We start from the raw sequence: 72,089 nt of genomic DNA, 5'->3' as shown, positions 1-72,089 counted from the left end.
CTTCTCCGTGACACAGGGGTTGAGGGAGAAAAACAGCCATCATTGGAAAAGTCTCCTTCTACTGAAAAAAAATCAATACCTTTAGAGGAGGTTTTCAGTAGAGTAAAAATAACAGGTTCATTAAGAGATACTTGTTTGCTTATAGCTCTTACGATATCTTTGCTGAAGTTGAAGAATTGCACAATAGGAATTGTCAAATATATGCATATTGACATTTTCAACAGAAGTAAAGAAAGCTTTGCCTAGACCTACATTAAAAACAATTGTTTTTCTGGACATGGGAAAATTCCAGGAACATATGATTCAAGTTAATGATTGGTTATTTCTGGGAAGTGGAACTCTGGTAACTTTCATTTTTGACTTGGCACATTTTTGTACTGATATTTTGTTACGATATGTATATTTTTGTTCAAATAAAGAAAAATTCAAAGGCCTATTCTTTCCTTGAGGACTTTTAATTTGATATAACTTCTCTCCTGAAGAAAGCATGGGGTTTTCAAAAGAACTGTTAAATGAATGAGATTGTTCTGTGTGTGCCTGTGCGTGCGTGCGTGCGTTTGTGTGTGTGTGTGTGTGTGTGTTAAATACTTAGGTCATAAATACAAGGGACAACCAAAATGACCAAGCAGTCAATAATGAAGGAAACCAGAATATGTCACCCCAAAATATGTTTCTTTGATGTAAAAATTATTTCGAGTTGAAGGCAATTAAGAGCAGTAAATGAAGAAAAAGCTTCCCCTTTTCTTCCTAAAGGCAGGAAATGAATTCTCCTTTTACTGGCCCATTCTCTTATCAGCCCAGAGAAAGCAGCAGAGAAATCTGTAAATAACTCTTGTTAATCAACTATCTATCTTCCTGGTTACTTCTTCACCATTTACTACTCCTAACCCAAACCTCTTTGTCTTGTCAATTCTTCATAAATATGTTGTTTCTTTGTCTAAAATGTATAATAGCTTCCTACTGTGGTCACTTTGGGTCTTCATTTTCTTGTGAAGTCTCCCATGTGCATGTGCAAATTCAATAAAATTTGTATAATATTCTTCTGTTAATCTGTCTTTGTCAGTTTAATTTTCAGACCCAGTCAGGGACCCAAAGAGGGTCGAGGAAAATTTCTTCCTCCCCTACCGTAACAATTCTGAGTGTTGAATGTCCACAAAGTGAGCACCAGCCTTCACCAGGACAGGCATGTTTCTCAGACGAGACACTAAGGCAGGTGGCTAAAAGGAAGCTGGGATCTATTGGTATTAAGCGTATTTGCAGAGCTGCTGAGAAATTGCTTCTGATGTTTGAAATGGATTTAGCCATCAATGAGAGAGCAGTGGTTCTTTCCCTTCTGTAAAATGCAATCTGCCCTTGGTTGGTGGCAGCAGGTATGGATGGCAGGGCCTATGGTTCTTTCTTTTTTTTTTTTTTTCCTTTTTCTCCCCAAAGCCCCCAGTACATAGTTGTATATTCTTTGTTGTGGGTCCTTCTAGTTGTGGCATGTGGGACGCTGCCTCAGCGTAGCTTGATGAGCAGTGCCATGTCCGCACCCAGGATTCGAACCAACGAAGCACTGGGCCGCCTGCAGCGGAGCGTGCGAACTCAACCACTCGGCCACGGGACCAGCCCCGCTATGGTTCTTTTATGACGGCCTTTTTAGCCTGAGGTGACCGAAAGATTTTACTTAAAATAAGCCACAACTCCCTCAAATCAGAATGATAATTTGACTTTAAAAAAAAGTCTAGAGTTGCCATTATTTTTCTCTTTGTTTTTATAGAATTTCTTTCTCTAATATTTTTTGGTTGTGCTATTTGCCGTTATTACAGCTTAACAGGTTGGTTATACTTCGTCAACCAGTTTGAACAAATATCAGGATAATAAACTGATTTAGGAGACAAAGTTACTTTATTATTGCAAGGCAGCATATCAGCATAGAAAGCATAGTATCTGCCATGGACCGAGTCCCCCCCAGATTCTTAGGTTGAAATCCTATCCCACAAGGTGATGGTATTAGGAGTTGGGATTTGGGAAGTGATCAGGTCATGAGCACAGAGCTCTCATGAATGGGATTAGTCTCTGTTATGAAGGCCCAACAAAGCTCCCAGCCCTTCTACCATGTGAGAATCCGCTAGGAAGCAGGCTCTCAAAAGACATGGAATCTGCCAGCGCCATGATCTTGAACTTCCCAGCCTCCAGAACTCTGAGAAATAAATTTTATTGTTTAGAACCCACCCAATTTGTGACATTTTTGTTATAGCAGCCTGAATGGACTAGGACAGTATTTGAAATCAGACTTGGGATTGGAATCCTGACTCTACCATTTACTGATGGTGTAACGATGTGAGGTCATTCAAATTCTCCAAGGTACCGTTTCTCCTTCTGTTTAATCAGTACAATGGCATCTCATAAAGTTCCTGCAAGAATTAAAATACATATGCCTGCTACAGGGTAAGTTCAACACATCTTGCCAATTGTTGTTATAGATTAGCCCCTCTTGTCAGTTAGGAATGATTTGAACAATTTTTTTGGTTAAAAGATTGATAATAATTGTAATTACAAGCATGTGTTTCTAATTTTTAGAAAGACAGATATCATAACTATTTCAATCATTAAAGTCACATGCAGTCTATAGTCATTTATCTTTTAGTATTATTCAATGAAATCTTTTATGTAATCAAATCAACCATGTAGTATCATAAAGTCAAATTCACAAAACTTTACAGAGTCTACCATGAGTAAGACAAGATATTGTGTCTCTGGAGGATATAAAGGTTGCACTCTAGGTGAACAGACAAAGCTGAGATTTGTCAGATGAGATTTATAAATAATAAACCCTCTGAAATCATAGGGATTTGATTTCACTGTGGGCTGATGGTACTAGAAGAAGATGTCAGGATAAGGAAGGATTTTAACCAAATCTTGAAGAATTAGGGAAAGCGTTGGGAGATTATCCAAGTAATTTTGCCCCACATGAAAACATCGTATTAAGTTGTGTTTTATTACTTGCTGCAGTAAAAGAGACTGCACACAATGAGTTTAAATTCCATTTTTTGCTAACATCAGAGACTCCTACTTCTCTGCTTTTTCCTCCTGCCTCCTGCATAGAAATTACAATACCCAAACACCAGTCAATAATTGTTGTATTATCACAGTGATTTTCTTTGTATTTCATTTATTTCACCATGTGTGACACAAGAAAACATAAATTCACCAGAAGAGAGGTCGTTTCTGATGAGAGGGAAGCAGTATTTAGGATTTTCAGTATAGGAGTTCCAAAATTTTGTTCTACATAATAGTAGTTCTTTGTTAAATTTCTGTGGATTTTTAAACTTGAGTCAACTAAATTGGTGATTTACCATGCACTTCGGCAATTTTAAAGGTTTTAAGAAGCCTTGCAGAATCTAAGCCTGCCTATGTAAAGCTATCTTTGATTACAGAAACCTTTATTTCTATTACTTCTATGAAATCAATGAAGGAAATCCTATTCCAGACCACTCCCTAAAGTGATGAGTTAAACCTACAGTGTGTTATTAGATCTTCTTAAGTTATTCAGTACATCATAATCATCAATAAAATAATTATTGATTGAAATTAGTGCCTTACTCATCCATCCATCTATCACCATCCATCCACCGATGCATCCATCCATCCATCCACCCATGCATCCATGCATCCATCCATCCATCCATCCATCATCATCATCCATATTCTAGGTAATCTTGCTATATTAGAACAAAGGAAATTTCTCTTTATCTTGTTACCAGGACTTTTTGTAGATTTCCTGAATAATTGATTTATCTTTATGTTAATGGTACTATAAATCACATACTTATCTAATTTCCTTCTTTGTATTGGCTGCTAGAAAACTTAGAGCCAAATTTTGGCCCACCTCTAAAAACTGTCTAGATTGTTGCAGTTTACATTGCCATAATCTCATTCCTGGCTTAATCATACTTTCCTATATTCATTTTCCTTTTGCCCTGTCTCTTTATTTGCCTAGTTTTAGCTGCATTTTCTTTCATGCTTATTGAGTATATATTGTAAATTGCCTTAAAAGTTGTGTGTTTTTTTTTTTTTTTTTTGTAGAACAGGAGGGGTATAAACAAATAATAAATAACTATATTTTACCAAACTATCTGCAGGCATTTTGGCTAATCAACTCAGTCTCCTTTTAGGGAAGGAGTATCACATAGGAAAATCATCCTTACATTCTTGGAACCAGAAGATTTTTAAATGGCTTTGTCCCAATTCTATCTCTAACTAGCTGTTGTATTTAGGCAATAATGTGAAATTCTCTGAGCTTTCATTTCCTCATCTGTGAAGTCAGGTGATTAGAAATAAATAGCCTAGGTTCAAGATTGCAGGCCAGGTAGTTTTGGCTGGGAGGCATAATTGAACTTGTACTGCCAGCTGGAGAAAAAAGTAGAATGAGATAGTGTTAGCTTCTGCCAGATGTAGAAACAGGGCTGGTCTAAAGATACGTGGGCAACTAGAATTAGATAATTTGGTGGCAATTTCAATGGGTGTCTTTTTCAGATCTGTTTTGGTTTTTGGTTTTTCCTCATTTGCTTGTTAGATGGGAGCAGGGAAGAACAAATTTTTATTAAACCAGAATTGTTGTTAAAAACAGATTCACACAATAACTTACTTCCAGTATCTGAAGTGGAATGGGTAGTTTGAAAAAAATTCAAAAAATGGATCTTTCTTCTTCTTCTTTTTTCAAAATTATTCTGAAAATAGCATGTCAGAGGGTTGAGAAATTGTATATTTAAAATAAGTTGTTTATTCCCATTAAATGGCAATATTTTTGCACTAGTTTTAGAATTTTAGCTGACTGCAGTGCACGTACTCATGGCAAGAATGTTCAATGGGTCAGGGCTAATGAAGAGTCTTCCTGCCACCCTCCCACTCTTGGGGATGCTTTCTATGTAGGCAGAGGAAATCTCTGATTATATTTCACCAGTGATATAAGGAGCTATGCATTTGCATTTATATTCATGTCATCACCTATCACCGAATACTTCAGTATCTGTCCTAGGCAAGTGAGAATATATAACTATATGACTGTTCACACCAAGCAAAGCCAGGGTGTTATCACTGTGTTTCGTTGGAACGATTGTCTATGTAGACAGAAGTGCTGGCAGAATCAAGGCATCACATGACCCTGTCGCTTTAGGTGGGCAAAATTCAGAAAGACCTGTGTTAAAACTAGTGTAGACAGTCACACTGTGGGTGATCACACAAGTTCAACAAAATATTGTTAGATTTGTGAATTTAAATTTATTGGATATGTAATTTTTCATATGTTTTTATAAATTTGCTTTGGAGTTAAAATTCTATACAAGAGATAAACATCCTTATATTTGATTTTATATTTACCTAGGTTGGACCTGGCTGACTCCTTCTTAGCATTTGGATTCAGTTAGCGTCACCCTCTTAAAGGAGCCTTTCCTTATCAATCAAGCCTTCCCATTCCCTGCTATTTCCTGTCTCATTACCCTGTTTTATTTTACTCATCCATCGCCCTTAGCGTGATCTAAAATCATCATCTTATTTTTTAATGTCTTAATTTTTATTGTCATTTTCCTCTCATTATGAGTATTAGCTACATAGAAGAATGCGTATTTTGAACCTATTTATCATTTTAACCCTAGGGCTTAGAACACTGCTCTTAACATAGTCATCATGCTCAATATTCTGAGTGAGAATGTTTTCAGTACAAATATTTAAAAACTTATAATAAGTAAAATTTAAATCAACACTTAAGATCATTTATATTTTGGTGCATTATTTTACAAGATTATTCATTATTGGATAGATATAAGGGTCAGATTCTGGATATTGCAATTTTGTTACACAATAAAATAAAAGCTAAAATCAAAGTCAAATCGACAAATCATTATTGTAAAAACCGATTTTTTTATTGCATAAGATAATTAAGGGTATTCCTACACTTACAGCAGTACAAAACATGAGACTTAATCCTTGATAAAGAGAAGAATCAGTAAAGGTAAAAAGTTAAGAACAAAAAACTAAGTTTTCCACCAGTTGGGTATCTTTTACTTTTACATGGAACACTTCACTTCTGGCCATCAAATGTGTGGTGATTTTTCCCCCACACCGAACTATTCTCTGTTTTGTTTTTTTTTTTCAGGAATTACTAACAGTTATTACAACCAATGCGGACTTTAAAATCCTACCTGGACATCGAGTCAGAACCGGAAAAAGGGTAGACAGCAAATTAACCATGGATTAAGCAGACAGGAGGCCAATAAATCCATGGTCACTTGTGTTTCCACCAGACAATGCCTACTGGGAGGGTAAGAAGTGGTCCTCACAGGCAGGGTCTCTTCCTCAGAGCAACAGGATACAGAGGCTGCCAAGAGCTCCCAACCAAAAACATGAAAGGAGGAAAGAACAAAAAGCATCCAAAAGGAAAGAAAAGGAAATCTGAACACAAGCTGGCTGTCCTACAATTTAACTCAACTCTAACACTATCTATCTGGAACTAGTGTCAAATCCAACAGGTTAAAGACTCAGTCCCACAAGACTGCTTCTCCCTCACTTCAGCCAAGCTGTGGTTACCCACAACTTCTGTCCAATTTGGCTGCAAATTGGAGCTTCCCACGACTCCTTCCTCAGATTCAATTAATTTGCTAGAGTGGCTCATGGAATTCAGGAAAACACTGACATATGTTTACCAGTTTATTAAAGGTTGTGATAAAGGATATAGATGAACAGCCAGATGAAGAGGTACATAGGGCAAGGTATGTGGGTAGGGGTGCAGAGCTTCCATGCCCCCTCTGAGGGTGCCACTCTCCCCGCACCTCCACTGGTTTGTCAACCTGGTACCTCTCTGAACCTCACACTATTGGACTTTTTATGGAGGCTTCATCATGCAGGTATGGCCAATCATTAACTCCATGTTCATTCTTTCCCGCTTCTCAAGAGAATGGGGAGGAGTGCTGAAAATTCCAAGCTACCAATCATGGTTTGTTCTTTCTGGTGACCATCGTCATCCAGGAGCACACCCAGAGTCACTTCATTAGGACAAAAGACACTCCTGTCAACCAGGAAATTACAAGGGTTTCAGGAGCTTTGTCAGGAACTGGGATCAAAGAGCAAATGTAAGAACAAAAGACATTCCTAGTGTTCTTATCACTTAGGAAATTAGGGTTTCAGGAGCTCTGTACCAGGAAGCAAGGCCAGAGACCAATATGTATTTTCTATTATCTCACAGTAGGTTATTGAAGTCTAACAGTTGGGAATTACAAGACAGCCTATGTAGGAGAAAGGGCAAGGACTAGTGAGAGAGTCCTCTCTTTATATTCTGGATCTGTCAATCACCATCATATGTAGCGTCAGTTCTCAGAGGACTAATTGTATGAACCTATGGAACAACTCCAGCATAATGTCTGGTATTTTGTAGGCATTACAAAATTATAGTTCTTTTCTCCTTCTTTTTATTGAATTTTCTCCATCTATTTGTGCAAATAATTTCACAAATATTGGCCAATTATTTGGGAGTGATCGATTTAATCTTGGACTCATGAGAATTCAAAATTCTCAGAAAATAGGTAGCTACACCTGAACAACTTTTACTGAGAAGGTGCTCAGGAAGGTGTTGACTTACTGACCTGACTGTATGCAAAGATTAGGTGTAAAAATACAATCCATAGTACCAGAAGTTTCATAATTTTAAAACAAAGCTTATTGACTTTCTTCATAGGTTATCCATGTTTATTCCTTCTCATGGTTATAAATACTATCAATAGGCTACTTCTCTGCTAAATACCTAGACTTTTAAATTCATCTTTGACTCTGTTTAACAAAGAGTGATCAAACAATGAGATTCACCTCTGTTGAGAAATGTTTGTTGTGTTCTTATTTACCTGGTTCCATGCTAGGTACAGAAGATTCCAGGGGAAGAACTCAGGTACTTCCCCAGAGGACATACAGCCTAGTGAGCAAGTCGGGTACAAAACCAAATGGTAATTAAATGGTAAATACTAAGAATTTAAATACAAAAAAGTTTTGTTGAACCACTGAGGAGGAAGAAATTACTCCACCTGGGGACATCATAGAAAGCATGCCAGAGGAATCATTATTTGAAATGTGTGCTTTTTTAATTATTATTTTTTAATTGAGGTAACACCAGTTTATAATATTATATAAATTTTAGGTGTACATGATTATATTTCAATTTCTGTGAAGACTACGTGATGTTCACCACCCAAAGACTAATTACCATCCATCACTGTCCACATTGAAGTGTGTTTTAGAGAATGAGTAAGAGTTCAGTAGGTACAAGGGCAAGGAGACAACTTTCAGCGTGGAGAATTAAGAGATTCCAGAACTTGGTCCTTATACTCTGCATTTATTACAAGATGTTTGCATGGGAAGTGATGGGAAGTGAAATCTTAAAATTACACAGTCTATTGTAAAGGTGTGAACTCGAGTTCTCTGCTAATAAGTTTAGCATTGCCAGGCTTTGCTGAATATGTAAAGATATAAGTTCATCTTGGTAGCATCAGAATTTGCTGTCCTCTTCCTTTTCAAAGAACAGATTTGTCTATTTGAGCATTTTTACAAATTTTCCCTGACTTGAAAGCTCCCTTTAATAGTATTTTTTCTTCCTTTTTTGAAGGAACTTAGCCCTGAGCTAACATCCACCACCCATTCTCCCCTATTTGCTGAGGCCATGAGCTAACATCCATGCCCATCTTCCTCTGCTTTATATGTGGGATGCCGGCCCCATCATGGCTTGACAGCAGTGTGCAGGTCTGCACCTGGGATCTGAACCGGTGAATCCTGGGCTGCTAAAGTGAAACCTGTGAACTTCACCACTGTGCCAGCAGGCTGGCCTCCCCTTTAATAGTATTTTCATGTTTAGTTTTAAGTAATAAGATGAACCACATGAAATTGTTGATTTCAACCATTCTGACCTGCAAAACTAACAATTTCATATGGTTCAAACTGTATATTATGGTTACAGTACCTAAGCTTTTTCATCATTTTATTGATCTTATGTGATTGAATGTAAAATGTGTTCTTAGTACTTTTTAAAATTATGTAATGCATGGAGATTGTATCATAAACTTTGTTTTTATACAAGTCGCACTATATAAATTTTCAACCACTTCACATTTACAAATAGTACATTAATTTGAAAAACTGTGTGAAAGTGCATAAAGAAAAGCATGATTTTTTGACAAATTCTAAATGGCATTGTATCATGTTTGACCTGCAGGAAGAACAAATATTAAAATGTTATTTGTGTTTCACTACAAATTATACCATCAATAGTGGACCAAAACAGTTTTTATAACCTTGGGTTTAAAATCGCTACAACTTACACTTAAAGTCTCAGCAGAATTATTTTCTATAACGTTCACGGTTTTAATAAATTAGGAAATAATAAACGAGTTGATCTGTAAGCATTTCTCTACAAATACCACATGTCACAGCCCAGGGTAAGAAAAGATCTCCTGGTTCCTTGCTCCTTTGGGATGCTTTGGGTGCAAGGCACAGCAGTTTCTTTACCTCCAAGGTGGCTCAGAGTTTTGGTGAGATAAACAAGGAGATAAACACACCTCCTAAGAATTGTTTGTCTTTTCCCCTTGGAAACTAGTCATCCTGAAGCCACACAGAGGAAAGACATAATCCCTTAATTGATCCATGATTAGCAACATGAGTAGTCCCTCCCTTGAAATTGGCGTCCTTATATTTTCTTTTCTGCTTTTTCTTGGGTCGGTCACAATAATTACAACTGTTCAATGACTGTTCCTGAGTTTTATCAAAGAGGCTTTGAAAAGCTCCTACTTATATAACTAAGTTTAAATCTTAGCTAAGGGGTTTTAATTCTCTTTAGACTCCCATCTATGGGAATGAAACAAAACATCAAGAACAACAACAACAAAACGACAATAATTGCTACTTCATACAACAAATGGTAATTCACCATATCAACTATGAATGACTTATTGAATGGGTGCTATGTTTCCAGAAACTTCTTTGCTTAGAAAGGAAAGATACTTTGAAAAACAGAATAACTATTCAGTTTACTAAATGTATTAGATCTCATGATGAATAAGAGATCTTTAAGAGATGTATATATGAGTCTGGCTTTCTACAAAACAGAGCCTGAGACAAGGAATTGAGTGGAGAGAACTTATTTAGGAGGTGTTCCTGGGAAGAAGTAGTGAAGGAATAGGGAACGGGAGACAAGAAGAGAAGGAGGAAAAGCCAAAAGAAAGATTCATCATTGGGGTCAACACTGTGGACAACTGGGGATTCCTCTAGGCTATTTGGAGAAAGATTCATTGCCTTCAGAATTATCTCCGGAAAAATAGGATGCTGGAGCATTTATCCGTGAGAACTCCTCTCTTGGTTTAGTGTTTTTGTGTCTGATACAATCTTTAACTCTTGAGTAAGAAAAATGTGAACAATTGGGTTGCTAAGTAGAAGTGGGGGAGCTGCAACAGTTCTAAGCTTTGAGGGTTATGGGAAAGAGGAGGATATAACATTCCAGATTAGATGAGACTTGGCCTTTTGTTAGAAACTAATGCTGTGATGGTTGAAAGAATAAAGTAAATTCCTACTCACTTTCTAAATTTAGCCCAATACCAGTTCTTCTAGTTATTCTGTTTGTTCTATCTCACAGGCTCACTTCTTCTCTATATCCTAACCTTAGAAATCACAAAGAAAGAATTAGAGACATGAGTTTTGGTTTTAAAAGTCTTAATTTATTCTTAATATTCTTTTATGACATACCTGAGGAAAAAAGGTTATTTTTATCACTCAGATTTTCAGTATTTTTACTTCTAAAACAGATTAGATGGTTTCTAGGGGCTTTTTTTAGACCCGGAATTTGTCATGATTTGTGTCTTGTAAGCAAGCTCATTAGTCAGTCTTGCCTCTACCATATTCCTTCCTTCTGTAACTCATATGTACACAGAGTTGTGTACATATGGACATACAATGAATTTAAAATGTTACCATAAATCATTGCTCATATCCATATATTCTCCTCTTTTTACCTGATACACTGACTGAGGTTCTCACCTTTAGATTTGATTCTTTGAGTTAAAGTATATTTCTAGAAGGTTTATGCAAAATATCAAGTACATAAAATATATCGGGAGCAGTAAATACAATATTGGTTATAGAAGTTTTAAATCTGACCATGAAGAAAAATAGTTTCCAAGTGGCAAAAATTAAGTATTGGCAAGATGCCAAGCAGAATATAACCCGCCATGAATTTCATACTTTCTATTGCAAAAAATAATGGGGATATGTGTGTTTGGGGGGGTTGTCATTATACTGTCCTGGCTGAGAGAACAAGCTTTCCTTAGATTAGCTTATAATCTGTCTGATGCACTGAATTCAAATCTTTGAATAATCAGTTCCCGTGTTGCTAAGGCAAACCACTGAATTAACATTACTTAAAAGGCCCAAGCGGAATGCTATTTAAAAAAGAAAGAAAATGATTTTTGCTCTAGAATATCTAATTTTTCTAATTTATAGTGAAAAAACTTTTCCTTATTTCTTTCATTAGTGTGTTGACCAATAAGTGAAGAGCGCTTCTCAACCCAAAAGGCTTAAAGAGAGTAGAATACATTATTTAGCTATATTCTTTGTAAATACATACCTGGTTGAACAATCAAATGGAGAAATGGGGGCTATTAAACATTCTCTGCTTCTAAACACTCTGGGCCAGGGCACTAGAAACAGTGATTCCTCTCTCTTGCAGGGAAATCGTCATCCAGTGTGTAGACAAGTGCCAGAGTCATCTGTCAAAACCCAAAGAGGAGCCAGCCCTGATGGCCTAGTGGTTAAAGTTCAGCACTTTCATTGCTTCAGTGGCCTAGGTTCGGTTCCCTGTTGTGGAACCGCACCACTCATCTGTCAGTAGCCATGCTGTGGTGGCAGCTCACATAGAAGAACCAGAAGGACTTACAACTACAATATACAACCATGCACTGGGGCTTTGGAGAAAAAAAGAAGAAAAAAGAGGAAGATTGACAACAGATGTTAGCTCAGGGTGAATCTTCCCCTGCAGGAAAAACTAAACAAAATAAGGAGAATATGAGGGGTTTAGGATGTGGTTTTGATGATTTCCCAGTTCTTTTATAACATAGCATTTTCATGTTGCTTATCCTTCTGTAAAACTGCTTTAAACATTATAATTTATTACAGAGTCATAAAATAAGGATTTTAGGGTGGATCAGCATGTTTGAAATTGCAATCAATGGTATGCACCTTCATTTCTTTTGGTGAGGAAGTTGAAATGAACAGAAGTTAAAGCAATTTTTCCCATGTCACACAATTAGTCAGTGGTAGAGCCAAGACTAGAAACGGTTTCTGATTTCTAGTTACTTTGGTAAATTAGACATAATTGACCATTTTAGAGGGTTGAATAAATGGGACATGTTGTCTACGTGTAGTTCTGAGTGAGTAGCAGTTGTGTCCTAAGGACAGGGTGATGGAGTTTCTGCCCTGGATCGACAGTCCTCATAGCAACTGTTTAGAACTTAGGCCAATGAATCATGTTTTCTAGGAAGAATAGTTTATCACTGACATTGTTTGGAATTGTGGGCACATTATCATTATTTTTAAATTCTCCACAGATGAAGTACCCCAATATAGATGACTCCCACTGCCCTGTAATTGGTATGCCACAGGTCAACAGTGAATTACTAATGTCCATTTAAGTTCCAATATGATACAGCAGCCTAACTGATGCAAATTATCAGATGAGATTTAAGCCAGAAGAACTGTGAGGATGGCATGGAAATGGGGTTTGAATATGTACCTTGCCTCTGTTATGTAATGAATTTCTTTCCCCAGAGACACTCAAGTTCTGTTTTTGGCTTAAGCATCATAAGAATACCCAAATTTAAGACTGAGAGATAAATGTTTGCTTTTACAATATCATCATCTTATATGCCCTAATACTATGCCAGATGTGTTTTTGGAATAGAATAGTTAAATATCTTTTTTTAAAACTTGTCCTCTATTGATTTAGTTAATGTTTGCTGCTTTGGATACAAAAGTGAAACTTGGCAAGTCACATAATTCAGTTTGGCTGAATACTCACTTTTCTGGCAAACAAACCGTCCCCAACATAAATCCACCCTAAAGTTTACAGAGGTTCAGCTTCCGTCCCAATTGAAATGGGAGCCTAGCTAAGAGTACACGGAGAGAGCTGATTGGCTGGTGCAGGGTGGGCAGGATGTATAAAAGGCAGCTGTAGCTCAAACCTTGGTGCTTCTCAACCAGTGCATTTTCACCATGAGTGGGTGCCCATTTTTAGGAAACCGCTTTGGGTGAGTATTTACCTCTATTCTAAGTACGGTTAGGCTCTTAGAAACGGCAAGTAGAAACGCTTTAATTTCTGAATTTTCAGAGCGTTGAAAACCGTCACCTTTAAAATCATCTACTTGAAAAAAATTAGCAATAAGAATTTCAATCACTCATATTATTAGTTACTGTGCTTTCTCAAGATCTATTTTTTTTCTCCTCACTTATTTAATCTGCAGGTATACTTTTAAAAACCTATCTGTAGACGGCAGTGAAGAGGACAAATCACAAACGGGTGTGAATAGAGCCAGCAAAGGAGGACTGATCTATGGGAGGTACCTCCACGTAAGTGGCAGAGTCGCCACACTGCTCCACTTCCATTAGTCGGCACTACATTTTCCCAAGCTACATTTTCATGTTTTCGTCTTTTTGGTTTTTTCTCAGTTACCAAATAGTTTTCTGGACCGAAAGCTATCGCTATTCATACAAATATGTGCTGTTTCAACTTGTGTTAGAACAATTCTAGAGTCTTCTACGTGAAAAGTCACCTGTCAGGCAGAGACACAGTAAAAGCAGAGAATGTGGAATCTGGCTGAAGACCCTAAACGATAAGATAACGCGCAGATAACTGACAGGCATTGCGTAACTTGTATAAATAAGACATGGTCAATAAATCCCAGCCTGGACAATTGCAAACACATCCAGAGAAAATGTTCTTTTAAATCCCTTATAATAAAGTAGAAATGTTGAGGGTACATATTTTCTTGAAATCGTTAGTAAATAAAAGAGGGATATTAACAAATGAGGTATTTGGAGATTATTCCAAGGTAAGTTTCAGCCTGTTTGCCTTCTGTATTTTTTAAGAAGTGAAGTGATTATAGCCGTTGATGCCTTCATTGATGGGTTTCTAAGGATGAGCGGATAAAAAAATGTTAAGATCTTCCCAGAATAGGCTCTTTGGGGGAATAAAAGAGAGGAAGATACACAGTCAGCTAAGCAAGTTATCGAGCTCTTATCATAGTCATTTCAAGAGAGAGAAGGGATATGATTTTCTCAATGAGTCATAATAGCATTTGTTATGGTAGAATCTTACCAAATATAATTACTTCTGAAAAGAATAAAAATCATAAATTCAACTCACTCTTTATGACAGGACTCATTAGTTGTTTAGAAGAAAATAGTTTGGTTTCTGATAATTTGGGAATTTTGGGGACTTTTTTTCAGTATTGTATTCTACTTCTTATTAAAGTTAATTTAAAAAACATTCCACGGCCTGCCAGGTGGCGCAGCAGTTAAATGCACACTTTCCGCTTCGGTGGCCTGGGATCCGGGGTTCAAGGGTTCAGATCCCGGGTGCAGACATGGCACCGCTTGGCACACCGTGCTGTGGTAGGCGTCCCACATATAAAGTAGAGGAAGATGGGCATGGATGTTAGCTCAGGGCCAGGCTTCCTCAGTGAAAAGAGGAGGATTGGCAGCAGTTCGCTCAGGGCTAATCTTCCTCAAAAAAAAAAAAAAAACTGCAACTTAAAAATCAGTCTTTCTTTTGTCTTTTTTTTAGCTTTTTAAAGAGATAATTAACATCTAACATTGTGCAAATTTAAGGCATACAACACATTGACTTGATACACCTTACACTGCAAAATGATTACTAACATAGCATTAGCTGACGCCTCCATCACGTCACATAATTACCATTTCTTTCCTGTGACGAGAACACTTAAGATCTGCTCTCTTAGCACATTTCAAGTGTATAATATAGTGTTATTAACTATAATCACTATGCTATACATCAGATCCCCATAATTTATTCATCCTATAACTGGAAGTTTGTACAAAATCAGTCTTTCTATTTCTTTTGTTTAAAGTTGGAAAAAGTTTTGAGTGCACAGGAACTTCAAAGTGAAGTAAAAGGAAATAAAATCCATGATGAACATCTTTTTATCATAACTCACCAAGGTAAGTTGCACAGAAGGTTGACCAATAACTATCCCACAGGCATTTCGTATCAAGAATGAGGAAAGCTGCAATTCTTTTAACCATAAGATGGTGAAAGATTAAGAAATCACCTTTGTTAGAAATGCTTGAGAATACTTTGCTGCCAGACAAATTCTCCTAGCACCTTCCTCTTGGATTTATAACAGTCTTCTTTATGTTACTTCTCTGCTAATTGGATCCAGCAGGACTTAATCTTTGTCATAAATCCAAGGAAACTTTCTATCTTTTGAAATTCACAAAGAATTTGAAAGCTAAGATGTTACTATTTTCAACTTGGGACTTTAAAAAAAACTACTTTTAAGAAATAGATCACAAATTTATTGTGACTTTACATAACTGTACATCAATCTGTTACTAAACAGAAATGTAAATTTTATCTGAAATGTGTGTTTATCCTCCCCAGACTTCTAACCTCTGGGCAGTGATTTTTAGTGTAGGAGTGCATGACTTTCGGGGTTCAGAAAGTCTCTGAACTCTCTGGAATTGTGAGCAAAATTTCAGGAATACATGTCTTAAAAAGGTCTATGATGCCTAAACATTAAGATTTACCCCAAGACTGTTGGTGTCATGATACTGTCCTCTGGCTGACGAGAGCACAATGGCTCGTGCTAGTCAGTGCCCAATTTCTAGACGTGTTACCTTTCCCTACCAGTCTTTGTGTCATTTCCTCAAATGTTTGTTTGCTTCACTGACTGGCAAAAAGGGTCAACCCTGAGTAAAATATTAAAGATGGACAACAATTGGCTTAATGTGTTACTTCTCCTGTTTTTATGTTTACATTTTTATTGGCAGCTCATTTCAAAACAGAATCAATAGGGGAGAAATCATAGCAGAGTGGCACCAATTCGGAATTAGCAAATTGTTTAGAATCCCATGTCTACCATTATAAATTGTGTGAACATGCTCAAGTTTCTTCACCAATAATGCTCTCCATTTCCTCATCTGTTTAATGGAAAGAATAACTGTATCTTCGCATTCATAGAGTTCTCATGAAGATGAAATGAGATAATGTGCATTAAGATCCTAGCCCAAGGTATAGCACATAATATGCATACAACAAATGGTAGCCAGCATTATTTGATAAGGAGATTTTTCTCCCATCCTTCAATGGGTCATGGGACTAGCCACACAAAGTTAAACCTGAAAAATAGAAACATAAACTGATCAAGAAATATTTGATTTGCTCTTTGTCCAAATATGAAAATCAAATCCCTGAAACTCTCCTTAAATGTTAAAGTTGTAATTTATTTCCCTAATTAGTACAGAAATATAGCCTTTACCCATACAACAGCACCAAATGGAGTACACGAAAGAAGTCTGAGGTTATTGATTTTCTACACTGAAGTAATGACTACACTGGCTATTTAATTCGTTTATTCATAACATAATCACCCAGTGTTTCTCTTATGCCAAACACTGTGCTAGATACTGAGGGAAATAGATGGATGTGACAAAGTTTTAAACTATTCATAAGCTTGTCCTCCTCATAATATTCTAAGACCCTAGACACCAAATACTAGTTCCTCAGTTTATGGATGAAGTTGAGTATTACTTCTGCTTCTCCACATCCCTCCAGCTTCCATACGGGAAGTTAGAAATTGGTTATGTGCTATACTCTAAAGGATCTAAAGAAGAGATTTGTTGAGGGAAATCAATGTAATAATAACAAATATAAAACATGGAGATAACATGCCTGGCATGTTAAAACATTCAATAAAAGGAAGCTATGATAACTTGATTATTAGTATTTGTTTATAACACAAAATAGGGTTATGTAGGCCTTTATTGATTTTTAAGTTACGTTTTTATTCCTCTTTCAATGTGTTTCCCGTGTCTTTCATATCATTATGGTCAAAGAGGCTCCCATAACTTTCCGAATGACAATGGTTTTCTGATTGCAGCTTATGAACTCTGGTTTAAGCAAATCCTGTGGGAATTAGACTCTGTTCGAGAGATCTTTCAGAATGGCCATGTGAGTTATGATGTCGCAATATTAGTTTCATTTTTTTTTTTGGAGAATGTAGAAAATATTATTAGTGAGAACATTTTAACATCAAATGTTAGAATTATTACTTAATGAAAAAAAAATACCTTTCTGAGTGGACAAGATTTTAGTCATATTTTCCAGTGCCATTGCTACACTGGAACTACACATTGCTTTCAGGTTCCCATCAAATTTCAGTTTCAGGCCCCTTGTTTAGAACTCCCCCCCCAATGTTTTCTTTTGGCCTAACAAAATGTTGTTATAAATGATGGTAGATTGCCAGGAGAGCTAAGAGAGATCCTTTAATTAATAGGTGCCAGAATTGTCTTTCTGATGAATATTTGCTGTGGGAAGATAGCAACAATAATGAGGAAAATAAAACAGGAAGAGAAGGAGAAGGTAGGAAAAGAGTAGCAGGAGGAAGAAAAAGAGAAAAGAGGCAAAGAGGAGGGGACTAAGGGAGAAAAGGACAAGGGGGATCAAGAGCAGAGCAGAGCTTCAGGTGACTGCAGAAATCCAAACTGCACCTTCCCACCTCCCACCCTGCTTCCTGCTCCCACACGCCTTCCCGACACGCCCTTGGGTCCCCTACCTCTGGGCCTCTGCTCCAAGAGGGGCTGGAAAAGATAGAACATCCAAACACAGACAGTTCTCTTCTTACATAAGTGCATACAATTCCCATTGATGTCAATGGCAACTTTGACCCTCAGTGAAGAGCAGATTTGTCCAGGTGTTGCTTAATCCTCACCCAGAAGCTTCTGTGTTACCTTGAACTTTATTCTTTAAAGCAAAACTAGAGAGAAATTTGTTTTGAAATCAGTGGAACCTGTGTTCCAGAATTGCTTCTAACTTGTTTCCATATAATTTTCTATTTTAAAAGAAAGAAAAATGATTTGATTCTGATTTTGCAGATATTCCTTTCACACAATTCAGAGTTGCTATTAATTCAACATACACTTATGGCAAATTTTAGTTCTAATGTTCTTCTTTAAAATAGGGATAAAATGATTAGGAATGCATTGCTATTTATAGTCTATTTTGTATCTTCTAATAATTAGAATTGATTACTCAGTGTTTCATTTCCTAACCATCAGGTCAGGGATGAAAGGAATATGCTTAAGGTTGTTACCCGGATGCACCGAGTGGTCGTGATCCTTAAGCTGCTGGTACAGCAGTTTTCCGTTCTGGAAACGATGACAGCCTTGGACTTCAATGACTTCAGGTGTGCACTTGTGGTGTAATAACGCAGTGGGATTTACCTTCTCATTCTGGTGGGGGAAAAGGAGAACATGTGTGTTGTGTGACGTGAGAAGCCTCTTCTACTGACACTTCATCACTATAAGCACTTGAGAGTCTTAATCACAAAGACTTTGAGAAGTTATCGAAAACATTTCATTGCTCACTTTTACATACAAACATAATATGGTCAATTAGTTTCAATTCATTGTTGTGTGCTATGTTTTTATCCAAGAAGGATTTCAGACAACTATCCAAAATGGCTAAAATGGATAATATAATACACATAACTAAATTAAAATAATTAAAAACTAAAAAGAGAAATAGGAGTAATATACAGAAAAGCCTGTCACCAAAAGTGTCAGTACAAGTTATAGGTTGAACATAAATTTCAGTTCTGCATTTCCAGGCAGCCAAAGCCATATATATATCAAAAAAAAAAAAAGGATTTTTCATACCAAAATTTGAGAACAAATGTTCTTATCAGGTGCATTCAATGATGTAATAGGCAGTGTCTCCAACATGTTTGACAACCAAAGGAAAAGTAGTAGAATTCCTTTGTGGTGGATTGAAAAAATTGAAGTCTTAGTACAAATTAGGTGAAGGAAATTTACAAGAGTACAAGAATGTGAGTGGTTGTGTGAGGTGGGAGTAATAACATTTTTTGATGGCCTAGGCAATGAAAAGGATGTTTTTGTGCTAGGCAATATCCCATTTGTTTTACTTGCAGTATTTCGCTGGTGCTCATAATAATACTAGGCAGTGAAATTAACAGTAATATCCAAGAACATAACTTTTAGGAGGGACTGAATAATATTTATAAAGAGTTTTTTAGCACCATTGAATAGAAAATATTGCTCAATAACCACTTGTCTTTATCTTAGGAAAAAATTTAGTACACGGCACACCCGAATGTGACATTTCACAAACTAAAAATACACTCCAACTTTAAACTGATTGACTGACAGCGACAATGATGTTTAAGTAGCTCATTTTCCTTATTTCAGAAAGGTCCAAATCGAGGTCCAACTCTAAGTAGTTGTGGGTCTGTGTTCTTGGTGATATCTAGGAGAGTGAAACTGACAACCTTTTGCAATAGAAGAAATCATTGCAGGAATTCACGATGTCAACTCTTCTCTTCTTGTGTCTTCTCTCACCCTCCCCTGTTTATTCTCTAAGAGAGTACTTATCTCCAGCATCAGGCTTCCAGAGTCTGCAGTTCCGACTACTAGAGAACAAGATCGGTGTTCTTCAGAGTTTGCGAGTCCCTTACAACAGAAGACATTACCGCGATAACTTCCAAGGAGAAGATAATGAACTGCTACTGAAGTCCGAGCAGGAAAAAACACTTCTGCAACTGTTGGAGGCACGTGCTCAAATACTATTTCTAAAGTCTAATTCAATACATCTTGTTAATTTAGCTTTTACTAGATCAGAATTTTAAAACTCATCTTCAAAGTTGGGTTGCAGTCATTGGAAATAAAAACAGAAAGAATTTGTAAAAATACTTAAACTCATAAATTCAACTAATTAATATATTTAAAATATTAAGAATTCTTGAGAACTTCAGAAATATTTGTATAATCAATGATGTTAATATTTAATAACTATCTTCTTAAAACAAACTTTTTAAGCATTCTTATTAAGCAACATTTAATTAGCTGATTTTTAAATGGACTATGGTTATTCAATGAGCTTTATTTCTTTTTTATTTTTCTTTCTTTCTTTTTTTTTTTTGAGGAAGATTAGTCCTGAGCTAACACCCACTGCCAATCCTCCTCTTTTTGCTGAGGAAGATTGGCCCTGAGCTAACATCTGTGCGCATCTTCCTCTACTTTTTATGTGGGACGCCTGCAACAGCATGGCTTCATAAGCAGTGCTGGGTCTGCACCCAGGATCTGAACCAGTGAACCTTGGATCGCTGAAGCAGAGCATGCGAACTTTGCCACTATGCCACCGGGCCGGCCCCTAGTTTATTTCTTTACAATGTTCCATAATTGAAAGTTGTGTATTTTTCTCAATTAAACTCAGCTACTAAGAGTATACTCTTCAGAATTTTTCCTTCATATTTTAATTTCCCATCGGTCTATAAATAGTCTTGAGGAATTATTAATTTGTTTCTTCACACGTAAATTACTGAATAAGGATTGTATAGTCTTGATTTCCTTCCGAAAGCCTTTCCTTTGCAAATAAAACTTTCCTTTTAGTGAATTATACCCTGCTCACTAATCCCGTGGGTATTGTAAATGTAGATTTAGGTTAATATATTACATATAATGCCATAAAAATGTTTATAAAGATAGAGAGAGAAAGAACTACAAAGCTAATTTCAAAACCAAAAATACGTTAAATGAGAACCCACAGATATGCATGAATTCAGTTTTATTTCTGGATTAAAAAGTCTTGGGGAATCTTAAAATAGTTGAGTTGTTAGTTGATTTCAAAGTGACTAAGTTCACCATGCATTTAGAAGAGATCCTATCTTATACATGCCATAATTCCTTCTGTTCCCAGGACGTAAGGTATTTTGAGGATAAAGCAGAAGACTTCATTGAAACAATGTTTAGATATGTGCGTAGATTTACAGAACAAAATAGAGATTTCTATAGTAACGTCTTAATAAAGAGTAAACATTATTAATATGACTGCCTTACAGATGAAGAAAATAAAATATAATAAATATATAAAATATAATATAATAAAAATAAAATATATAGTTGCTATTTTGTAAATGAAGAAATTGAAAGGAAAGAGAAAATATTTACAAATAGAAAACTTATGACGTATGTTTCTCAAAACCGTGAAGATTTCCTGTTTCAAGTTCTAAATGTTAGTTACAATTTATTTTACATATATTAACTTTTACAATGTATTCACTTAAAAATAATATTTTCTTAAGGCATGGCTGGAACGAACACCAGGTTTAGAGCCAAATGGATTTAACTTCTGGGAAAAGTTAGAAACAAATATTGTCCAAGGGCTGCAAGAAGAATTCACAAAACTTCAGGTATTTACGATGCTTTAAGTAAATTTAAGTTTACTACAGAAAAAGTATTGGGAATTTTATTTTAACAATTCTCCACTTTTCTCTGAACCTTTCATTTTCCCAATATTTTTCCTTCCAAGTGCCTTTGCTTGAAATATGTTACAAGATTTATTTCATTTTATTTATGTGCAATAAAAATCATATTAAGTTAAGGAGTTCATTGTAGACAAGATTTTGTCTGTGCTAAAGAAATGAGATTACTAGACTTTTTTCTTTCGTTTCTTTTGACAGAAGTAGGCACACAAAAGACCAGTTAACCAAATATATTTAGCCATTTAATTTTCCCTTCACTTTTATATATATTTGCTGGGTCCTTCCCGTTGGCTCTCAGACAATGTCAAGTTTCTCTCACTTAAAAAAAATACTGTTGATTCCTCAATTGCCCTCAAGTTACAAGCCCCTCATTCTGGCTTCATGACTAAATGGCTTGAAAGAGTTGTTTCAGTTCTCTCTCTTGAGAGGCTGTGCCAGGTAGTCCTTGTGTGCAGGGCCTTGGAAGTCACACTCCATGTATTCAAATCTCCCCTCCACCTCTTAACAACTGTGAGACATCGAACTTCTTCTGTTAGCTATCCTCTCTTTGCCTCACTTTCATCATTGGTAAAATAGAAAATAAGAGGATCTATCTCAAAGAATTATGATGAGCACTAAGTTAGCTTAATATCTGTAAAGTATTTAGAATAGTTTGTTGTTGTTAGTGTCATCCAGTGGATTCCAACTCTTAGAGACCCTGTGTACAACAGAGCGGAACCCTGCCTGGCTTTTGTGCACCATCCTCTCATCTTCTGGCCCTAGATCAGATAATGCTCCACTGTTGTTCACAGGATTTTCACGGCCAATTTTTTTGGAAGTGGATGGCTAGGTCCTTCTTCCTACTCTGTCTAGTCTGGAAGCTCACTTGAAACCTGTCCACCATGGGTGGTTCTGTGGGTATTGGAAATACTGGTGGCATAGCTTTCAGCATCACAGCAATCCACAGCTGCCACAGTATGACAACCAGCAGACAGGTGTGGTTCCCTGAAGGGAAACGAACCTGGGCAGTGGTGGTGAGAACGACAAATCCTAACCACAAGACCACCAGGGATATAGAGTAGTTAACGTAATTATTTCTTTATCCCCCATCTAATCCTGAACCCAATCCAATCTGTCTTCTTGCCCCATGATTCACAAATGGTCTCCCTATATATAAATCCAATGGCCATTTATTATCTTCATTTTACTTGACCTCCCAGTGACAGTCAATACTCATGATTATTTACTCCTTTTTGAACCCATTTTCCCCCTTGGATTTGGCACACAACATTCTATCTTCGTCTAATTCTCGGGCCCTTATTTCTCTATTTCCTTTATTGGCTCATTTTTCTCTCTCAGAACAATAAATGGTGGGGTCTTGCAATGCATTGTCTTAGATGCATTGTATTCTCTCTCTGTGCTCTTTCACTAGATGAACTCATTGATACCCACTGCTTCAGTATCTATTTACACACCAATAATTCTCAAAAGTTATCTCTAGCTTAGATAGCTAGATCATTTATTTAACACCCTAGTTTACATTTCCTCCTGGTCCTTTCAAAAACACTCTGATAAAGCCAAACTTAAAAGAATTTCCCCTTCCTTCTACTCTTCTTCAACTTGGTCTTTCCAAGTTGAAGTTTGTTTTTGTTTTTTTTTTTATTTCTCTCTTCCCCCCTCCTCCCCGCCAAGAAGATTAGCGCTGAGCTAACATCTGCCAATCCTCCTCTTTTTGCTGAGGAAGACTGGCCCTGAGCTAACATCCGTGCCCATCTTCCTCTACTTTATATGTGGGATGCCTACCACAGCATGGCCTGCCAAGCAGTGCCATGTCTGCACCGGGGATCCGAACCGGTGAACCCCGGGCCGCTGAAGCGGAAGGTGCGCACTCAACTGCTGCGCCACTGGGCCAGCCCCCAAGTTGAAGTTTTTCTTCTATAGGCCATCTAGTTTGTCAAGTCAGACATGTACCATTGATACTTGGCACCTCCCTCTTCCTCAACCACTTCTTTAAGCTATCACCAAATCCTACCAATTTTACCACCTAAATAGCTCTGAAATATCTGCCTTTAATCTACCACCACCAATCAAGTACAAACTGGCGTTGTTTTCAACTGAGACTAAAGTAATATTCTCTCAATTATTCTGTGTCTCTCACATATGGCTCCATTCCAATTTATTCTCCAAACAGCAATTTGAGCAATTTTTTCAAAATGCAAATCTGATTACATTTTCCTTTTGCACAAAACCCTTTGATGTCTCCACATTATTTTCAGGATAAAGACAAAAATTCCCAACATGGTTTGCAAGGTGTTTCATGATCTCATGTGGTCCAATCATCCTGGATTTCCTTTATGCTGAATTTAGTTCTTTGAATTTCCTACCATAGAATCTTTTATATGTTCTCTCTGGCTTGGAATGTTCTTTCCCAGGTAACTCCTTCCCATTCTTCAGGTCTTGGCTCAAGGAAAACTTCTTTAGGAAGGTCTTTCCTGACCTCCCTACTACTGTCAGTGATTACAGCACTATCCTGCTCTTGGATACCACCGTCCCTGGTAGCAATTTAACGCTGTGGTGACTGTTCGTTCAATGTCTTATTCTCACCAGATAATAAACTGCATGAGATCAGAGAACTCAATTTTTGCTCGCAATTTTATCTCTATCACCTTAGCCTGAAATTTACTGAGTACATGAGTAATTAATTGACAATAACGTGCATACAAGTTCTTACCACACAGTGTGGTTGTTCTGCAGAATTGAAGATAATTGGGTTAACTAATTTTTGCTCCAGCTCAAGGAATTGAGTTATAAGTAGAGCATGTGTTGTAGGCAAAATAATAATAATAATAATAATAATAATAATAATTTCCTTAAACAAATCAATAGATATCAAAAGAGTAAAAATATTGAGTAAAAAATATTAAAGAAATTATATTTACAGAATACAATAGTAAATATAGAATTTCAATAGAGTTAATAGCTTTTCTGACTAGGAATTCCTGACTTTTCCTAAGTGGCATTACTTTACTTCCTATGTTAAATGATTGCTATCTAAAATTAGATCATTACTGACCACTTGCAGTTACCTCCAGTTTCACCAATCTGACTTCTTTTCTCACTATATTTATGAAGAAAATATTTAAGATTGACAAATCATTTAAACTTAAATAAAAGAACAGAATCATTAAGTGTGAAGAATATCCCTCTCATAAGCCATAATTTCCAAGTTGTACCATCAGATGATATGGTAAATATTCCAAGTGCATCCTTTCTGCAATAGGCAAGGCTATTTCTCACAAACAGTGTTTTCTAAAATAAGAATCTATTCTCTCTCGGGAATATTAATGCAGTATTTTCCCCAAAGGCTAAGGAAGAGTCGGAGGAAAAGGAGGAACAAATGGCTGAATTTCAAAAGCAAAGAGAGGTGTTACTCTCCTTATTTGATGAGAAACGTCATGAACATCTCCTTAGTAAAGGTATTTTTATTCTATGGATTGTTACCCTGCAATCTGAGCAGATCAAAATATCAGGCCCAACTTGGGAGAAATAAAATGAAAATCAATAATCCATTCAGAAACAAGAAATGGGTTAATGTTATGAATGATAGCCCTGTGTTAACAGGTTTAAATGCCTAAAGACATTAGTGGAAACCTTCCCAATCTGTGTCAGCCATGAGGGATACCAAGATAAATCGAATATGGTTTTTCAAGTAGTTCACAGATTAATAGGAACAGAAGTGAAGACAAGCAGTGTAGTTGTAAATACTACAGTAGCAGTAGAAGAGGAAAGGATTAACTCTATTATGAGGCTGGGGTGGCTTGGCAGAGGAAATAAGTTTCCCACAGATCAGGAAAAGCACACATTTAGACTTCTGGCATAATTAATATTGAGCTATTATTTTCTGAAACTAATTGATAAGTGTAATTAATATTTTCATCATTTAACTCTTTAATCTGTTTGAAAATTTTGTGCTCATTTTTATTTGGAACTTTTATTATAAAGTACCTATAAATCTTTTGGCAACAGAATAGAAGTAAAAATTAATTTTGGTAATACAAGTACAAGGCAGAGCAGTATATGAAATTAGTATTGAATTCTATAATCTTAAAGGTTGTTAGCCTCAGTTTTCTATAAAACCTCAGTAAAGAATAGCAAACCTTGTTTTCCTGCAGACAGAGCAAAGTCTTTCCTTAAAACACATATATGAGATTTTGTATGACGGTTGTGCTCCTTGAAGCCAGGAGATTTTAAGTAATTTTAAGTGAATTAGAGAAAACTACTTTCAAATGAAACTTGGAAAGAATCTGGTTTAACTTTTTGAAAAGTAAGTCATCGTATTATTTTACTTGAAAAATATGTTCTATCATGGAAGTTAAGTATTTTCTGTATGATGTTTTCCTAACATGACATAAAAGTGAAATTTTAAAGATTACATATACTTTTAATTTGCCTTTTAACATTCAATATTAAAATAATATTTTAAATGCTAGTTTTCCAGATTCAAGCTAAAGAATAAGAAAGTTAAACTAACACATCATTTTCAAAAAACATATAACAATTATTTAAGATAATGATGCCAAAGTAAGACAAGACTGCCTTAAATCACCCATTCAATAAACACTTACGGTGTATCTTGCAGGTGACAGACGATTATCATATAGAGCGCTTCAGGGGGCCTTGATGATATATTTTTACAGGTAAAAGCAAATCAGAAGAGAAGTAGAAGTTAAAATCGAGGAGTGGATATAGAAAGCACATCAAGTATGAAGCTTATAAACTGCAATTACAGTTTTAAAAAGTAATTTAGTTTGGGGGCAAATTTACAAAATAATTAATTGTGAAGTTTCACGGTTTTTTTTTAATCTAAATAGTAAGAGAATAACTTCATCTCTGTAGTAGATTAAAAAACACACATATATATATACACAAATTAATCAAATATTCTTTTTATTAAATTCTAGCAAGTATTATGCGGCATTAAGTGTCCTAAAGTGCCAAAATTTAATCTATCTCAGAAACTCAGTCATGAAATGTGTTGTCATTAAATAATGTTGTAGAGTTATTTTTGTTCTATAAAATGAAAAGCAAAACTGGATAAAGTAAAAACACCTTCTAAACCGTTGTTCTAGTTATTCAGCAGTTTCAAGGAAAATTGTCTTGATGTCTAAATCATTTGAAGTGTCCTTAAATGTCCGTGTACTCCTACTCTATCTTACAAAAGTTCCATCTTCATGTTCCAAGAATTAAATAAATGTGTCAGAACAATGGATAGCACACAAGCAAAAAGCAAACATAAAATATCTATGTTTATTGGAGGTCTTGCTTACCTGTATTTATTTAATTTTGTAATCCTCTCGAACTTGTTTCTTCAGAATGGCAACACAAGCAAAATCCTTTGACTCTTTTCCTAAACTCTTACTAAATGTATGCCACTCAAGTTTATGAATCCTAAGCAGAAAATGCACTGAGACAGTTGAAAGATTAGATGAAAAAGGGGGTAAAATATATTAGAGGAAATATAAAGCTGTCTTTGTTTTTTTGTTTTAACATCTCAGCCTAGAAGTTATTGACTATAATTAGCTGGGAAATCTGAGATTATATATATGTCTGCCTTTTAATGAGGATTGATGTTAGGTGTGAGTCTGACTGGTTACTTCATGTATATTACATGGAATGTTCTAGACTTTTTAAACAAATGCTGCAAGCTGAGTGGTAGTATCCTCATTTTTGAAATGAAGAAACTAAGACTGAGAGAGTAATCCAAAGCAGCCACAGCTCTTAAGAGGCAAAGTTGACATTTGTTTCCAGAGCCAACAGATTATAATAAACTCAAGCTCTTCCTAATACACTGGATTTACTTGAATAGATCTCTTCTTCTCATTTTTCCTTTAGGGAAGAGCCTAGATTCCAGGTCCCTTTTCAGTTACTGACGTCTCTTATGGACATAGACACACTCATGACCAAATGGAGATGTAAGGCCTCCCCTTGACCCTCAGACTCCTTCTCCCCTATCCCGTCCCTTTACCCACCATTTCTTCTTCTGTCTGCCCTCCTTCCCTCTCTCTCTTTTCTTCTCTCCTTCGTATGTGAGAAGATTGTTTTTTCTTTTTTTAAATCAGCTTGACAGTTATTCTCTCCCTGGGCCAACTTGCCCAGAATACGCAGCAGGCACAATGCCTAGGGCCTGCAGTAGCTTTGGGGGCCCATGAAAACGTTCTATTTGATAATCAGAAGGAAAAAAATGAACTTTAGGGCAAAGAAAATGTTTTAATATATAATAATTACTCATCTTTATGCCAATACAACTTTAAAATATAATTTTGATAGTTTTTTTTTTAAATAGAGGAAGGAAACTGTAAAGACAAAAGTGGTGAGGGCTCATGAAGGTCATAACACGGCCCTGCTCTCCCATATTGTGTTGGCAGGCTAAATGTAATGATGGTTGGAGTCAAATGCATGTAGCCTGAATGAAGTTGGGTGCCAACTGGGGTGCCAGGCAACCTACTGGTCTCATCTGGCTCCCAAACGTGAAACTTCCATATGGCTAAGTGATAAGGTGTGAGCCTTTTCTCAGAAGCAATTATCATTACCAATCTCTTATATTTAGAACATCGTGTAACTAATGGGAGAAATATATCCATGGAGTTAATTTGTGTGTTTGCCTAGATAACCACGTGTGCATGGTGCACAGAATGCTGGGCAGCAAAGCTGGCACTGGTGGGTCCTCTGGCTATCAGTACCTGCGCTCAACAGTGAGGTAAGATGGGAGAGATTCACCTTTTTATCTTGGTGGAAGTCACGAATGCTTTGTTTCTCTCTATATATATATGTGTGTATTATCTAGAAAAAGTCATTTATACTTGCTCCTGTCTGAACTGCTGACAACACATTTGTAGATAGATTAAGGTATTCCTGTTAGAACCTTTGGAGGACACTGTAAAAAATCCTTAGTTCTGAAAGTTCATCATTTTGATCCTGGGATGAAAAGGGGCAGAGTACGAATGGCTGCGTGACCTGTGAGGATATGAAGGAGTTAATCCAGGTAGAAATGTTCTCAACTCATCGGGCTCAAGTTTGGACTAGACTAAAACAGTTATCACTAATTCCACTAATGTAACTGACACACCTAAAAAAGTGTCTTGTTTCCTGATATGACTCTATTTTATAGTATAAAAACTGTTTCCATCTACTCCAAAAAGTGCCATTTTCATATTGTTTACAAGGAAAAAGGTCAACATTTATTGAGCATTTAAAATGATAGATTTCTACACGTACCCTTATTTTATTTAATATTCACAACATTGTAGATACATGGATATATAAACAGATAAACCTGAAAACTGGGAAACTTACAAGGCCCCTGCGGCAGGAGAATAAGCACAGGAATAAATTAGGCATTCACATTCAGTCTCCAGAACTCTTTACAGCACATTGTTTTCCTCACTACTCTTACTACCAGACTAAGTTATAAAATGCACCAAGTTCTGTTTTTCATCATTTTTACAAACTTTCACTTTCCCTGGGAATAAACTCTAAACTGAATGATTTATAAAATTTATTGATTCAAATTTTCACAATTGTTACATATTTCCTCTTTCCCTGGGAGCAAATCCTATAGGCATGAAATGATTGGGTGTACAAAACGAACACACACATCAGTGGGTGGTGGGAATAATGAACACAAACAGCATTTCTAGTGTGTCACTGTCTCATTAAGTCTTCACAAAGCCCTGGCCAGAGGAAGAGATTGTAGTTTTTATTTTACAGAGTTAAAAACCAAGACGTTGAGGTTTAGAGAACTTGTCCAAGGTCACATGATGTGCAAGTGACAAACAAAATTTGAACCAAAATTTGACTTCAAAGGCAACACTCTTCTGTTATAAGACTGAAAACAGTTAAAATAGTTGACTAACAAAAAAGGAATTTTAAATGTCAAAATCCCTCCTATAGACATTTATTATGAATCTAAAATGGCATTTCAATTTATTAATCCATTCACGGTAGTTACTTAGCAGCTACTCTGCAGGTGGGAAATATATTTAAATGAACTAAGAACTCTGTATGCTTTAAATTTATCATTTTGCATACTGTCCTTTAAAAGTCAGAAACAAGAACACACCCTTATTGGGGCAGCCTGGTGGTGCAGCGGTTAAGTTCCTGCACTCTGCTGCAGTGACCTGGGGTTCGCTGCTTCGGATCCTGGGTGCAGACCCACACACCACTTATCAAGCCATGCTGTGGCAGTGTCCCACATATAAAGTAGAGGAATATGGGCATGGATGTTAGCTCAGGGCTAATCTTCCTCAAAAACAAACAAAAACATACCCTTATCTTTAAGAAGATAGCATGACAATAGTAAAACTCTAGATTTTAATCTGAACAAGACTGGTCAAGATCAATGAAACACATAATACTGCTTTACGGGCATGAATTCAGATATGGAATAAAAATTAGGCAATCAATTCTAATACTATTTAACATATATGATACACACAACATGTAATATATAATAAAATATAATATTGAATACTAATTATGGCAAAATATTTTCTGAGAAATGAAATTTTTTGATGGAAAATTTTAAATATTTCATGTCAATAAATCTAAAACATCTGTATATATGTGTTTTTCCAGTGACAGATACAAGGTATTTGTAGATTTATTTAATCTTTCAACATATCTGGTTCCTCGACACTGGATACCGAAGATGAACCCGATTATTCATAAATTCCTTTACACGGCTGAATATTGTGACAGCTCTTACTTCAGCAGTGATGAGTCAGATTAAAATCATCTGCAAAAATCTTTGAAGAACAGCGATGTATCAGTCTGTTTTTAAAAATTTTCTATGAATTATCATGAATACACAACAAGTCTTATTGTAAGATACGTATATACATAGTTAAGCACTGTGGCAGTCTGATTCAAGCTTGGAAACAATTTTATTCCTTCATTTTTGTGATGATATAAGAGTAAGCACTAAAATAAGAAATTAAGTCCATTAAATTGGAACATTGTACATAGGATGTTTTCCTATTAAGAACCTAATGTTCCCTGATACTTACCTTAATGTAACCATTTAACAGATCATCTCATTGTTTAATCCGTTATAAGCTGTAAACTTCTGCTATTTCAAATATTTTATGCAATAAAATGTATCATTCTATACAAAAACTTGATGAATCAAAATTCTTTTAAAATAATAAAAATTAGTCTTTTTGCATATATTGTTTAGGAAACATCACTTGTATTTGTGAGGATGCTTGATGACCAATGACAGAAGTCTATCTGAAGCTTTTCCCACAGGGGATTTACTAGACAATTACCCCACCAGCTTGAAGAATTGAAGGGCATCTGAGGAGCTCTGAGGCCAACGGGATAGATCTAGTTCCTGGAGTACTAGATTCCTGCACACTTTGAGGACTCTCCGTCTCATCTCTTCTTTTCTGTGGGTGTTGGCTTTATTTTTCCCTGTTGTAGATCAGCTCGTTCCTCAGGCTGGGTCCCAGCTTCCAGCACCTCTGGACTCCCAGAAGGACAAAGGTGCTCTTCCCAGCTCCACAGCTTGTGGTCTGGAAGGTAGAGTCAACTCTAATACACAACAGGACTGAGGCAGGAATGAGCAGTAGCCCCCTCAAGTGAAGAAGAGTGTTCTTTCCGGAAGAAAGGAGAAGTAAACAAACTCGGCAATGACCCAGTTTCTAATGAAAAAATATTTAGCTAAGAGCTTAGATCAGACATGAGTTTCATTCTTCTTTTTCTAGCTTATCCTGGATATTAATACTTAGTTAAATTTCTGTTATGAGGAGAGTAGAAATTATCATCAAAAGATCTAAAATGTACATCAACCTTGACCTGGAGTGATTACAGCAAGCAGCAAGTTCTTGATGGAACTGAACTATACTTTGGTCTTGGTTGCAAAATTTTTTTTTAAAGATTGGCCCTGAGCTAACATCTGTTGCCAATCTTCTTTTTTTTTTTCTTCTCCCCAAAGACCCCCAGTACATAGTTGTATATTCTAATTGTATGTTCTTCTAGTTGTGCTATGTGGGACGCCACCGCAGCACAGCTTAATAAGCAGTGCTAGGTCCGCGCCCAGGATCCAAACCAGTGAAACCCTGGGCTACCAAAGCGGTACGCGCAAACAACCACTTGGCCACTCAGCCGGCCCCTCAACTGCAAGTTTCTTCTGATAAGGTAGCATAATGGCTAAGGGGACTAGCTTTGAAATCAGCAAACTTGGGAGAAAATCGTGGCTTTGCCATTTATTAACCATTTACTTTGGTACAAACACCAGTTTAAACCCAGTTTCCTATCTACATAACGGGGATAAAAATACTTATCTTATAATCTTTGCTTTTTCTCATGAAGTAATAAAAAAATATGTTAATAGATGTTCTGTCACCAACATGCCTTGGAATCTTGAAGTAAATGCTATTTGTCAAGGTTTATTCTTTTAATAGACTAAAAGGTTGGATTTAGTTCTTTTTATCCATATTTCTTGGTGTGACCAAGCTATACAATTTTAAGAGCTTTCTTCAAAGGATATATCAGTCATTCTTAATGTAAATGTCAAAACAACTTACAACGCTAGCTTCTCCCCTTGCCCCTCTTCAAACTCGCTTCTAGCGCTGATGATCCACTTTAAATTATAATTTTTAAGTGGGTCACAAAGTCACTGTAAGTTTGTCTAATTTAGTATCCACTTTGAGAGCCTCGTGAAATCATGCCCAGGAACATCTGGATGATTTTCATTATGACTCCTAATTATTATGTGCAGATTTCACTGCTTTCCTCTTAGCCTCGCTGGGTGAGCTTCAAGTAGTTTGCTATGGCTGGAGCACAGCATATGCCTGTGCAGAAGAGCAGCTATTGAGGCTGAGACGGGAGAAAGGGGCTTCTTCTAAGAGTTGGCAGGTTATCTCTTAGGCATTGGGGAGGCCCTAAATGGTTTAAAATGGGGGAATAGCATAACCAGAGGCACTCACAACTAGAATATACAACTATATACAGGGGGGCTTTGGGGTGAAGAAGAAGAAGAAGAAAAGAAGATTGGCAACAGCTGTTAGCTCAGGTGCCAATCTTAGAAAAAAAAAAAAAACAAGAAAAATCCAAAACAAACAGATAAAAAAATGGGAGAATAACATGATAATGTTGTCTTCTAGAAATGTAAATCCAGGGGATGTATAGTAGATAGATTATAATATAATCATTTGAATCACCTGGAGTGCTTATTAAATCATAGTGTTGCACAAGTCGCCAGGTGGCTTCTAGTTTGGGGACTATACTTTGAGAACTCCTGGATTAAGAGACATAGGTTTAGTGGGTAGACTACTCAACAGTGGGGATAAGAGATGCAAAAGAACATGCATCTAGGAAGGAACAGTAGAAATGGCGAGGAGGAAGGTGATTAAGTGATGGATTACTGGGGTATAGCTGACCTGATTAAATATCTAACATTTCCCTCAATTCTATTGATTGTATAATGTTGATTATACAATTTACAGATTATATAATGTTGATGCTGTTAACCAAATAGAGACTCTAGGAGGTGCAGAAGCTTTTTTGTTTCTTTAGAAGGAGGAGAAAGGAGGATGATGAACGGGGTTTTGGAGACAGTGAGGCTAAGCTGTCCAAGAAGAAAGCCAAAAACTAGCTATACGGATTTGGAGATGAGGAAACTCTGTGTGAATGTAAAGCACACTGACACTGTTGACAAAACGTAAGCCATACATTTATGGACAGATTTTTCTTAATCCAAAGTTAAATATAGGTTGTTTTATTATAAATGTCATCAAAATCCAGAAGAGCCGAGAGGTATTTATCACTTTGATTTGCAAGAATTCTTTAGCATTTAAAAAAGAGTACCATAAAACCATTTATGTCTTATAGAAATCAGGAAATGAACACAAACTACAACAACGAGGACAAAGCTCCTTTTTGACATACTTGGATAATTAGAATATTGATCGACTAAAACATCAATATTGTCTTCCTGGAAGACTTCTAAACCTGAGTCAACACACATTCTTTTGAGATTGCTTCTGGTTGGTGTGAGAAAAATAAATACAGTTTTGTTTTTTTTTTATTTTCTTCTTCTAATAAAACGGATAGATAAATAAAGGCCAACAGTGAGAGGAAAAATGGGATGTCCTCAATTTTTTTTAGTGGTTGCTGCTACATTTAAAATTTTGTTTTTGTTAAGATATTCCACATTAGAAAGCAACCCTAAATTTTAGAGAAGAAATATTAATATATGTAGTATTTGATATGATTTTCTTATATGAACTCATTTAATATGGCTGTATTTGTCTTCAAACAGAAGATCAGCTCTTATGCTCTGAGGTTCTCACATTACCACACATCATGATTTATGCAAGAGAGAACACAAGCATTAAGAACTAGAAACCAGGTGAAAGCCAAAGGGATGCACAAAAAGTAGTTAGGATGGGAGTCTAGGAAAAATAAGCAGAAGATTGGGAAAACAGAGAGACTGGGGAACTTGCATTTTGGCTGATACTCCAGATTAATGAGATTGGACTTTGAAAGGGGCGGTGCCTATGAATGATGGGAGGAAGAGAAAGGTGAGATCCTGATGTCGATAAAGGCTTAGAGACCAATGGAGCCATAATAAATGGTTATAAAATAGAAAAGGAAAATAGACAATGAGACAATTCGTTAGCCCGAGAAGCCAACTGCCAGGAAACCTTCGGAGTTTCACAGAAAAGAGTATGAGAAAGAGTGTGAAAATGTGGGAAAACACATTGTTCTCCAATGGAGGGAAGACAAAATAAGAAACAAAATCTACTGGAGTCCTATTGACAATGACAAAGTCCAAATAACAATTTGTCTCTCAGGCAACACTACGCGAGTTTTTCTTATCACATAGCTGCCATATTGGTCATTTAATTTCAATCGCATTAACTGTTTCTCTTAAAAAGTGATTCTGTCCTTTTGTTTCTTTCTACATGATCACTCTACAGTTCAAGAAGTAACCACCGTTTGTTGAGGTAAAGCAGTTTGTATTTCAAAATCCTTACGATATGCCATCTCAGAGGGTTGCTGATAGAATTGTGAGAGGCGCAGATAATTTTAGGTTGGCTATTCTTGCATAAAGGAGTAAGCTAAGGCTGGTGATTATATCCTAGAAAGGAAAAGAATTTCTTATCACCCCTTTAACCCTACCAGAAGTACGTCATTAAAAATAAACAAATGGGGGCCAGCCGGGTGGCGCAGCAGTTAAGTTCACACGTTCCACTTTGGTGGCTCGGGGTTCGCTGGTTTGGATCCCAGGTGTGAACATGGCACGGCTTGTCAAGCCATGCTGTGGTAGGCATCCCACATACAAAGCAGAGGAAGATGGGCATGGATGTTAGCTCGGGGCCAGTCTTCCTCAGCAAAAAGAGGAGGATTGGCAGCAGATGTTAGCTCAGGGCTAATCTTACTCAAAAAAGAAAAAAAAATTAAATTTAAAAAAAAGGGGAAAAAAACAAAAACAACAATCAGACAAAACCAGATAATAGCCTCTTCAAATTGAAGAAACCTAAAATATCTCCTAATCTGACCTTCATCTCAGAGTAGGAAACTTCCAAAGATTTCCTCCCAGGCCAGGTGCTGGTGTTCTTCCTACTGACTTTGGTTGTCTCTCTCTCCAGAAGAAGGGATAATTTTACAACGTAGTTTAAATACTACTAGGCAGCAGAACCTTTTGTGGGTGGTTGCTGAAGCCTAAAGGTAAATGATGGTAAAAAGGAAGGACCACACTACATTTCATGATGAACCTGCATTTTTGTAGTGGTCTCTTGATCTTCCCAACATATCACACAAATACAGCAGAAACGGAATCTGCAATACCTAAGAAAAAAATAAATTATTAATACTAGTCTATTTCCTTTTTATATGCCTTTCAAATAGCAAATTAAAATAATTTTCATTTGGATTCAGAAAGGGTTAATGTCTATTAAGAAAAGAATTTAATGGTTGTAGCTATCTATCAGTATAAACATGGCAACCTCATAGATATTAGAAAAGATGACTAATATTTTTGTTTCAAGAAACTACAAAAAATCCCAAAACCACTTATTAACTGAATGGATGAATGTATCTGAAATCTTTATTGCACTCATATCTATTGCTTTGTTGCTGTTAGTGCATTCGAGTCAATTCCAAATCCTACAAAAGAGCGGAACCCTGCCCGGTCTTTTTGCACCATCCTCTCACCTTCTGGCGCTCTATCAGACAATACTCCACTGCTATTCATAGGGTTTTCATGGCCAAATTTTTTGGGAAGTGGGTGGCCAGGTCCTTTTTTCTAGTCTGTCTTAGTCTGGAAGCCCTGCTGAAACCAGTCCACCATGGATGACCCTGCTGGTATTTGAAATAACTGGTGGCATAGCTTTCAGCATCATAGCAACACAGAGCTGCCAGAGTATGACAACTGATAGACGTGTGGTGTGGTTCCCTGACTTGGAAATGAACCTGCACCACGGTGGTGAGGGTACCAAGTTTAACAGCTTGACTGCCATATATTGCTTAGAGGCAATAAAATAATTTATGATTATTTTAAATGCAATTTAGAAATGCAGACTCTAAGATTTGAACTTTAACAAAATTTCAATAAATCACAGTGTGCTATGCTTTCTTCGCAAACAAAAACACAAATCTAATACATGGTGAAAGCAATAAGTGGTCCATTTGAAGACTGGATTTCATTGTAATTAGCTATGTCTTTGAAATCTCTTGGGGCTATGGAATGCTATGTGCCTAATACCATTGTTCATAAGAATGAAGTTCTCATCATCAGGTTATGTAACTTTCAGGAATATTCACTTTAGGAAGGATTTGGATCTCCATTTAATTACTAACCAGGCAGACTCCTGGAGAATCAAACTGGGAAACAGGTAGAGAGGAGAAATTATTCCAACTCACCCCTGGTAGTTGGGGGCTGGGGGAAGGTGGTGGTGGGGATACAGAGTCATTACTGAGGCAGTTTTGAGTGAATGTCTGAATAGGTTCTTGCACTCTCCTGGCAGAGCTTTGAAAACAGCCAGCCATCAGCCCAGATCCAGGCACCACCACTTCAACAGAGAGAATTGTGTTTAGTAGCAGAGGCAGAGCGAATGCCAGCAGTAATTTATCTACAGGTTCCAACAATGTAAATGATCCCAAAGATGTGAAAAGGAGGGGCCTGATCGGGATGCTGATGCTCTGGGTGAAAGATTTCCATGATGTTCACTCTCTTCAATAAAAAATTTATGAAAAATATTTTATAAATATTTTTTAATGACAGAACAGGCCATTTATGAACTCTCATGGATCTACTTGATGGAACAACTGGACAGTGGTCTTGAATAAATCAAAACATAAATGTTCCAACTTATCTGTAAGTCTTATATCAGTCTCACAATCTAGAGGGTTCAACAATTTTTAAAAAGTTGTATATATATTTGAAATAATTGTAATGAGAAATTGAAAGGTTGCTCTCATATGCAACATAGTTTGAGTCTAATTTGATTCAGAAAATATGTTGATATTCTAGATCAAAAGTTTCAGAATATAGATTTGAGTTTAGGTTTTAGAATACTCAGCTATTTTAATTTGGTTTATGGTTAATTAACAAAAAAAAATTGTTATTCAATAAAAGAGCCTGGTTGGTATTTGCTTAAGCTTCTCAATTCCAGAGAATGTGTTGCTAGAAGTTTGTAGGTGATTTGGAGCACATTAAAGCAGAAACAATCCTAATGCTCAGATTTGCATACATTTTGATACAACGAGAAAGTGATTCTCGATAATCCTTGAGCAGGTACTATAGGACACAAATTAAGGGAAATTCATACAATCATAAAAAGTAAATTTGGAACTAGGAGATGTTTTTGGGGAATTTCAGCCTCCTGAGCTGAGCACTTACCTGGTTACTGAAGTAATTAACTTTGGTAAATTATTACTTTATCTTATAATGTTTTGTCGATTATATAGTTTTTTATCTTGTCCTTCTTCCTTTTTAAAATGTGAATATATACAATATTGTCTCTTTTAAAACACTATTTTATTTTTATTGCTTGGTTAAAGGATGAAAATTGTTGCTGTAAAAGTGATTTGAGTACATTGGAAGCATATTACTGACTGAATAGATTTATAATTTTAATATATTCAAAGTATCTGCTTTGACCTTTAGCCTGGAGTTTGAAACATAAATTTCTGACTCACCACAAATATTACCTCCCATTTTAACATGGGCATAGCCATCTACTCCCCAGGAACTTCCCCACGAGTTCCGCACAATCCAATATGGAGTACTTCCTGCAAAACATGAGATGGTAAACAACCCTGAAAGTCTCCAATTTGTTGTGAATGCATGTTTATTTAGAGTTTAGGTCCTGGTAAGTATAGTACCTCAGAGAAACAGATTAAAAATGCAATATAATGCTAATTTAAACTAGTGAAGTAAATTTGAGCTTTACATAGTGTCACACTCCAATTACGGGGAAAATATATGGTTGAATTCATTTGACTTAATATGGGGACTGCATAAAATGAAAACACATGCACATTTTCACAGAATTAGGAAAAGGAAAAAAATAATTGTTAGATATGTATGATTAAATAATAAGCACTTTTCCCAACAATTATCCTAAACAGTCCAGAGGGACAATACACATTATTTAAATCAAGAATTATTATCATTTTAACAAGGTATCTACCAAAATTGGTAGGGAGAACACGACAGGGCATTTATACATGGAAGTCTACTAGCAAGTTGTAAAGGTCTTAGGAAGACTTAGAGCAGGACCAAATGTCAGCATTTTAAAAGATGGCGATCATTTGTCAGTCAGAGTCCAAGCTGGAAAGTAATCAATCAAGTCTTATTAGCACTTACCTGTTCTATCAAACCCAGTTATGAGGACTGCATGATTCGCTTCTCCACTAGAGCAATGATGCTGTATTACGCCTCCCAGATAATCTTGCCAGCTCACCGCATCTACTACCACTACTAAAGGGCCAAAGGTAAGAAGTGCCTTTGCCATTTGGTCTTCTTGGTCACTACCAAAAGAGGAAATATTTGGTTAAGGAGTTTAGTTTTTAAGGTGAAAATATTTTATAAAAACGATCTATTTAATCTGTATATGGTTAGGAGTAGATTTGGTTGCAAGTTCAGAAGACTTAACTGATGGAGGCTAACAGAAGTCTGAGAGAATGGCAGTGCAGGACTGCTATGGGGATCCAGGATCTCAAGAACCCAGGATCTTTCTATATTATTGTTCTGCCATGTGAGGTTTCCATTCCCAAGGTCAATTAATGGTCCAACATGGCTGCTGGAGTTCCAGCCATTTAACACATATTTCAGACAGCAGGAAGTAGAAAGGAGAAATGCTATAGTCCTGTTGAGAAGACTTCCCGGAAGTAACCCATACATTCTGCATGGATCTCATTGGCTAGAACTCAGTCATATGGCTGAGTCTAGCTTCAAGGAGAGAGGAAATGGAGTTTTGTAGCTGACTGGCAAAGTATCCAGTTATAATATAAGGATTCTTTTAATAAGAAAAGTGGGAAGACTGGATGCTAGGAGGTATCTCTGCCACATCATGTGAGAATCAAGAGACTGGCCAACTTATGTTAGTGAATGTTGAATACAGAATTTACATTTGGGAAGGGTTACCCCAAAGTGGCAAATATAATTATATGATGGAAGAAATGTTAAGATGCCAGGAGAACTAGTACTATATTGTGAAGACTGCAAAAGATACAGTTATTGTTGTCACACACGGACATCTACTGATAAAATCTTATGATACATAACATTTGGCCTTCATCGATCTTAGAAGTATGTGATTAAGGCATTATTTACATTTCTAAAGGTCAAATTTGTGGATAAAGGACACTGAAACCAAGTTACTGATATTTCAGACCATTAAAATAGCCTTTGGTAGTTTATTGCGGCAACAAGGCATGCGTGGAGCAGGAATGCGAAGGAGTCAATAAGCCCTCATCACGCCCGGCTGGAGAGCAGGTTCCGTCAAGGGGATATTTTGTCCACAGATATGGAAAAAAATTTAGTGCATAACAGTGCCATTTATTGAAATAGAAACTATACATATATTCTAAACATTTATTCATGTTACCTGTTAACGTGAAGCTCTGTTTTGTGTAGATCTATAAGCAGTCACTTTTAATTTTTGATACTTTAATAATAATTGGTATTCACTGAGACAGGCAAAATTAGAAAATTCTTAAAAGGCATCATGGTAGGCTAACAGGCTTTGAAGTTCCGCATACCTGGGTTCAAATTTCAGCCGTACAGCAGAGTCATTGCATCTACTTTGCAGAATCAGTATAAGGATAAATTATACGTACAAATTTTGTAGTATACCTCACGCATAAATCATACTCTAGGTTTATAATAAAAAATTGTTTCCTTCCCTCTTTTCTAAGTTATCTAATAAACTAATTTTGTTCAGCATAGGTTTTAGTGTGCAATGCATATTTTATTGTATTCAAATTTTTTTTAATATTTTATAATCCAAATATGACAAATATGATCATCTCTGTATTATCCAGAACACAGCTGTCGCCACCTTTTTAAGATAACAAGAGATAGATTGTAAATACATGACATCAAAGATCCAGTGACAGGAACAGCATGAAGGAAAGAGAAAGATCAAGACAGAGAAATATTTTTTAGAATGTAAAGGGTAATTCACATTGTAAGATCAAGGAAAAAATTTAGTAGTAATCCCGGCTTTGAGGCAGGGCTAAAGAAAAGATATCAAAGATATTGGAAAATATGAAATAGGACATAGTCAGGACCAGCAGGCAAATGTTCCACGTAGCCCCAGAACTGACAAGCATTGTTTTCACTTGTCTTTCAGAAAAGTACTGGCTTTTAGCAAGTTAAAACATACTCCAAACAGCATCTTTATTTCCATTATTAACCCAATACAGAACTACTATCAAAATGTACCTTGATAATGGATATATTGTCAATCAAATATTGTCCCATGAGCTTAATACTCATTTCACAGATCAGCAAGATACAAATTCTACAGTGTTTAAAAAATTCTCTTAAATTTTACTGTCATCAAGATTTGGGGATTAAGGCATGTCTTATCTGTTAGAGGTCCTTGACAAGCATGTAGATTTCCATCTCACTGTCCCTAGAAGTCAGTGTGCTATATTGTGTCCTAGTTTTTCTGTCTATTGTTCTATGAGGTAGGTTCCCTCCCAGTTTGCTTATTTAAATAGTCATTCTCATATTTTATCCTGAGTTCTGAAATGTCTTTTCTGGGTCTAATGAGCAAAAATGCATGAAGACGCCTGGATATGAATGGTCATTTTGCTATAAGACTATATTACGTTTTTATGATTCAGTGGGTTTTTTGTTTTGTTTTGTTTTTTAAGATATTTTCAGGTTCTGCACAAGATTTATGGAGTTTTTGGCTGGTCGTTGTACCCTGGGCTGATGTTGTCTGAGAATACTAAAAACCTAAGAGCTCATGACCTTAAAAATAGAGGTAGGGAAAAAAGTATGAGCTTCAAGTCGGAAAGAGACAGTTCTAATCTGGCCCTATGATTTACTAGCTGGGTGACCCTCCCTGAGTCTCAGGCACCTTGGAGGGAAGTGGTGATATTTAAGCGCCAGGGGCCTGGTCCAGTGCCTGGTTATCGCAGATGCTGTCAAAGGCCTTCCCACATCCCACCGCAGTGCAATCGGCCAAAAAGGAGCTTCCAACAAGGAGACCCTGCAGCTCTTTGCCTGAGCCCCGCTCTCCTAAAGAGGCAGAAATCAAGCCTGCCCCACCTAGACCCCAGCTGCACCCTCCACTAATGAATCATGGGAGGTGGGAGCCTCAGCTTGGGTGGGTTCACTCCGAAATGCTCAGTTGACCTTGGCCCCAGAGTTCCCCAGTAGGACTAAGTGCCACGTTACCCTCTGTACTCAACTGCTTAATAAGAAACCTGCTTTCTCTTTTCTGTCTCATTCCCCCATTCCCCTGCCAGCGTTTCCAGGGATCACTTCCTACATGTCACAAATGAACTTGATATTCTCCCCCAAATCTGTTCCTGTCTTAGATTTCACGTCTCAATTAGCAGTAATCCCATTCTTTCAGTCATAAGACTGAAAAGCCTGGAGTCATCTTCAACTCTCTTCTCTCTTATCTTCTATATAAAATCCCTCAATATTCCCTGTGGGGCTTTATTCTCTGTGAGTGGTATTAACTATTATCTCTCACTTCTAAGACCTTTCTTCTAACACTCTGCTCTAAGGTTATTACCTGATCAACCTTTATCACCTCATCTCTTACTAGTCTTGTCCTTCTTCTCTCCACTAGTCATATTGGCTTCCTTACTGTTCTTTAAATATGCCAGGCACACTTCTGCCTCAAGGCCTTTGCACTGATAGTTCCTTCTGCTTGGAACAGTAGTTCCCCAAATCTCTGCATGGTTAAGTTGCCACACTTCTTCACATCTTTAGTCAGATGTCTTTTCATGGAGCCCCTCTGTAGCCACCCTTTCTAAGATGTATGCTCCCCTCTCCTCCCTCTGATGTTGCCTCTTCCTTTCACTGTGTTATTCTGTTCTCTTTAGAAGCTGTTACATCTAACATACCAGGCATATTTTTATTTGTCTTGCTCATTGCTTGTCTCTATCATTAAAATATAATCCTGAGGGTAGGGTTTTTGTCTGTTTTTTTTTTTTTTGCTGCACAGTTAGTTTAGCACTGCATCCTCAGAGAGTTTAATAACGTGGAGATTTTTATGGGGATCTCTTCTTTTTTAATCCGAGTTGGATAAATCCTGTTTGAGGCCCAATGCCAATGATCTTTGCATATTCTCTCTCTCACGCTCAGTTTCTCTCTAATTCAGACTAATGCCAATTATTCTTTGGTTCATTCTTAGCTTTTTCAATTTGCTACTCATGACACAGGATTCCTGATCCTTTTTAAAGACATTTTGAAAATCTAATTCCTTCGTGCACACAGGCTTCACTTACATTCTCAAGGCACTGATAGCTTATAGCGGCACACTTTCTCATTTTAGAAAGTGTGGTACCTTTACCCTCAAAGGAGATGCTGACCCATGTACTCAGCGACCCTGCACATTTTATTATAGAATCTATGATCCTGCCAACTGTGGACCTAAGGCTCTCTGGTGTATGCTTCCTAGGGTCGCCCTGAGAGTCCTTGCTACAGACAGGAGCCATGTTGACAATCTGCCAGTCCCTTGACACACTTATGCTTATTTAGAGGGGTTCCATTTTGTTCAAGGATCCAATTTCACCCATGATTTCCCTCAGATCCCTTGGGTAGACACCATCTGGACCAAGAGATTTTTTTCAGTACCAGCAAGTTATAGGGCTGTCTGTCACATTATTTGAATTTAATTTCTCTCTGTTCTCTGTTTCCAAAGACTGTGCAAAGCTCTATTCATATTTAAAAAAAAAAATGAAGCCAGGAGTTGGTTGAATCTTCCTCTGTCCTTATCACCCCTGAACACCTATTTTGCACAACGTCAAGTGGTCGCGATGGTTCTCTAGCCAGCTTTGAGTTTTTCATGTGATTTTAAGGCATTTTTTAATGACTGTTTTCCCCTGAACTTGTCCAAAGTCATCTTGCCCTTCAAGTTCCAACACAAGTGCTCTTCCTCAGCCCATCTTCATCTGTCCCTGCTCTCCCCTCCTGCCACATCATCCATCTCCAGGAACACACTCTTGCCTACTTGTTTCTAATGGGAAAGTTGCAGTTTATGCTTTTCTTATAGCCGATGCCTTGAAAATGCAAGGAACATAGCAGGTGTTCCAAAACTGCTTCTTGGTAAGTAGACTGCTTCATATTAGCTGGTGAGTCTATACAAAGCAATTTTTGATTGACTCAGGAGTAAGATTGAAATATGCTAATAGTATTTATAACACCTAAATTTGGTAAGAGGAAGGTGGTAATATACATCAAACCTTAAACTGGATTTAACTGTATTAATTTGTTCTTTCTATTGGAATGACACATGGAAAAATAAATAGATCATATCTGAGAAACAACATCCATAGCACTCCATGGTGCCTGCCACTTAGCCTCTCTTGTAAAAAGTAGGTTTTCAAACAATTAAGAGTATGCTGTGATGTCTTCAATCAAGTTATTAATTCCCAATAGTCAATAGATCATAAGTTAAGAAATATAGAGAAAAACACAATAGAATGAAACATTTACCTGAAGTCATATGCAGAAAAACCTTTGATTGAAAATCCAGAATGTGAATCAGAAAAGTAATGGCACAGGCCACTCTGTGCTTTAAATGGGTATTCTGAGTCTCTCACCAGTTTTACTTGCGTCTAAAAGAAAATAATCGCCCAAAAGTTGTCTGTCAAGCAGTTGTTTTAAAAATCAAGTAGAACGGACCATAATGTGTCAAAATAAGATTTTACTTGGCCACACCTTCATCTTGTGGATATTCTTTGGGTTATGAAGGTCTCAAATTAAATCTTTAGGTGTTCGTCATGGACATCCTAGGGAATTAAACTCAGAATCTTTCTTTCTCTTTTATTCCTGTTTCTCCTATATCTTCCTTCCCTAGAATCTCTATCGACTTTATAATAAAGTTTTGTCATCTTTCTCCTGCAAGTATAATAGGGCAACTCACTTTCCTTCCAGAGCTTCTGGTTCTGTTAGTAAATCTCTGAGACTCCCTTAGCCCAGTGGTTTATGTACCAGCAATGGGTAGGCCCAGCATTCTTCTATCCACTTCTCTCTGTGCCATTCATCTGGCATATATGGCACATGTTTTATGATTTTCTATACAGAATCCCCCCTCCCTGAATTCTGAGCTTACGGAAGCCAGGGGACACACAACGTATGGTTGCACACGATGTGATAGAGGGGGTGTGGCACTCAGTGGCTCAAAATATAGCAAATGAACAAGGGGAGGATATTCACGTTTGGGAAACTCTAGCTTGACATTCTACAAAACGTAATAGCACCTCGTTGGATGATTTCATGCAATTGATACTGGATCTAGGACAATGTCGGAGAGAGTCCTAAGAGCACTGAGGGACACTGGTAAATTGGATAAGGGCCTCCAGTGGGAGACAGAGGACTTAAGTGCAGTCCTGGCTCAGTTACTGATGTGGGAACATGACCTCACCTCTCAGATATCATTTCTTCATCTACATGAAGAATTACTAAACAGTTGATCTCAAATGTCCCTTTTAATCTAAAATATTCAGAATTCTATGGAAATAAATAATCATCTTTCTGGGTTATTGTGTGACACATACTTGCGAAAAAAGAGCATTTACCTATTAAGAAATGTTAAGAAATAAACATAAATATTTTTCTGAAAACAAATCCCAGGTAATATTATTCACATATTGATTTCTCGATGGTTGACTTGCCTGAACAATCATTTGTAAATTTTCTGATTAATTCAAGCTTTGGTCATCTAAATTTCTAAACTTAGAAACAGTCCTTAGAATGTGAGAGCAAATTGTTGTAATTCTGAACACACGTTAAACAAGCAAAAGAAGAAACAAAGAGTTTAAAAGGCTGAGAAATTGGTCACCTTGTTTAACCAGTTCAAAGCATTGAGAGTAGATCCTCCACTGCAGCCGTAATTATTATATGAACAATCAATGACCTGCTGTACACTCAGGTCTTCCAAGGGCTCCCCTTTTATTGCACATACAGATTCCACTGCACCCACCACGCTGAAGGCCCAGCATCCTCCACACTGTTTAAAAATAGAAACAGAGTAGTAGTTATTATCAAATAACGTGCAAATCAAGTCTAGCAACATTTCTAAATACCACATTACCAAATCAAGTAAACTGAGCAAAATCTGGAGGCCTACAAAATATAAATGCCCGTCCTATAGGTTTCCAAATTGAAGAAAGAAAAGAAAACCAAAATTCTCTTTTAACCATAAAAATATAATTATCAGTTAAGGTAAATTGGTAGTATCATGATTATAAATTAGCCAATGCAAGTTAAAAGTGAATTTTAGAGATTGGGAAAACATTTGGACCAACTGATGGTCTTTTAAAAGGCTAGTCCGTTCATTGAACATGTGATTTCTGTTTCCATGAAGTGGACCAACTCCCACCCCATTCTTCACTCCCTCTTGTTTCTCTCATGACACTCTGCTTCTACCCACCATCTCCACCGCAAAGGTGAGGGGCAGTGATGAGGTGAGGTGAGGTGAAGGTGTATGTCGTATATGTTGTACTCATTATCTGATGGACACGGGAGCTGAAGGAGTTACTTTTTAGGCCATCAAGATGCCAGCAAGGGCATATCATGGATGCACATGAAATGTCCTAAGGATAGAAACCCGTTTTAGTCATTCCTCATTCAAATACTGGCTGACCCAATCTTCTTGATGCTGAATCTATTAACTGGCTTTTATTGGACCAACTAGAACAGAAAAATAAAAGGGCTGGTCTGGGACAAAAGGGAAGACATGGAGGGAATGAAATCAAGAATCATGCACAAAGAAGAAGGATCCATGGAAAAGGCAGAGGTGAGAGTAAGATTTGAAACTGGGCAGAAGTGACTTAATCATAGGACATGTGTTGCAGAGTTGGGCAAAGAAAGGAAGGAAAACAATTGGCTGTCTTTGTGGAGTAAACTTTTGTGCAATTTTATGGCGTAGCATAGTCTTATTTATGTCTCTATCTCCAGGGCCAATGACATAGTAAAATATTCACTAATGGACTCTACTGTAGGATCTCCACCTCTTGAGAAATGTCAATACAGGTTGCTGACACCATACATACCACTAGCTTTAGTTTGCCTACCTGTAGCTGTCCCAGGATGGCAGTTCCTGCTCAAAAATACCTCTCCAGTATATTCCTTTAATCAAAGATTCCTAACTAAATGTTTCCCATTTATACAATGTAGATACTTTCCGGAAGGATTGGGTTTCTGACTAATTCACACTTCTTTATGAATTCACCACTAAAGCAAATGATTTGGTGGTAAAATTTCATTCACAACAATAGATATAGAATCTGAGAAGTAAAAAGGATTATTGCAACTGGATGGTGACTGAAAAACTGCTGGTCCCAAACACTTGCCGTAGAAGGGGAGGCTGAGTGACCTCTTGAGGTTTCTACTGCAGACACATTGATACTATACTCCTGAGTTTAGGGGATTGACTTTCCCTGGTCAGCTGACATTCCCTATGTCAACCAAGGGAGTGCAGAGGGGTAGAGAATGTCAGCAAAGCATGTACACACACTCCTCAAACATCTACCAGCTAGATTGCTCACTATGTATTACGAGCACACTCATTCACATCTGGTGTTACCACTTTCCTTCCGATTTCAGATAACCCTCCTTCCATCACTTCACAATAACTCACAAGCTGCAGACCTTCCACTGATCACTTTCATAGGCCCACTTCAGGTCAATTTCAAGGTAAATTGCTATATTTATTCCAGCACTTACACATTTCTTAATCATTTAACAGTGTAAACCTGTCCTGCCATTTTTAATACTTTGTTTTCTTTACTGTGTCACTAAGTTTTTGAGTGCTGTGCCCTAAGGTCATTTCTCCCATAATCCCATTCGTTTTCATTGCATAATTTTGTACAAGGTGACTTGAGGAATGTATATGTCACATTAGATCAGAACTGACTGCCTTTTCAAGGATCACAGATAAAAAGTGTATGATCCTGTAGGGTGTGGGGATGGAGGTAGGGTTTTCTGATGGAGCTCAAGGGATGATGCCGGACAACCCAAGAGATCAGGCCACACTCTGGGTAAGTATATCTGGTTTCATGTTACTTTTTCATTGTTGTTCTCCTTGAAAACTACTCAAGCACTTAGTAGTCAAGTTGACCTTCATCTGCTATTTTACAGAAGGCTTAGTAACTGTGATACAGCCACTGGGAAGCACCTCCGAGTTACTGTGCTGGTGACAATGGCATTTAGTGAGAGAACACACCAAGGAAGGTTTATCTTCAGAATAAAAGTTGGGCTTTGACATCTGCCTCTCATTTCACCCGAGATTCTCCCTTCATTGTCATTTTTGGATGATTAGGGTGTGATTTTACTCAGAGAAATGATTAAAAAGAACCCCCCAAAACCTAAAACTTACCGCCTGCTGGTTTCTCACTTGTGTTACAACATGCCGGTCCCTCCAGTCAAATCTTAATGGCAAAGACACGTTGGAGAGAGATGTTTGCACTTCTGCTGGGTATCTGGGAAATCTGGAAGGTTTGCTTCTTAAATAAATAGCTGAGTAGAAACATGAAATGAAAAGACAAGACAATCAATATTATATTACAGGAAGGGGCCCTTGGGATTCTTTTTGGAGGAACTTTCAAACAGAAACAGTAGCTTTCTAGCAGAGTCTGCCACTTGTAATTTTCCTTCATTCTTTTCCTTAACATGAAATGCATTCAGCTGAAAGCTACAAAGATAAGAATTCCTACAATAGGCCTGGGACTGCCACAGAAAATAACTTGTTTGATAGAATTAGGTCAATAATGAAAATGAGTATAATTGACATCATTTGTTTTATCATAACTCATGGAACCAGGGGTGTCTTGAATGGAAAATCACACTGGAGTACTGCAGAAGGAAGGAGGTATTGTCCCTTATAGCCACATGGAAATGTCTACAATTACAATATTTAGTTCTTCAGTAATAATTAGAAGAGAATGGCCATGAATTTATTTCTCTATCAGCACCTGGTATGTATCTGACACTTAGCATTTAATAAAGGCTAACTATTACTCAATTTACAAGATTCACAATTAAACAATTCCTCAAAAATTAAGGAAACAAATTAAAACCAGGAAACTAATAAACTAATAGGCCCATCACACCATACCTTTAAACTCTTCAGGAAACAAATAAGAAAACTGATTTATCCCATAGACAGCAGTGGAGTTTTCACTAGGAAATAAAGAATTCAAGTATCGATGTCTATTAAGACTTTCCTAAAAGAGAAAAACAAAAAGCTAATTTATATCACCTATGTTAACTTTCCAGAACAATCTGCATACAACTAACTTGGGATATTTTTGAGGTGTAAAAGTCAAAGCTTGATTATTTCCTACAGATCACAAGTGAAAGGGCCCACAGGACATCCAGATCAGATTTACAAACGTTTTGTATAAGAATTACTATCTGATTTCAGGTATATTTTTGAGGCTGGGAAAGGTATGTCTTAGCTTTTGTAATTCCCCTTCACTAACCATGTTGAAAGGACTAATTATGTGCTTGTCTAACATGGTGGAAAAAATAAATTGCAAATAAACACTAGATAACTAGTAGAAATTGTCACCAATAGACACTCACTTGATTAAACCATAATGAATTTGGAAAATGTATCCTCTTTATCTCTGTATTTCCCAGCACAAAGTAACAAAGCATGAAAAAAGAAATGAGTAAATAATGAATAAATAAATCTGATTCTATTAGAGCTTAATAGATAACTCTATCTCATTTAGGGTAAAAGACTGGGAAAGAGATGCAATCCTGAAAATTTACCAGGAAGATAGACTGGCTTGTCCATCTGGAGGGAAAATATGATGATTATATACAGATTCCTCAGCTCTGAATTTCATGATCATTTATCTTAGGCTTGCCTTATATGTGTACATGCCTCTATTTCTTAAAACTAACAAATTGTGTAGGATAAAAAAAACGTCAGGAGACTACCATATAGTAACTTTCAGACTCTAGCTCTTCTATATGTGTCTATGCATTTATGTGTTTATTGTGTGTCTGTCTCATAAACCTATTAGCAAACGAAGGTAAGACCTCACTGACTTATTCATCACCATATACCCCACACCGAGCACATGATTGGCACACAAAAGATGCTTAATTAATATTTGTTGTTGAATAAATACATAACTGACATTTCATATATGTCATATAAAACTTAATGGCTTTAAGCTGTTTATTTTGAAGTAAATTATTACTGGGACTTATAATAATCTTATTTTTTCCTTATTAAGCATGCTTGGAAAGACTGTTAATCAATGAAATAATAAACTGTTGTTGAGTTTTAGGCATTTAAAAATAATCTTGAGGGGCCGGCTCCGTGGTGTAATGGTTAAGTTTATGCGCTCTGCTTCGGCGGCCCAAGGTTCATGGGTTTAGATCCCAGGCATGGACCTACACCCCACTTATCAAGCGATGCTGTGGCAGGTGTCCCACATATAAAATAGAGGAAGATGGGCACACATGTTAACTCAAGGCCAATCTTGCTCAGCGAGAAGAGGAGGACTGGCAGTGGACGTTAGCTCAGGGCTTACCTTCTTCAAAACAACTGAATAAATAAATAATCCCTCATGAAGCAAAGCTTTGAATATAATTTGGAGAATAGATGCATAAATATAAAAATAGAACTGAAATACAAAGCAAGTGTGAACATGGCAAGTGACAAACATGAGCCAGAGAGTGCTAACTGCGAAGGAATTCAGAGGATTCATTTGTTCTGTAAGTATTTATTGACCATCATTGTGAGGTGCAGTAATCAGGGAAGGCATTGAGAACGTAGGACGTTAAGAATGCACAGAGCATGTGGTAGTCATGAGAGTGGGCCTCACAGACCTCCTACAGAGAGTGTAATTGCTGCACGCTGAGTTACCCTGATTACACTAAGGGAGGCCATGGTTCCCACATGCTGCACCTAGCCAATGACTGAGCACTAAGGCTGTCCTATTTGGGGGAACTACGGAACTCTCCCGAAAGCTGGTTCTTGATTAATGAGTTCCCAAAGTCCTCTCCAACCCTTCCTTGGGCTGCATCCAAGTGCAGTCCAGGGCACTTCCTCCAACCTCTCCTTCCTCTCTCCTTCACTCAAAGTCAGACTGCACTGTAATCAGATAGCTCACCATAACCCACTTACCATTTTCCATCAATCATTGCTCCTGTGTCAAATGAAGAAAAAAAGAAAGAGAGGCAAAAATTACCAATATCAAGAATGAAAGACGGGCCATCACTACAGATGCTTCAGGCATTAGAAGAATGATATTTTGACAATTTTATGCCAATAAGTTTGACAACCTACATGAAATGGACAAACTCCTTGGAAGAGACAAATCACTAAAGCTGAATGTAAAAGAAATAGAAAATCTGAACAGCCCTTTTTCAATGAAAGGCATTAAATTCATAATTGAAAATCATCCCATAAAGAAAACTCCAGCCCCAGACGACTTCATTGGTGAATTCTATGTAATTAAAAAAGAAATAATACCAATCTTACACACATTCTTTGAGAAAATAAGTGAGAAGGGGACACTTTGCAACTCATTTTATAAGGCCAGTATTTTGTTTACAAAACCAGACAAAAACATCTCAAAAAAAGAGAGAACTATAGCTCGATAGCCCCCATGAATATAGAGGCAAAATCCTTAACAAAATATTAGCAAATCAAATCCAACAACATATAAAAAGTATAATACATCATGCCCAAGCAAAGTTTATTAAAAAATGCTACATTGGTTTAATGTTTTAAAATCAATCAATGTAATATGCCACATTAATGGAACAAAAGGGGAAGGAAAAGCATACAATATTTTCAATAGACATAGAAAAAGCACTTGACATAACTCAACACCCTTTCATGATAAAAACTCTCAGCAAACAGTGAATGAAGGGAAACTTCTTCAACTTGTCTGAGACTATCTATGAAATGCCTGTGTCAACCAGAGGTCAATTTCTAAAAGACCCCACATGTGTGAATTTTGTATGTTGTTCCAGTACAGTCACTCCTGTCATTTCATGGCTGTCCACAGCCCGTACCAAGGCTCCTTGATATTTATAATCTCACTTCTTGCCAAGAACAAAATACTCTGAACCCCAACGCGCTCTGCTTTGCCTTTTGCCTACTACTAATCTCTCTATCCCCTTCTTTTGACTCTGCAAGACCACTAAAAAGATTAAAAGTACTTCCCTGGAGCATTGTGAACAAAGCGTGATTCTCTTCTACATCTATACACACACACATACAACACACGGGCACACACACACACACACACACACTGGGTTTCTCTAATCTCTTCTCAACTTTGCAACAAACTGAACAACTGAAATGTCCTTACTACGTCAACAGACACCCCATTGCTATGCAATGTTTGGCTTTATACTCAACCTCTCTGGGCTTTATTTTCTTCAAAACAAGGTAATAGTGACCTTGCAGAATGCAATGATTAAATAAGATAGTGTTTGGAAAACACATATTACAGTGCCTAACAGAAAAATACTTGATTAAATATTCTCATGCTGCACCTTTTTTCCCTTTAAACATAGAATACTTGGCTTACAGAAAATGTTATTCAAAGATCGTGTTTTCAGGGTTTCTTGGGTTACTGTGGAGCAAATCTTTTGCATGGAATTAGAAATGACCAATTATCTAGTGAAAGCAACAGACTGTTTTCATAGTAAAATAATATTGTTAGTGTATCTAAGAATATTTGTTCTCCTATTTTCTAATAGGATGCATATCAAGTCCACCTAACAGTGGTTCAAAATCATTTAAATTGTAAAAAGCCTTATATTTCATTTCTGGAATTATTGGTTCTTTCAAGTGACTTTTCTGGTCTACTTCGATTCTTGCTGTCAGAGCGGATTTCACAGAAGCATCACAAACTGTGAGTCTGTAGTGAGAGCCTGCTCCTCATCACGTCAACAGCCTCTGTCATAGAATCAAGTGTAGGTAAAGGACCCATTAGCATATGTTCTATTTTCTTTTAAAGATTGGCACCTGAGCTAACATCTGTTGCGAATCTTTTTTCTTCTTCTTCTTCTTCTTCTCCCCAAAGCCCCCCAGGACATAGTTGTTGCATATTATAGTTGTAGGTCCTTCTGGCTCTGCTATGTAGGACGCCCCCTCAGCATGGCCTGATGAGTGGTGCTAGGTCAGTGCCCAGGATCCGAAATGGCAAAACCCTGGGCCACCAAAGCAGAGCGCGTGAACTTAACCACTCGGCCACGGGGCTGGCCGCTAGCATGTGTTCTTAACATAAAGCAATACAGGATATAACTGCAATCCACTGTATAGTAAACGTCCCTACAGCCATATGAAATAGTAAAACGAAAGACCTTAATTTCATTTAGGAAAGAAAAGATGTGAAGTTTTGAGCAATATACAGGAAACATCATTAGTAGCTCTGAAAGGTGTAGAAGTTTGAAAACAGATGGATCATATAGGAGAGAAATTAGAGTTGATAAATCAAAATAGCCTTTAAACAGATCTGGTGAAAAATTATGTTTACATATTTTTTGTTTTGTTTTGTTTGTTTACTCGAAAGTGTTTAATTGAATGAGTTACAATAAGACAAACCAGATTCCTACCTGGGCCAAAGAACTTTAGGAAATTATCCTATGACTATAAAACTAGTGAAAACCTGTTCTTTTGACATTAACAGATATTGTGTAGATATTAATAGATATTGTCCTAAATTTCTCTAATCACCATCATACCTTAGGGCGTGTCCCTGAAGGTACCTTTACTATGACTTCTAATAGCCAGTCATCCTTCTAAAGGCTGGCATCTCTTGTGCTTAAAGTTGCCTCTGTGTGTGTTTGTGTGTGTGTGTGTGTGCACGCATGTGTGCACATGTTTAGGTAATCACACATTCCAACTAACAATTTCCATGTCATACGTTCCTAAGCAGTCTTTTTTGTATTCAAATTTGCTGCTTTGCCGGTCTAGTCAGGATATCTCATTAACTTTCTACAGCTTTTACCAACCCATAGAGGAAAGGAAGGGCATTGTTTGCTCGAAACAAGAAACAGGATTGTTCAGTCTAATAATAATAAAAGACAACTCTATTTATAAGAGACCTAAGGCAGTCTCATGGGGAGATTAGTCTGGAGTTTTAAAATTCTTCAGAAATCAACATTTTTCTTATAGGATCAGAAAACCCCCCCTTCCATCCCAGGCATCTTAACTCCCCTAACTTTCCAATCGCAGGTAACAACGACCTCAGAAGTTACTCTCTTTAGGGCAAGTTGAGAGGGAAATGGTCATTCTGAAAAAGATCTGAAAGCAGAAACCCATAGGAGTGGGGGGTGGGCAGGGGGTTCTGAGCTCTTCGCGAGGATTTACCCCACCCTCTGGAGAAGAAAAATCAGTAACATCATTTCCTAGACTGCCACTAAGCAAGAGTAAATTAAATCAAGCATTTTCTTCTTGCACATACTCAATGGCTTCTAAGTAAGTGTAAATCCTTTAAGACCAAATTGTTGGGCTCTGAAATAAATTTCTTAGCTATTGGGTACACTAAATACATAGGGTTGAAGGGATTATCAAATTGAACACAAGTATAAGTATTTTTTCTAGGTGCTTTATTATATGAATTAAATTAGCCCTGTATGAGGTAATTGCTAATATTATTCCACTTTGCAGATGAGAAAACTGAGGTGCAGACAACTAATTTGCCTAACGTCACATGGCCAGTATTTGGTGGAGGGGTGTGGCTAAGTTCTAGGAGATCCTCAGACGGGAGGTAAACTTTAAGAGACTTCTGGTCTCTTTTATTGGCTGAGAAGGCAGTGAGAATCTGAAATCTTCTCTCACTGGTACCTTGGTTTTCATCTATTAATAGTGATTTATTTTGTACTTATCAATATGGTGTGTATGTTCCTTATCATGAAGCCCACGCATCAATGGGATAAGTTGTATAAGGAAATTACTAGAGAAACAAAGGTTGTTGAACACTCTGAACTCACCGCCTTTCCCTTCTGTTATTTACATTTTTCTCTTAACAGCCCTTGTTTGCAGATTCTGAAGTTTGGTGTAAAATAAATCATAAGTTTGACACACAGATTTAAAATGTTATCCTTGCTAGTGCTTTAGTTTCTGAAAGTTGCAGTATGCCCAGGGATGAGCAAAAATGGTAAAATATTAGCATACAATGTTGGAGCATCGCTGAGAACTTCTCTCAAGACTTAGGATTTGTGAACCTGAGATCAGTGGTTCTCACCTGAAGGCAATCTCCATCCTCCCCGGACTCCCTCCCAAGGACACCGGAAGTGTCTAGAGACATTTTTGATTACCCTGCTGTGGGGGGAGGCTACAAGCATCTAGTGGGCAAAGGCCAAGGATGCTGCTAATCATGCCACATTGCACAGGACAGCTCTCCACAACAAATAATTAGCCATTCCAAACATCAACAGTGCCGCTGTTAAAAAGCCCTGTATTAGAATAATAAAAAATTTTCATAGGATATACTTTTATAAATTACTGCTTTAGAAAAGTTTCTTGGACAAAGCATGTTATATATGTTGTGCTGATGTCCATGTACAAATAATACTTATATATAATTACTATGCAAAATAAAATAAGAAGAAACGTGTAGTCATTTAGTATTTGTGTGTGTGGTTCTGAGCGTAAATACTGAATTAAAAAGATATTCCTCTGTGAATTGGTTGAGGCAATCTATTTTTCTAGTGTACCAGTCTTTATACTCTTCTGTTTGTTCACTGGAAAATGGATTATAGCACAATGTTTAAACATAACAATATTCATTTATTAGAGTATAATTTCTTAGAGGTCAGCACATGTCTTATTATACACTGAATCACTCAGAAAACCTAGAACAGCTTCCTGTACACAGTAAATGCTAATGTATTGGATAAACGGATGGAGATATGGACAAATGAATGAGCAAATTCTGGCCCAAGAATTCAAGTTCATGATATATTTCCATTTAGACAATGTACGCTTTAAGCTAGAAACATCAGAAATGGCCATCTGAATATCAGTATCTTACAGCTAATTCACTCTTCATCTTTATGTTAGGTAGAAAATGTGGCTTAAAGCAGTCTTGGATAAAGTTTACTTGCAGGAGATAATCCGGATTTCAGTGGGCTAATTACAGCAAACAAATCTGTGGTTCATGAGTTAGGATCATCCGTTGTAAAATGCTATGATCTTCTATTTACACACAAACAAACATGCCTAAAAGTATACATAATTTTATAAAAATTAGCATGCAGTATGTGTCATTACGGCAAGAATTTTTAAGGTGAAGCTTCTGAAATTTTATGCAAAATCACGTTTGTATTGGCATGTAAATATTATTCTGAAGTGAGTAAATACAACTTTTATTAGCTCCATTATTGGATCTGTGGCCCCCAGAGGGATCTCAATACCTACTGCTCTGTGGTAAAATAAAGAGCATCAATAAATACCAGTGCACCCCTAGGTTTTAGCACAAGGAGGAGTAACCTGACTCCAACAGTTAGGAGCTTCCTGAGCACTGGAAGTTTCTAAAGGAGTGAAAGAGCAGAGACAAGGGCTGCCATCCCTTCTTTCTGCTGTCGGTAATCCTAGATTACAGCATCCCATAATAAACCAACGAGGAGCCAGATCTTCACCCGACAATAATGTAATGATGGTTTCTGGGCAAGTGTCACAGGTCACCTAATTTCCATTTAAGAAATATTCCTGGGGAGCTTATGAAAATACATGCTAAGGGATGAGAAAAACTTTTCACCATTCTCTGAACCCATGACTATGAAAGACATTACTAATCAATCAGGCACTTTCTCCAACTCTGTCTCCAGGTGCAATGCCCTGAATACTTCTCAACACCATGTTCCAGGCAGCCACTATTAATCAATCAGTTTGCAAACATGATGAGACCTATTTGCTGCCCCTAATTAAGATACCAAGATCCAAAGACTGCAGCTGTTGGTCCTTAGTATTTGTCTACTTTTCATGCTACAGTTTATAAATTCTCTCAAGCACAACACAGTATGCTTTATAATTCTATTTTAATTTTTAAACTTTATTTTTTTAATTTTAACTTCATTATGTAGCAAGAAACTTTTCTAGATTCTGAACATAATTTACCTGATAAGTAAACAGTGGGCAGTCTCAACCAATTCACAATCTGACATAATTTTAGAGAGAGAAAGCTTTCTAGAGTTATACCGAGTTTTAGTTACCACGCACTTTAGTCCATCCTGCCAAGCCAGAAGAATCCTTCTTAATGCTCCTGGGTCCCAAGAAAGCAAGGCCCTTTCTATCTTTGCCTGTCTCCAGCTCTCGACTTCACATGCAAACAGCCACCTAGATTCAGACACTAAGAGGTGTTCACAATTTCCACCTACTACGTCTTGAGGCTTAAATGCTGTCCCTTCTGGGCTTCCAACTCATGAAGTAACTTCCACTAGAAGCAGTTGCTTTGAAAACTCTTCCAGGCTTTCTCAACTCAAGCTTTTTAAAATGTACCAAGAATCTTCATAACTCTGTCCTCCTCCACTTACAACTTTCCATCTCCCAACCTGGATCCTGGTATTTCTTCCAAGAAGAGTTCTATTTTCTAGACATTCATCTCTTGGGTATGGCCTCTTCACAGGACCAACAGGAATAACCATATAATATATACATAAATTGTATAAATTACAGATGTTAAACATATATTTATTACTCTGGCCCCATTGTGCCTCCAATCTTCAAATATGATACTTTTGAGGATCATAGCAGCCCCTTTATTTATTCAGCCAATGAGCATATTACCAGTATGGGTAAGATTGACTATTTTCTCCCTAAGGGGTTTGGATCACCACTGTATGCAACAAAGCTAAAGACAGGGATAGAATACAAGACAGAAACTTTGTTCTCAACCGATTGTACCCGTGCTTCTGGTTTTCAAAGCTAGAATGGAACTCAAGAGCAATAAAATGGAGAAAAAAAGGACACACCTTGGTTTGGGCAAAAAATAAGAATGGACAGAATCAGGCAAGGCTGGGTCTTCCTAAACACTGGAGCTTTCCAGGAAAGAGGAGGAGGAGAAAAGCCCACAGCTATAGAATCCCATGACAAATCTCAAGAAAATATCAGGAAAAAAAATAAATACAATCCCAATCAGTAGTATTACTAAATTCATACTTATTTTTGATTCAGAATGAATGAATTTTCTTTAGTCACGACAACATCTTTCATGACTTAAAAAAATTAAGTAGTATTAGATATACAGAACACAGTGCAGCACACTAAATCAGTATCTCTTGCAGTTTCCTTGATTTCAGGAAAAACCTTATTTATACTCAGCTAACTAGTCCCTTCCAGAGTTTTAAGGCTGGGGTAAAATCTAAGCATTATTATCGAGGCTTCTCAAAATAATCTGAAAAGGAAATGAAATGCTTCCCCTTTCTTTAAATCAGTCTCCACCAAGTCAGGAAGAATTTTGAAAGCACTGCACTAATTTAAGGAGCCCCAGTTGAAAAAAATCATAAATGGGCAAGATTCTCTGAGCTTGCTAAATGCAGGCACTTCTTTTATAAAATTCTAATTACAGAAGGAGGTTACCAGCGCCCCCCTCCGGAAGAAAAACGGCGGGTTTCTTCCTCCTCTTTCTGGAGGCGAAATGGAACAGCTTTGGAAGGCAGTGAGAACCGTCGCGGGGACTGCAAAAAGGAGGTGCTTCTCTCAATCAAAAATACCTTGGACATATCTATTGATGACTTCGGGCGCGTCATATAAATCTACAGAGACAAACCCTTCCTGGAAAATCAAATCTTGCGGTTAGTAAAGGCATGGGAGAGGGCGACACCTTGGCACGTGGGGAACCGGGGAGAAGATCGCTTGTGTACAGCCGGCTCCGAAACCCCAGACAAGTCAGAGAACTGCGGGCCAAGTGACCACCAGGAGTGGTAGCTCTCGGTGGCCTCTGCCCCAGCCCAGCCCCGGGACAGGAAGGGGCGACAAGGAAACAGAAACAGGGAGGCGCGCGCTTGGTACCCGGAAGGCGGCTGCCTGTCGGTCACCGCTCCGCGGCCGGTTGGAGGTGAAGGTGGCGCTGGAGCCACAGCAGATGCAGCAGCAGCAGCAGCAGCAGCAGAGCAACCAGAGCCGCCACAGCGCCTGCAGCTCCATCCCTGAGCCCAAGGCCGGGGCGCCAGCCTCCGCCACTTTCTCTTTCGATTCCTCTGCTCCGCCCCTCCCAGGGTTTGAGGGGCGGGAGCAGCGGAGCGGGGTGCGGCGTCCTGGAGACTCTGACGCTTCCTTAGTCCCCATCACTCTGTCCCTGGAAGTCTGGTTGGCTGGATACTGTTGGGCTCCTCGCTGTTTTTTTGTGGAAGCATCAGGCGTATGAGCACGTGCTTTCTGGTTTCATCTCCGGTCTTTTAAAGAAAAGCCTGAAAACACAAATAATTGTGTGATCTGCACTTCCAGAATGAAGTCCTTTATTTTTCTTTTTATCTCAGATTGGAAGATTCAGGCGGTAGTTGAATTTAGCTTGACCTTCACCCTGTTCCTCCTGCAGTGGTTCCTAATGTTCAAGACCTAATTCTGAAATAATGCTGCGAATTGACACGCAAACATTTCATTCATTCATTCAGCAGAAGTTTATAAATACGTAACGAAAATTTACAGTTGTGAAAATAATACACAATTTCTTGATATATTATGGCCATTTCAACACTCTCGAAGCCTGTTTTTCCACTTGCAAAGGAAGATAGGCATAGCACCTACTTAAGTTTTCATGAAATTTAAATAAAACCATCCTCGTAAAACATTTTGTAAGATGCCTGGCACATTTTAAGTGCTCCATGTTAGCTATTAATTTTTATTTTTAAGATAGCTTTTCCCATTATATTATTATTTTTACACTGCTTTCCACCTGCACAGCCTAGTTCATAATAACCATTCTTCATGCTTTCTTCTCCTTGTTATTTTTTCAAAGCATTTCACTTCATGGTAACCCAATATTAGAGAAGACTGCAGAAGGAACAAAGTCATATTCACATGAGTTAACATCCCAACCTGGCAGCATCTCAGGGGAAGGATTTTCTGGGGGAAGGGGAGCAAGACCCTTTCAGATGTCTGTCATCACAGCAGTGCTGGATGACTCTTGAATCAGCTCAGCTTTGTTTCTCAAATTTAAAGTGCACAGGAAATGCCAATTCTAGTGCAGTAGGTCTGGAGTGGGTCCTGATTCTGCTTTTCTAACAAGCTCCCGGGGGTTGCTGTTGCTGCTGGTGGCACAGGGCACGCTTTGAGTAGCAAGCAGTATGCCACCGCCACTGTTTCTCCAGTTCTCCTCATGCAAGGGGAAAATGAGAAGCGGTCTGGGGTATCCACCTCAGAAAATTCTGCATGCTTTTATGGGCATTCCTCCTCTGTTTGTGTCCTTGGACTGAAAGTAGTAGCTGAGTGATGTTGTCTTCTCTGGGCCTCAGGACCAGCTGTGTAATCTGCTGCATCCAGTGTGGAATGAAAATGGAGGCCTCTTATTCATAAATTGTTCAGAATTTCAAGACGGCAGCAGCAGAGCATTAAACCAAGCGATGAGCGCTTCTAAGCACGGGCTCCTCTTCGACTGCACAGGCCACACATCCATGAAGGAATCTCTACTGGGCCTTTTGTTGTAACCGTTTCTTTTTAAGCTTTTTGGTGAGGAAGATTGGGCCTGAGCTAACAGCTGACATCTGTTGCCAATCTTCCTCTTTTTTTCTTTTTCTCCCCAAAGCCCCAGTACATAGTTGTATATCCTAGTTAAGTCTTTCTAGTTCTTCCATGAGGGATGCCACCTCAGCATGGCTTGATGAGTGGTGCCATGTCCGCACCCAGGATCCACTTTGGCAAACCCCAGGCCAACAAAGCAGAGCATGAGAACTTAGCTAGTTGGCTAAGGGACAGCTCCTATAATCTTTTCTTACCAAGGCTTCCATAAGCATTCAAAATTGTTGCCATAGCCCTCTTAGCCTTTTTAGAACCACCATCCGATTTATATCTTTAGTTTTTACCTAAAGTGAGTCATACTATTCTCTGATGCAAAATTGGTAATAAAAATAAGTACCTCTATTCTGAATATTACGAGGAAAGATATGGAAGACTTTGTAAATGCATGTGTGATGAGATATATTGCTCTTAGAATGTGTGAGGATAAAGATTTAATTTAGGTAATAAGTGCACAGATCAATGTTCACCTCAACCCGGACAGTTTCTCTTCATCCAGCGTCGTCTTGTAAGTCTCTCAAGCCAACACATTTTATTTTTAAATGCAGGTTTGCTTTTAGATCCTAACTACTGTTTATTGACAACCTACTGAGTCAGAAAATTTAAATACACGCAGCCATCCTTACCCCAGGATAACTGGTGCAGTAAAAGAGCCATTTGAACTAAATTTACTTCCTAAGCCCACATCAGCAAAAGCTTTTTGAGCGCCTATTAAGTGCCAGGCATTGTTCTAGGTAATGAGGATACATTAGCACAGAAGTGAGTAAAGAGACAAAAATCCCTGCCCTCACAGAGCCCGTGTCCTGTGGGGAGAGCTACAGGGCAATTAGTGAGTGCTATGGAACGATAAAATGGGCTCAGGAGAGTCGGGAGTGCCAGGGCTGGGAGTTGCAATTTTAAGTAAGGTGTTTGAGGGAGATGTCCGTGAGGAGGAGGCATTTGAACAAAGATTGAAGGAGGGAGGAGTGAGATCTTCAGATGTTTCGGGGAAAAGAAACTAAGAGAGAAGGAATAGTCAGTGCAGAGGCCTTGAGGTAGAAGAATGCCTGACCTGTGCTAGAAACTTAAAAGAAGTCTGTGTGGATGGAGTAGAGAGAAAGAGGGGGAAAGTAGAAGATGGAAGAAATAAGAAGCACACAGATTGTTTATATCCTTGTAGGTTAGTTAAAAGGGAATCAAAATGATCTATTAAATAGTAAAAAAAAAAAAAAAAAAGTGGCTTGAAAGGCTATTATCTTGAAAAATGAAGGTTAGAAGTATCAGCTAATTTTTAGAATAAACACTATAAATTGCATCTATATGGGAGGTGTAATTGTTTTCATTAAATTTGAGAAATGGTAGATAGGGTTTCCTTCACTCCTGTATTAGTTATCTATAGCTGCATACCAATAAGCCCCCAGTTTAGCAGCTTACCAGTACGAACATTTCTGATCTCACACAGGTCCTGTGGGGAGCTGCCTGGCAACGGCTTCGCCTGGTAGTTCTGGCTCAGGCTCTCTCATGAGGTTGCAGACAAGGCCGTCAAAAGTGGCTGTAGGCATCTGAAGGTTTTACGCGGTTGGAGGATTTGATTTCAAGCTCACATGGTGGTTGGCAGGAGTCCTTAATTCTTCCCAGGCTTTTGGACAAAAGCCTCAGATTCTTACCACCTGAACTCTCCAGAGGGTAGCTTGTGGCATGCCAACTGTGTTTCTCCAAAGTGAGTGCTTAGAGAGACTGAGAGAATTGGCAAGGGAATGACTAAGATGGAACCTAGTCTTGAAAGTAGCATGCCATCTCTTCTACTCTTGGTTACACAGACCAAGCCTGGTATAGTGTGGAAGGTGGGGCTCAGTGAGTGTCATCTGGAAAGCCAGCTACCAGAAGCTCATCTTTGATTTTAGTATCCCGGTAACAAATGTGGTCATTTTTTGTGTATGATAAAAATCCAGGACTTCATCCATTTTCAAAAATGCTTCCCAACCTCTATGATATTCAATACCTTATTTATTGTTGTTTCTATCCTGTCAAGAACCGTCTGATTTTTCTTCAGTTTTTAAGCATTCTACTTCATTATAAAACGGCTTTGTTATGGAGTTATTTTGTTTGTTTTTATTTTTACTTAGTAAACTCTCATGTGGTTAGTATGATTTACCACGCATTGTGCTAAGCACTTTGCAAATATTACCTTTATTTAATCCTCATAAGACACCCTTGTAGTATATAGCATTATCATTTCCATTTTATAGATAGGGAAACTGAGGCATAGAAAAGTTGAGGTGCTTGCTCAAGGTTATACAATCTAGTAACTGGTGAATCCGGTATTTGAATCCATGGAGTCTACACTGGCATATGCTGTGCAGCCTCTCCAGTTCTTTGTCATCACTTTTATATACTTCATGAAATTCTGCATCTTCTCAAGATATGCATCATTAACTCATTAGCAATGATCACTATAATTGGATGAGATATTGTAGCTTCAAATAATCAACTAAAGATTGTCAAATAATTTGAAACACAAGCTGAGAAAGACGTTAGTGTTAAACTAGGAAAAATGATTGAATGGCTATTAATTTTATAAGAGATTAGTTCTTTAGTGACTGTTTTTGTGATGTGAGGGATTTTACCTCCCTGCACAACCTCAGGACTGCAGGGTTCAGATTATGAACACACCGATAAGGAATCTTGTCCGTTACCTCTAATCCTTATAACAACCCTGCAAAGTAGGAAGTATCATCCTCACCTTTCAGAAGAGGAAACTGACTTGTATAGTGATTAAGGAATTTATTCACGATCCTAAGTAGTAGGTGGTCACCGTGAGGTTACATTGAGCTGTCAAGCTTCAGAGTCCACGCATGCTTTTCCAGCTACGCCAGGCTGCCCTCAGTTATTCCAAGGCATATCTTGCGGTTGCTTCTTCTTCTTCTTTTTATTTTGTATTAGCATTTCATTAATCATACCTTTTGTAGTCCACTATAAGCTATGTTCTAATATAACTTATAAGAAAGCTTGACACTGGGTAATGCAGTTGAGTCATTGTATTCCCTTTGAGTTGAGGAATTGTTTATTCCTTTTTAATTTTTCTCCATAAACTAGGAGAAGGGATCTTATTCTTCCAGGCAATTAATTAGCTAGTGTCTGCATTGAGAGATCTGATTAGCTCTGGCCTAGGATTTTACACTGAAAATTTTCCTAACGCCATGAAATCTTCTCCCTCACCGCCGTTTGTTATTCTTGCTGTTGATTGAGTTCATAGAGTCATTGCTGCTGTCTTTCACCTCTTGTACTGGCAACACTTCACAGGGACTGTATAAATCCTGAAGGAGAAAATGTGTTACATGAATTTCTAGGTAGGAGTTTAAATTTCCTTTCTGACCAAAACAGAAGAAATGCTGTCCGAACAGCCACCGCTAATGGGAAGGATTTATCAGACCTTAGAAGTAGATCACTCCAGTTTCTCAGCTGGAGGGGAAAGGCTGCAGCAGAGGCTGCCAAGAATGTGGTAAAACAAAGGCGAATGTGGTAACTTCACGGGCCAGCTTCTAACGAGGAGGGAAAATACCGTTAATGAAAAGCCATAATGGATACCTTCTTTCTCCAAACAGTTAATGGAACAGAATGGCCTGAGAAACACCTGAAACCACGAGTGGTTTCTATGGAAACCTCAATCCATTTCTATTCTGCTGACATTTGAATAAACGTGAACAGAGGCATGCTTTAGCTCTGCTGCATTACATGCACTGTGGAGACAGAGCTAATGGGTTTATTTTAGAACCATTATTAACGACTCTAGCAAAATAGTGTCACTGCCGTGCTCATAGACGTAGGCTAGCCCGTAGTCTTAAGTACTTTGGAAAAGTCAGAGATTAATAGGTAAAAACAATACATTTTACATGGAAATAACGTTTTACAGGAGCCTAAAACTTTCTCTCTCATGTTATAATTTTAAAGAGCAGAAATTTGTCATTTTCATCACCTAAGAAAATAATTCTGGTATCTTTTATTCTGAGTATGTCATTAGTACCAATGTACATTCCGTTTTAATAGCTCTCCATTTCTGTTCATTTAGATGTAGCCTGCAAGAATAACAAACCTGTGACTTCTATTGCCTGTGCAAAAATCACATTTTCCCAATGATGAGATGTGAGAAGAAAGGAAGGCTCACAGCAGGGGGCAAGCATAGAAAAACCAGTCTTTAGGTGGAATTTGTATAAATGAGGGTGACTCATCCTGACTGTAAATCTAGCCTTACGCTTAGCAATTACAGAAAACTCTGATGCTCAGGTAGCATGTGAAAAGAGAGCCACTTGTGGCCAAACCACAGAGGAAGTTTTTTGGTTACCATTTTTTTTAATTAATAAAGTTTATTTTTTAGAGCAGTTTTAGGTTTGGAGCAAAGTTGAGCCAAAAGTACAGAGAGTTCCCAAATACTTCTTGTCCCCCAATATGTACAACCCTCCCCACTATCCACATCCCCCACCAGAGTGGTACATTTGTTATGAATGATGACCTGCATTGGCACATCATTATTCCCCAAACTCTGTAGCTTACATTAGGGCTCACTCTTGGTGTTGAATATTCTATGGGTTTTGACAAATGTGTAGTGACATGTACAGAATATGCCACCATGATAGAATAGTTCCCCTGCCCTGAAAATCCTCTGTGCTCTTATTCATCCCTAGCTCCTCCTGATCCCTGGCAACCACTAATGTTTTTACTGTCACTACAGTTTTGTCTTTTCTAGAATGTCATATAGTTGGAATCATACACTATGTAGTCTTTTCAAATTGGCTTAAATTTCACTTAGTAATATGCATTCAAGTTTCCTCCATGTCTTTTCATGGTTTGATAACTCATTTTTTTTTAGCGTTGATTAATATTTCATTGTTTGGATGTTCCACAGTTTATTTATCCATTCACCTACTAAAGGACATCTTGGTTGCTTCCAAGTTTTGGCAATTATGAATAAAGCTGCTATAAACATCTGTTTATAGAATTTGCAATTCTATAGAATGTGCAATTTTTCTGGGAACATAGGTTTTGAATTCCATTTGAGTAAATACTAAGGAGTACATTGCTGTATCATATGGTAAGAGGATATTTAGTTTTGTAAGAAATTGTCAAGCTGCCTTTCAAAGTCGCTGTACCATTTTGCATTCCTACCATTGATGATGAAAGTTCCTGTTGCTCAACATCTTTGACAGCATTTGGCGATGTCAGCGTTTTGGATTTCAGCCATTCTAATAAGTGTATAGTAGTATCTCATTGTTCTTTTAATTTTCAATTCATTAATGATTAATGAATTAATCACTATATGATTAACATGATATTAATATGATATTGAACATTTTATCATATGCTTACTTGCCATCTGTGTATCTTCTTTGGTGAGGTATCTGTTAAGATCTTTTGCCCATTTTTTAATCAAATTGTTCATTTTCTATTTTTTTTTTCACTGAGGAAGATTGGCCCTGAGCTAACATCCATGCCAACCTTCTTCTGTTTTGTATGTGGGTTGCCACCACAGTGTAGCTGATGAGTGGTATAAGTCCATGCCTGGGATCCAAACCCGAGAACCCAGACCACCAAAGTAGAGCATGCCAAATTTAACCACTGCACCACAGGGCCTGCTCCAGGTTGTTCATTTTCTTATTGTCGAGTTTTAAGAATTTTTGTATATTATGAATAATAGTCCTTTATCAGATGTGTCTTTTGCAAATATTTTCTCCCAGTCTGTGTCTTGTCTTCTCATTCTCTTGACACTCTTTCAAAGAGCAGAACTTTTTAATTTTAAAGAAATCCAACTTATGATTTATTTCTTTCATATATTGTACCTTTGGTGTTGTATCTAAAAGGTCATTACCATACTCAAGATCATCTAGGTTTTCTTCTGTGTTGTCTTCTAGGAGTCTTATGGTTTTGCTTTGTACGCTTAGGTCTATGATCTATTTTGAGGTAATGTTTGTGAAAGGGATAAGGTCTGCGTCTAGCTTCATTTTTTTGCATGTGGATGTTCAGTTGTTCCATCACCATTTGTTAAAAATACTTTCTTCCTCTGTTGTATTGCCTTTGCTTCTTTGTTAAAGATCAATTGATTACGTTTATGTTTGTCTATTTCTGGGGGTTGTATTCTGTTCCACTGAGCTATTTGTCTGTCCTTTCACCAACATCCCACTGTCGTGATTACTGGAGCTTTATACTAAGTCTTGAAGTCAGATAGTGTCAGTCCTCTGACTTTGCTCTTCTCCTTCCGTATCGTGTAGGCTCTTCTGGTCTTTTGCCTGTCTATATAAACTTTAGAATCAGTTTGTCAATATCCACAAAATAACTTCCTAGGATTTTGACTGGGATTGTGTTGAATTTACAGATCAAATTGGGAAGAACTAACATCTTGATAATATTGAATCTTCCTTTCCATGAACATGGAATCTTGCCATATATCTAGTTCTTTTCTGATATCTTTCATCAGAGTTTTGTAGTTTTCCTCATATAGATGTTGTACATATTTTCTTAAATTTATTCCCAACAATTTCACTTTTGGGGTGCTCATGTGAATGATATTGTATTTTTAGTTTCGAATTCTACTTGTTCATTGCTGGTATATAACAAAGAGATTGACTTTTATATGTTAACTTCATCTTGCAACCTTGCTATGATCACTTAGTTCCATGAGTTTTTTGATGGATTCTTTCAGATTTTCTATACAGATGAATCTGTCATTTGTGAACAAAGGCAGTTTATTTCTCCCCTCTTAATCTGTATAGCTTTTATTTTATTTTCTTGTCGTTGCATTAGCTAGGACTTCAAATACAATGTTGAAAAGCAGTGCTGAAAGGGAACATCTCTGCCTTTTTCCTGATGTTAGCCATTTTTAGTACTCTATTTGTGCATTGCAAAGCTTGGGCTAAGACCCTAGGTAATGCCAAAGTGGATGTGACATAACATAGAGGATAAAACCCAGCGTTGGATTTGGATAAACATGGGTTATTATACTTGTTCGCTTATTGTCTCTGTGACCTGAAGAAATTATTTATTCTTCTTGAACCTCAATTTTATTGTATATAAATTGGAAATAATTTCTAGTTGTGGTGTTGTTATGAGAATTAGAGATAATAAATAAAGAGTGCTTGGGTCATAGAAGTTGATTCTTAATAGTAGCTATAATTGTTTGGCTATAAAGTTTCCTTTGGGGACAAGATTCAGAACCAATATTTTTAGACTTTACTCTCTTCCGTGTTAAATCTTCAGACAAAAATAATTTCATATTTGAAGATTGTAGCCCTTCTCTGTCTTTTCTCCATCTAAGTGATCTTCTTCACTGTCAATGTTACATTAGTAGTAATACAGTATAAGAGCTAGCTATCATCATTATGAGGGAACTAGGTAATTTCCTAATGACTCTAACTTGTTTGAGCTTTATAAATACAGCCATAATTTCCTCCTAGACATTCTCATTGACCCAGCAAATTCAGAGCATTTTTATTTGTTTACATTTTTACAGTTAGAGATATTTAAGGAAATAAGGTTCTTGGAGTTTGGAATGGAAAGCAGAATAACATGAATGGCAGAGCCAGAAGCATGATTTCTGAATGGAATTTAGGGAGAGAGAATGTTTACATAACAGTGAATCCCCAGCTCTCTGTGACTATATGATGCATTAAAAGGATCTGATGGCACATGTTCTGTCATTGTTATTATGGGCAGAGATAAGACCATTAAGCTCAAGTCTTAGGGAGGTGGTAGAGAACTAGCTAAGTAAGTTAAAGAAAGCTTAATCAAACACAAATCCTCCCACCATGGGGCTTTTTGTAACTTAACCCATACAGTCAAGGATGACTGTGACATTATTAATCAAAGTGCAGGTAGATATCTGAACCCAAGACTCTTTAGAATCACTAGGAAAATGAAATGCAGACGCTAATAGAACATATACAAATCCTAGAGTCTAGTCTCTTTAATTTGCATGTGAGAAATTTCCTAATGAGATGAAGAGCAAAGAGCACCTAACATTACATAGCTAGCACTTGGAGAGCCAGAGATTAACATGGTCCCCTGGTCCCTACTATCAAACTTCTGATATCTGACGCTGCCTCTTTGAGTGGATATGTCCTCCCACTTTAAAAACTAGGCATGACTCTATTTTTCTTTTCTGCAACTTGAAACCCAGCGACTGCTGATCAGCCTGATGAAGTCATCGAATAGAGCTATTAAAAAAATCCCCTCTCATTACAAAATTTCTGACAAACCTTTTCTCACTCACTAGTAATAGAGTTTGAACAGTTGACAAAATGGTTACTCATTGGTTAGTGTAAGAAATTTACTCTCTTGGGACTGGCCCTGTAGCCAAATGGTTAAGTTCAGTGTGCTCTGCTTTGACGGTCCACTGTTTGCTGGTTTGGATCCTAGGCATGGACCTAGCACAGCTCATCAGGCCATGCTGTGGCAGCATCCCACATAGAAGAACTAGAAGGACTTGCAACTAGCATATATAACTGTGTACTGGGGGTTTGGGAGAAAAATAAAAAGAAGAAGGAGAAGATTGGCAACAGATGTTAGCTCAGGTCCAATCTTCCTCACCAAAAAAAGCATTTTAAAAAAACCCAAAAAACAAGTCTTGAAAATAAAAAGAAATTTACTCTCTTTATTGATTCACACCACGATTGATAGTGAATATTAATTACTAAACAAGCCATATTGTACTATTAGCAATAGGATAAATAATTCAAAAGTAAAGTAACATTCTTTGAGCTTCTATCTCCTTATCAGGTATTGCATTTGTGAAGTTTTCAGATCTATTATCTCATCACATTTTCAAGAATTCTTTGCCATTTCCTTATGAATGTCTCCTGAAACACAGGAATGTTAGAAAATGAGCTCTCGTAAATATGAAATGATTGAGTGAGAGTATAGTGGTGAACGAGTTTGGGCTACGGAGTCAGACAATGTGGATTGATACTGGCCTTCCCATTTATTTATTGTGATGTCCTGGCACATTCCCCACTGTGTTTTAGTTTCCACATCTGAAATATCACATATTGAAAAAACACCTATCTTTGAAGAATCAAGTGAGATAAGATACATAAAAGATTTATAGTGCCTAGGACTTAGATAGTGCTCAATAATGTTAACTAATATTAGTATTCTTATTATCATTCCTACATAAAAATTTTGCATCACCAAGAATGGGTAAAACTTGAAACTTTCAGTGGGTAGGTGATTCAAGTTGATTTTGTTACTGATCATTCACGAATTTTGACTTTTAAAGTACAGAATTTCATTTGCCGTTAATTAAAACCCCAAAAAATGTATTTGGTGGGTCCAGTAACTGTGTGTTATTTCAAGTCTGAGCACATGAGGGCAGCATGGTACCTTTGAAGATAGGGACGTAGCCTGGAGGGAGAGGGGAAAAATCTAGTATTAAAGCTATAGAAATCATACATAGAAAATTAAAACTAGAAGACTCCATAATGATTCTCTAATCCAAACTTTCATTTTACAAGTGAAGGAACTGAGGTCCAAAGAGGCCAATTAGTAAGTCCCGTCATGCAAATACAAATCCTAGCAAACACAAAGGAGAGCAAAGGGCCGGGCCACAGCATTCATAGGAGCAACAGTAATTGCATCATCGGAGCACCCAGGTACTCTAAGAGACTTTTTATTACACGCTAATATTTTGTATGACAATATTTTAGAGGAAATCAAATATTTCTCATAATGAATAGCCACAGGAATGCTCCTTTCTGGAGAAATAGAGAAATAAAAAGATACAGTCTCATTTCTAGAAGACTTAACAGTATACCTAAAGGCAAAAGATTGAACTCTGTAACTTCTCAAGGTTGTCATTAATATTTTGCTCACAACCACGTGTTTGCTAGCTGCCTTGAAACTGCAGCACTGTCTCCAAGAAGCAGGAGCTGGCAAAGGCAGAGGGCACACCAGTTTTGCCTACTAAATTTCCCCGTTTTTGTGGGGTTTTTTTAACCTCTTTTTTCTCAGCATCCCCCTCCCCAGTCAGGTAGTCATACAAACACATACACATATACAGCCAGAAACATGCAAAAAAAATGCATACTCACCAGTGACAGTACCATAGTGAAAGTATCTGGGGGCCAGAGAAATGCTTTCACTTTGCACCCATAGTCTTCATTGCACATACCCCTTTCCATACTTTATGAATAAACATCAGATATATGGGTAAATAGAATATGTTTGCTGTATAACCCCACTGTCCTGATTTCCCTCTACTTCCCTATCTTTTTTTTTTTTTTTTTTTTTTTTGCTGAGGAAGATTAGCTCTGAACTAATATCCCTGCCAATCTTCCTCCACTTTATGTGCAGGTCACTGCTACAGTATGGCTGGCAAGTGGTATAAGTCTGCACCTGGGATCCAAACCTGTGAACCCAGGCTGACTCAGTGGAGTGCGCTGAGCTTAATGCTACACCAGAGGGCCAGTCCCCCCTTAATACCTTTTAAATCTTTGCAGTTCTTTCCTTCTCTACTGCCATCATTATTGCTCATCAGGATTACTCCATCAGCCTCAAAAAATTGGACACCTGATAGTTAATTTTATGTGTCTTTTTGCCTGGAACATGAAGGTCCCAGATATTTGGTCAAATGCTATTCTGGGTGTTTCTGTGAGGGTGCTTTTGAATGAGATTAACATTTAAATCAGTAGAATAAGTAAAGAATATTATCCTCCATCATGTGGGTGGGCCTCATCCAATCAGTTGAAAGCTGCAGGAAAAGACTAGAACAAAACAGCTAATCCTCCCAGGTGAGGGAGAATTCCTCCTGCCTGACTGCATGCAAACTGGCACTGGGGCTTTTTTCCAGCCTTAAGACTAGAACTGGAACATCAGCCCTTCCTGGGTCTGGAGCCCGCAGCTCTCAGGCCTGAAACTACAGCATCAGCCTTCCTGGCTCTCAGGCCTTCAGACTTTGGACTGTGGACTGTCCTTGGTGTCCAGCTTGCTGACTCACCCTGCAGATCTTGAGACTTGCCAGCCTCCATAATTGCTCGAGTCAACTCCTTATAATAAATCTCTTTATATATACATACATACGTATAATCCTATTGATTCTTTTTCTCCGGAGAACCCTCACTAATGCAGCCACTTTGGCTCTCTTCAATACACTTTCAATGAAAACCACAGTGTTATTTGTATAATAATTGACTAGGATTATTCATTAGTTTAATAAATAATCTATTAAATATGGAACCCCTACCTTATGCTGGGCACTGACCTCCAGTGCTCAGTGATCGTCATGGTGTTTGGCTTTCGGTGGACATTGAACAAATAGGTATTGAATGAATGAATACCTAAATTCTATCTGTTATCTTGTGAAAGGACTTTTGTTTCTATCAGAGCTCCAGCATTTTTCCTTCGATCTATGTGTGAGCATGTTAAGGTTGCCAGCTTAGTGCAAAGAAAGTGCTTATTTTTGTTGCTAAGATACCACTTTGTCCAGCCACGAAGCTATGCATATTAGAGTTTTAGGGTGAAGGACAAAGCAGATTGCCAAGTATGATTAACATAAGATAAAGAGGCTTAATGTACAGGGTTAGTTGTCAGTCAATGTTCGATCATTGGACTTTTAAAAAATTTTATTTATTAAAATCTATAATGGCACTTGGACAGTATAGACGCCCACAGAAAGATGAGACCCATTAAGAGTGGTTCGTTTGGCCAAGTTTGTATAGGTGGTGAAGGAGAGAGTGATTACTTGAAATCATGTCCCCAAATACCCATTTCTTGCTTTATCTTCCTAGGCAAACTGCTTGTCTTTGTTGGCCTGCATACGCCACCCTTTGGAAACCACCATCATCTATGTCAGAACTCCCTCAGTGACCTGGTCCCTACCTGCCAGGTACACGCTGCCCCTTGCTCACTGAGAATCAGCATCCTGCTTTCTCGCTCCCACGTCCCTTGGACACCACAGGCTCGTTCATGACGAGGAACTTTCCCTATTTTCCTCTGAGCCTCAGATCTCCTCTCCTAGATCTCATCACGGCTGGAGAGGCGCATTGCTCATCCCTTTCCTCCATTAGATGTCAGCTCAGATGTCTTCCCTGACCTTCATAATTCAAGTAGCACAACATACGGGGAGTCATTTTTTATCCTATTT

At 37.6% G+C, this 72,089-nt stretch overlaps 2 protein-coding genes across 2 annotated transcripts; one reads left to right on the top strand and one right to left on the bottom strand.

The window, feature by feature from the left end:
• The first annotated feature begins 13,131 nt into the window (after window positions 1–13,131).
• TDO2 (tryptophan 2,3-dioxygenase) lies at window positions 13,132–31,483 on the top strand. Its single transcript, XM_070608825.1, has 12 exons — window positions 13,132–13,310; window positions 13,524–13,629; window positions 15,153–15,243; window positions 17,184–17,254; window positions 18,361–18,488; window positions 19,682–19,868; window positions 21,402–21,509; window positions 24,925–25,036; window positions 26,200–26,257; window positions 27,453–27,532; window positions 28,227–28,317; window positions 30,195–31,483. The coding sequence occupies exons 1-12, from the start codon at window positions 13,276–13,278 to the stop codon at window positions 30,346–30,348; spliced, it is 1,221 nt and encodes a 406-aa protein (XP_070464926.1). The 5' UTR covers window positions 13,132–13,275; the 3' UTR covers window positions 30,349–31,483.
• Window positions 28,776–58,537, bottom strand: CTSO (cathepsin O). Its single transcript, XM_008543345.2, has 8 exons — window positions 58,262–58,537; window positions 48,383–48,491; window positions 47,645–47,784; window positions 45,107–45,274; window positions 43,759–43,880; window positions 38,437–38,600; window positions 37,767–37,859; window positions 28,776–35,414 (listed from the first exon to the last, which is right to left on the bottom strand). Exons 1-8 carry the CDS (start codon window positions 58,535–58,537, stop codon window positions 35,380–35,382), a joined length of 1,107 nt encoding a protein of 368 aa, XP_008541567.2. The 3' UTR covers window positions 28,776–35,379.
• Window positions 58,538–72,089: the final 13,552 nt, after the last annotated feature.

The sequence above is a fragment of the Equus przewalskii genome, chromosome 2 (assembly GCF_037783145.1).
Source record: "Equus przewalskii isolate Varuska chromosome 2, EquPr2, whole genome shotgun sequence".
NCBI lineage: Eukaryota > Metazoa > Chordata > Mammalia > Perissodactyla > Equidae > Equus > Equus przewalskii.
Note: the sequence above shows the minus strand (reverse complement) of the source record. Positions and strands in the feature narration are given on the sequence as shown.

What these genes read in the sequence shown, in the direction of transcription:
- TDO2 (XM_070608825.1), top strand. Translation starts at nt 13,276, where the DNA reads ATGAGTGGGTGCCCATTTTTAGGAAACCGCTTTGG. An exon ending in CACTTCTGCAACTGTTGGAG is followed by an intron (nt 19,869 to 21,401) that starts GCACGTGCTCAA and finishes TATTTTCTTAAG; the next exon opens with GCATGGCTGGAACGAACACC. An exon ending in TACCTGCGCTCAACAGTGAG is followed by an intron (nt 28,318 to 30,194) that starts GTAAGATGGGAG and finishes GTGTTTTTCCAG; the next exon opens with TGACAGATACAAGGTATTTG.
- CTSO (XM_008543345.2), bottom strand. Translation starts at nt 58,537, where the DNA reads ATGGGGACTAAGGAAGCGTCAGAGTCTCCAGGACGCCGCACCCCGCTC. An exon ending in GTTTCCTGAAGAGTTTAAAG is followed by an intron (nt 47,785 to 48,382) that starts GTATGGTGTGAT and finishes GTTTCTACTCAG; the next exon opens with CTATTTATTTAAGAAGCAAA. An exon ending in AACTGGGTTTGATAGAACAG is followed by an intron (nt 37,860 to 38,436) that starts GTAAGTGCTAAT and finishes CATGTTTTGCAG; the next exon opens with GAAGTACTCCATATTGGATT.